The sequence below is a fragment of the Salvia miltiorrhiza genome, chromosome 2 (genome assembly GCF_028751815.1).
Source record: "Salvia miltiorrhiza cultivar Shanhuang (shh) chromosome 2, IMPLAD_Smil_shh, whole genome shotgun sequence".
NCBI classification, from domain to species: Eukaryota; Viridiplantae; Streptophyta; class Magnoliopsida; order Lamiales; family Lamiaceae; genus Salvia; species Salvia miltiorrhiza.
In genome coordinates, this window is record NC_080388.1 from 34,200,339 (window position 1) to 34,263,747 (window position 63,409).

The 63,409-nt window shown below is 39.1% G+C and overlaps 5 protein-coding genes across 5 annotated transcripts; 4 read left to right on the forward strand and 1 right to left on the reverse strand.

Moving 5' to 3' along the window:
* The first annotated feature begins 17,461 nt into the window (after positions 1 to 17,461).
* Positions 17,462 to 19,643, forward strand: LOC131008347 (cytochrome P450 716A67-like). The gene is made up of 3 exons (XM_057935231.1): positions 17,462 to 17,831; positions 18,449 to 18,666; positions 19,386 to 19,643. Exons 1-3 carry the CDS (start codon positions 17,552 to 17,554, stop codon positions 19,641 to 19,643), a joined length of 756 nt encoding a protein of 251 aa, XP_057791214.1. The 5' UTR covers positions 17,462 to 17,551.
* A 7,746-nt stretch (positions 19,644 to 27,389) lies between these two features.
* LOC131012129 (cytochrome P450 CYP72A219-like) lies at positions 27,390 to 30,077 on the forward strand. The gene is made up of 3 exons (XM_057940039.1): positions 27,390 to 27,404; positions 28,989 to 29,376; positions 29,458 to 30,077. Exons 2-3 carry the CDS (start codon positions 29,083 to 29,085, stop codon positions 29,875 to 29,877), a joined length of 714 nt encoding a protein of 237 aa, XP_057796022.1. The 5' UTR covers positions 27,390 to 27,404; positions 28,989 to 29,082; the 3' UTR covers positions 29,878 to 30,077.
* Positions 30,078 to 35,456: 5,379 nt separating this feature from the next.
* Positions 35,457 to 39,000, forward strand: LOC131008348 (uncharacterized). Its single transcript, XM_057935232.1, has 4 exons — positions 35,457 to 35,690; positions 37,750 to 38,464; positions 38,575 to 38,727; positions 38,798 to 39,000. Exons 1-4 carry the CDS (start codon positions 35,457 to 35,459, stop codon positions 38,998 to 39,000), a joined length of 1,305 nt encoding a protein of 434 aa, XP_057791215.1.
* Positions 39,001 to 44,341: 5,341 nt separating this feature from the next.
* On the forward strand, positions 44,342 to 45,240 carry LOC131012130 (uncharacterized). Its single transcript, XM_057940040.1, has 2 exons — positions 44,342 to 44,521; positions 44,599 to 45,240. Exons 1-2 carry the CDS (start codon positions 44,474 to 44,476, stop codon positions 45,040 to 45,042), a joined length of 492 nt encoding a protein of 163 aa, XP_057796023.1. The 5' UTR covers positions 44,342 to 44,473; the 3' UTR covers positions 45,043 to 45,240.
* A 4,309-nt stretch (positions 45,241 to 49,549) lies between these two features.
* LOC131008349 (uncharacterized) lies at positions 49,550 to 51,754 on the reverse strand. The gene is made up of 2 exons (XM_057935233.1): positions 51,050 to 51,754; positions 49,550 to 50,932 (listed from the first exon to the last, which is right to left on the reverse strand). The coding sequence occupies exons 1-2, from the start codon at positions 51,752 to 51,754 to the stop codon at positions 49,550 to 49,552; spliced, it is 2,088 nt and encodes a 695-aa protein (XP_057791216.1).
* Between the last annotated feature and the right edge of the window lie 11,655 nt (positions 51,755 to 63,409).

Genomic DNA, 63,409 nt, shown 5'->3' on the forward strand with positions numbered 1-63,409 from the left:
ATTAACTTAAACTAAAGCGCAAATAGCAATAAATCTAAACACGTAGAAAATATTAAATAATAAAGACAACTGATCCTAGGGTAGTAAATTCATTAACTAAATCTATGCAATTAATCTATCAATCCTATGTACCAGTTTAATCCAGCTATGATGAGAGATCACTTAATTAATCAATTACTCTCGCTAGAGCAGCAACGATCGTAGATTAGTAAATTATCTATCTCCGTTAGGTCTCAAGAAAATCTACTAACTCCCAATAGCTCCTAAGAATAGCTCCCTATGATCCACCTATCTCCGCTAGGTCTCAAGGTTAAAATCATATCATACATTCCTGAATCCGCTAAACAGTTATCTCCGCTAGGTCTCAAACCGAATAGCTAAACATGCAAACTATTGGCCAAATAATTCACAAGAAATTAAGCACCAGGAATTATGAATCATAAACTGGAAGGCACAAAAGTATTAACAAATAAATCACATAAATTCAATCAACTATTTACAAACCCTAGAATCAGCTAAAAGAAACTAGCCAGACATGCTAAAATAAAACATAAACATAATTAAAAAGAAAGCAATTGGAAAAACTGAATTAAATAAAACTCTGAATAAAACAATTGTAGCGGCTTGAATCTTCAATCTTGTGGAAATCCAATCCAAGCTGTAAAAACTGGAAAGCAATAATAATCTAAAGCTATGAAACTGAGAAAATAAAGTTGGGAACTGAAAAACTAAAGCTGGGAACCCAAAATAGGTCAAAAGAAGACCTATTTATAGTGTCAGGGTAAAACTACAGAGTTTGAGCTCGAAAAGACTTCAAAAAACGAGAAAAAACGCGGAAGGAAACGGAAACACGCCTAAAAACGGCGACCCGTTCGGCGATCGCCGTCTGGGTCGCCGAAAATCAGCCTTTTTACTCTAAGATTCGGCGATCGCCGAATTTTCCACCGGAGGCCAAAATTGAAACAGGGAATTCGGCGACCTGGCCGGCGGTCGCCGTTTGGGTCGCCGTTTTGCTTCTTTAAAATGCCAAAATTCGGCGGTCGCCGTTTAGGTCGCCGAATTTTGACTGCTGCGCGCGACGTTTTTGTTTCGGCCATAACTTTCTCGTCCGAACTCCGATTTATGATCCGTTTGCGCTCACGAACTCGAATCGAGACGATCTACAATTTCTATTTCAGCACAGTTCTCCAAATTCGAACTCAATAAACTTGAAAAATCCTTCAAAGTTCGAGTAAGAATCATGTTTCACAAGATAAAGCAATTTAAGCACAAAACAATCATTCAACACTCAATTTCCTATAAAATTAACATCATATGAACATTAAAAACCATGGAAATATGAGTGTTATCAATACTCAGCATGCTGAAGAATTTCAGTCATACTAAGCATGCTGAAAAAGAATTTCCACGTTCATACCAATCAAGCTGAATTTCCATGATCCTCATTCTTCTTTAAAGCCAACCCCACGCCTTCACCATCTTCACCATTTCTCACCTATGCAGCCCCAATTTCGCACAGCCACTGAAGAGACAACAATTTACACTATCAATTAAGGTGTTCTTCCTAAACTGAGCTCCTGTATTTCGTTCAAGTTTTGCTGAGAACCACCAAAGCAAACAATTACTTATATCTCAGCACCACCACACCATCATACGTTCATCAACAAAGGATTACAAATGTTTTGATATATGTAGAAAATGAGTAACAAATTCACAAATTTACAGTATTTGAAATTGTGATAAATCCTATATGCTATGTGTGACTGTTTTGAGGCTTGAACCCCTGCTGTGTGTATGAGTCGAGGTCAGGGGACGGCAGCCGCGGTGGCTGCCGATGGTCGACGGAAGGCGGCGGAGCCGTGGTTTCGTTCTGCCACAGGGGAAAAGGAGAGAGAGGGATTTCAGTTTTAATTTAGAAAAGGGAAAAAGATGAGGGAAGAAAAAAAAAAAAAAAAAAAAGGAGAATAGGGAATTAGGGCTTACCTTTAAATTCGACGGACGATGGAGGCGGCGGCTCCAGGCCGTCTGTCCACCGGCGAAGGGGAGGACGACACGGCGGCGCGGCTTACGCCGTGTCTGCGTGCGTGTGTGTGTGAGTCAGTGAGAATTTGAGAGAAGGTGAGAACGAGGGAGAAAGGGAGATGGCGACGGCGCCGTGGTCTTCAGGTCGCGGCGGATCTGCCGCAAGAATGAGGGAGCAGATGGCGGCCGTGTGGCCGGAGAGGAGAACCGGGCGGCGGCGCATCGTGGAAGGTGGCTGTCTGCCGCCTTGTTCCAGCGGCCGAGAGCGGCGGAGAGAGGACAGAGCCGAGAGAGAGAGTGAGAAAGAAGAGAGGGAGACGAGAGATGCCGAGGGAGAGCAGGGCGCCGCTCGTCGGCGGCGATGGTGGCGGAGGCGGCGGCGCCGGGCAGACGTCCGAGGGAGAGAGAGGCGCAGCTTCCTTGTGTGTGTGTTTGTGTGTTTGCGTTTGATGAAGGGAGGAAGAGAAGGGGATAGGGTTGGCTTGTTGGGCTTCTTGTTGGGCTTCTTGTTGGGCTTGTTGTTGGGCCGAGACTTGGGCCAATTTTATTACTTGTTGTTGGGCCGAGACTTGGGCCGATTTTGTTAAGTGTTTGGGCCCTTGTTTAATTAATTGATGGGCTTAGATTTAAATGTTTGGGCTTTATTCAAAGAAAAATATGATGGACTTAATTTATCTAATTAATTTGGGCTTATATCCATTTAAAGTATTTGAGCTCTTAATTATTAATTTAAATTGAGCTTGATTAATTTAATTGTATATTAACCTTTAAATTAATTATTTAAATGGAGTTCATTTGTTTCCAGTATTTTTATAAGTGGACTTTTAAAATAAAATATTTTGAGTTAAACTCTTATTTAATGAATTCTTTTCAAATGGCTTATTAATATGGATTATGTGAAAATGATTAAATGATTTTAAATGTGAGAAAGCATGATCTATGATGATATAATTTATCTATGTGATATTATAGGATTTGTTTTTAAGATGACGGAATATTTGACTTGATGACATAAATAGAACGAGTTATGATTAATGCGCATGTTGATGTTCGAATAAATAGTTCGAACCTAAATGATAGTTATGTGATAAATGTTTTGAGTTTAAGGTTTTGAACGAGACAAGATTAATATGGATGCTAGAACCCTAAAATCATTAAAGGAGATAGTTTAGTTTAGAGACCTATCTTCCTTTCTTACACGACTTTCTTCTCGAACTTATCGACTCTTCGTCAATAAAGGTCCAGACGGGAAGTGAAAGCTAAAGAAGGAGGTAACTCTACGCCCCTAGTGGGAACGGAATGAGGTGGGCATTACTTTTACTATACGTATGTAGAGATCCCCTACGTGTCGTAGGCCTCTTATACGAATGAATGCATGAGATGATTTAACTGTTAATTTCAGTTTTATATATCTATCAAACGAGTTTAATGCTACCTTTGAACAAGTTATTTCGTTACAAATTTTTTGAACTGGAAAATATTACAACTGTTGTCTTGCCATAAAATGTTTAAATTTTAGTATGATATCTATCTGCTTTGGCTTTGCCAATGATGCAATCGAATTCGAGTCCTGAGCAGTTGATAGCTATCCTGCCAGGGCTAGTGTACACCAGTGACCGTGAGTCATCTAGCGGGTTGGCCGGTCAAGTGACCGTGAGAGGTGGCCACCTCTCCGGCACACAATTCCAGATATGATAGATTACAAGAGAACTTAGACTGATCAGTCGAACTTTAAGAATCACAAATGAATTTAGTAAGCTTGGGCCTTTTTAGCGAAAAAAAAACTCCCTTGCTGTACTGTTTATGATGGCATGACAATTTACAGTTTTGAAGCATGTATTTTTATACCTAGGCATACGTGCCCACTGAGTGCTTTTGTACTCAGCCCTGCATATGTTTTCTAAATGTGCAGGTTGAGCTGATGTGATGATGGTGCTGCAATGAGCGGAGTCTCCAGGGTTGTTAATAAATAGTTAACCTGTCTAGAATATGTCTTCATACATATGTCTAGCTACTTTCCGCTGCAAGATGTTGTTGATGTTATAGTATGTTATGTCATACTTTGAGTCTTAAGAGAATGGTTTCATATGATGTATAACTTGATTAATGATATTAATTAAGTTTTATGTTGTCTTTCATAGACTGTTCAAAAGAGTATTAATGAGTAAATACGATGATTTTTCTTAAGTTAAGTAAGATTTACGGTTTCAAATGATGCCCCTTTCTTTCCCCGCTTCTAAATCCCCTTCCCGAGTCATAACCCCGGTTAAGCCATCCTTAGGGATTGCGGGCTGTGACAGAGTGGTATCAGAGCGAAGGTTAAGCTCTGAATTAGAAGTCTTGAGTTTAGTCTAGAATGAGTCACTAGACTAATAGTTATTAACAACCGTGAGCTCAGCGCACCATCACACCAGGCTCAACGAGGTATGTAAAATTTCAAAGTTTATTTGACGTTAAATTTTGAAGAGCACGATGTTGAGGTTATATGATGAATTATGATGTTATGCATTAAAGATGCATAGTTTGAGTTTGAGGATGACAACATGATTAATAATGAGTTATTATGTTGTAAGAGCATATGTTGACGTTACATGATGAATCATGATAGCGTTTATATCATATGATGTTATATGATTGAAGATGCATAATTATGAGTTATGATGTGATGTATTTGAGATGTTTTGTGATGAGAATTGTTTGAGCAGTTGTGATAAGTCACGATGATCTAGATGAAGGAATCTAATGTCATTATTAAGAGAGATTTTCTACTAAGTAGAAGGATGAAATGAGAACTTAGAGCTAAAGCTTGAGAGAATTAGCAATTGCTTTAAGTACTTGTTGGTTTGAGTTATGAGTTTGAGTTATGAGCTTGAGTATAATAGCATGATTAATGATGAGTTATTAGCATGCTGCAATGAGATATTGTACGATATGTTGAGTTGTTTGGTGACGCGAGTTTTGCTCACGCAACCTTAATGGTACTTGAGGAGGTATCATGAGCCATAGTCTTTGGAGATGGCTTTGAGAGAGAATTGTTGAGTTGTCTTACTGAGTCACGATGATTTAGATTAAGGGATCTAATATCATTGTTTAGAGAGATTCCCTACTAAGTAAAGATGGGACGAGATGAGAATTTAGATATTTTGAGCTTGAGTTTTAAGATAACAGTACTACTTAGTAGGAGTTTTGCTAAGTTATGTTTTGTTTATTTCTGTTGCTGGAGCCGAGTAGAGTTAGTTCCTAGAGTCACCTTTAAGTTCTCCTTATAGGTTGGCCAGGACTGTTGTGAGATCGAACTCAGGGAAGATCAGATACGAGGACGAGGCGTACAGTATGTGGTACAGAGATACCCTAGCAGATTATCAAACACATGTTCATAAACTATGAAAGGATGAGAAAGAGCCAAGGAAGGCTAGGGTTGAAAGGATGAGAAGTAGCCGAGGAAGGCTAGAGTTGATGAGGATGAGAAAAGAATCCGATGTAGGCTAGAGCTAAGGATGATCTTGAGAGTATGAGCAGTACACCTTTGTTTTTGATTAGTTTCAATTACATTGCGATGTATATAACTTACTTAGGAGATACTGATACTTGAGCTTTTGACATGCTGATAGATAAGCATGCGAATATAGTACCCTACTGATGTTAAATAGATGGATGTTCCTAGTGTGCTAAAGTAGCAACTAGATGAGTTAACTGGTAGCAATTACTGTAAGAGGTCCAGACCGAGACATAGTACTATTAATGGTGTCGGTTTAGAAGGGACATTACGATAGATACTATGGTTTTTGTAGGGTTTATATAACCCCTTTATGTAAGTCCTCTAAAAAGAGGCATTCTACTGATGGATATATTAGGTTGACCAGAGTGGTCTTTTTGTTAGCATTTCGTGAGTGCTTATTGCCTTACAGATGAATGTTAAGGTGACCGTGAGGGTTTCCTTAAAGTTGAGTTAGTAAATTGAACTTGAGTTTTGAGGATGCTTAGAGCGTTGGTCGAGTTGAGTCTTCCTTTTGTGATTTCAAAAATGCCTCAAAGATGTCATCAAGAGTGTGATGTGAAGGATAGGCGGGATAATTCTCCGCCACCACCACCGCAACATGAGAGGAGAGTCGAAAAATATTGAACTTTCGAAACAAGAGTCTAGAACATAGGACCCTGAGTTTAAGCTTTTAGCTTGCTGGTGTGAACTTAAGTTTTGTTATGTATAGTATGATGAGAATTTAGAAGACCTAGAATTACCAAGTTCGGGATGATGTTTCCCGTGTAACTGGGAAGTGATTATGTTGGACCTGGCCAGTCCACATGATCCAAATCTTAGTAGACGTCTTTTGGGTTTATAAACCCCTGTATTTCAACTTCAGTTTAAAAATCAGATGGGTTCTCACTCTAGGTCATTTTGTTCGACCTGGTAGTTACTCCTTTCTACTCTCTGGTTATTTATTTGAGTCTCTTGAACAAATTTTCTGCAACACTTTATATCATTCGAGATTTGAGCCTTTGCAACTTTTGAGTTGTTCTAGTAGATTCTTTTGAGGTATACGACTAAGAAGTGTTAGTATATTGACTTAGTAAGTCACCCAAACTATAGCTTGGTTAACTGTCCATCAGTTTGTGTCTAAAATTAGTTGACATTAGTTTTTCTTCTCTAATTATTATCAACCACTCCTTTTGTTAACAATTTATAGTACAAACCGTAAGGTTTGAGAATAAGGACTTAGTTATTTTGTCTATGCTGATTTCACGATGGAATCATGGAAAAGTGTTACGCATGTGATATGAGAAAAGGGATGTATTGATGATCGTCTTTCTTTGAAAAATAGAATGTCTGGTAGATGAGAAGCTAGAAACGAGATGGGGACAAAAATGAACCATTACGAAAGATGGATGAACTTTTTCTCGAGTAAAGTTTGTTATAGCTATGAAACCAAGAATCCAGTTGAGGGTAAACTCTAGATTAAGACGATGAAGAGAACCTTTGATTTTTTTTGTACCGCACAAAAAAAAAAAAAAAAAAAAAAAAAAAAAAAAAAACGACTTCATGTGTTGCGTTCCAGTTGACTAGATCTACAGATTTTGGTGGGAGGCCAAAAGAAAAGCAATGACTCAAGAATGTTAGCAAACTTGTCTTAGTAAGACTATAAGACGGACACATATTACATATTTTTTTTTTAATATCTGCGATAGGAGGAGAGAAACGAAAATGTTCAATCTAAAGCAAAACAGGATGTCTATGACCAAGTACGACCAGATTTGCTGCGACATATCCGTTATGCCCCACAATAGGTGGACATCGATGAATAGATGCCGAAGAAGTTTCGACCTGGCCTAAAGTATGAGATAAGAATGGCATTCGCCAACCATGGTGAGTTTACGTACTTTGAATTGCTCAGCAAAACTCTAGACGCTAAGGTAGTTATGCCCGGGGATCACCCGTCACAAATACAAACTAAACAAAGCGATCAAGACATGAAAAACTTTTCACCCATAGAAGGAACGACGATAGTGACACGTAGTTATATGAACCTGTAATTGAATGTAGAATCACTTAAGGTGGTAGCGAATAACTTGATGTTATACCAATATGGAACGTAGATGTAACCCTAATAATGGACTGGTTAGCTGAGAACTATATGCTATGATTTATGCAATGAATGGGAAATCTCCTTCAAACCTCCAGGAATAGACGCTTTAAGTTTTCACGAGATTAGTATAAGGAGCGGATACCAGTTATTTCATACATACAAGCCATGAAGGTGATAAATAAGAAACATTACCAAGCTTTCCTTGTATACCTAAATGGAGGAGCTAGAACCGAAAGGACAATTGAGGACATAGAAGTTATACGTGAATTCCATTATGATTATCCGGAGAACTTACCAAGACTGCCACCCAACAGACAAGTAGAATTTACCATCGACCTAGTACCAGGATCGACACGTGTATCAAAAGCATCGAACAAGATGACTCCAAAGGAATCGGAGAACCTAAAGATCCAGTTGCAGAAACTACTAGACCTAAGTTAGATCATATCTAGTGCATTCCCATCAGGAGCGCATAATTTTGTATGTTATGAAGAAATATGGCACTTTAAAAAGGCGCACAGACAATAGAGCGTGGAACGAATTAATACTCAAGAATGAATATCCTTTACTGAGGGTAGATGAATTATTTGACCAACTCAAAAGTGCAAATGTGTTTTCCAAGATCGATTGAGGATCGGATGTCATCACCCAAGACAACTTTTAGAACGGGTTATGACCACTACAAGTTTGTAGTTGTGCCATTCAGGCTAACAAATGCCCAGATATATTCATGGGCATCATTGATAGAGTATTCTACCTTCACCTGGATAAGTTCGTCTTAGTGACTCCAAGAATGAAGATGAACATAAGGAACATTTAGGGACCATGTACACAAGTACTATTGGGTGAACGAATTTATGCCAAATCAATAGGTGTGAGTCTTGCTCAAGGAAGTGGCATTTTCTGGAACATATTGAATGATTTGAGTTTATATATGTGTGTTTATATTTATTAAATATTGCACGTATAATTTACTTAGATTAATTTGAACACCAAGGTTCAAATTTGATGAAGGCCGTGAGTCATAAGGCCAGAGACGAGCGATGCTCGATTTTAATTGAGTTATTTTGAGCATGCCAATGTGTTTAGAATAATTAAAAATATTTGTATTTGAATTTTTGGAATTTATTTCCATTAAATACGAATTTTCTAACTATTCGATGATTTATTAAATTGAGATATGTGGAGTATGCGAAGTCATGTAAGTGAACTAGCAGTGCATATGAGTTAATGCTATGTTAGTAAGACTATATGAATTATTTGAGTATTTATGAGATGAGCATGATTAGTAAGTTATTGAGTTTTTTTTGAATTGCATGAGAAATGCATATAAAATGGCTAAGTATGAGAAATTAGCATGGATTAGATTTATTAGTTTAAATGAGGTAAATAAATTAGAGAAGCACGTTAATTAATTATAGTTGGAATTTAGTATTTAATTACAAAGTCCGAGATTTAATCGAGAACTATGAGCATGATAAATTGTTAAGATATAATTTATTATTTAAGTTTGATATCGATTATGTGTCTAAATGGAGTGAGTGTGAGAGTTATGAATAACGCACATAAATGTTGGTCTCTGACACTCGAACAATTGGTGTCGAGTATAAATGATAGTTTAATGATAAAGAGTTTTGATGATTTTGAATTGTAGTGTTAGAGATTCTAAAACCTGATAAGGAATTTGTAGTAGCTGATGAGACAAAGAGGATGGGTTGAACCCGTAAAGGATTATGATGTTGGTATTAACCATCACATGGACAAGACCAATGTAGTAGATGATACAGTGAGCCGGAAGGCCTCGTCTAAGATAAGATAAGATGATAGAAGTGATTAAACCACCCAGCTTGAGGAAAATGGTGGTAGAAGCACGAAGGAAGGATGAGAAGTTACGAGTAAGAATAAGGATAAGAAATTTCAAGAATTACCACGAGGAATCAAATAATGCTATCTTCTTTGAAGGGAAGATATGCATCTCCATGACAATGAACTTAAGAATAAGATAAAGCCATGGCACCCATATACTGTCACCAGGAAGTACTAAGATATATTAAGATCTAGAAAAATTCTAGTTAGGAGAAATGAAACGAGATGTAACCTCATTTGTTGAAATATGTCTTGCGTGCTAACAAGTGAAGGTTTTACAACATATCATATTGTTACTTTGAGTCTTCGAGCTCATAAAGTCAAGCTTAATGTCATGTTTGGGACAAACCGAGCCCTTAACGAACCAATGAATTTCGTTGTCGAGATGGATTTTTCGAATCCATCAGACTTAAGCAAAGGTTGTCACGAAAGAGGGCAGTGAATGCCCACATAACTCGAGATTCCTACGATGAATGAATAAAAGTTTATAACGGCGTTTTAGGCTGACTGCCTACATGCTCGAAATGGTTGGTCTCCTTACAAACTGTTTAAGTTGCCTTAAGAATGCTTTAGAGATATTAGTCATTATAGTTCCGCTTAAACGACATAGAAATTACTAATAAGGTATGTTGAGGACGACCAAGCTAAACCGGGGTGAAAGCTGAGAACATATTTTTGCCACTCTTTGTGAGACATATAATACCAGTTATCAATCGACTATCGATAGGTTAGCAAATGAGGCGTTATACGTGAGGAAATATAGATCACTACTTTGTTGGGATGAAATGACTAGATGATTGAAATCATCCGTCAAAATTTGATAGTGAATAAAATAGGGGCCATGATTGACAGAGTCATATGTTGACAAATGACGAATTGACCTATGATGTGAAAATGGAGAGATAATTTCCATAAAAGTTTCTCCATCAAGAGAAATCATTGGACTCAATGTGAAGGGTAAACCTAAACCCCGTTTTATAGGCTCATACGAGATTGTAGAAAGGATGAGCCCAATAACTTATTGGTTAGCGTTAGCGCTAAGCTTTGAGAATGTGCGTAATGTATCCCATGTGTCGCGAATAGAGAAGTATGTTTACGATTCAACGCATATGATCCATAAGAACAACATTGTTATTAGTCAATATTTGAGTTACGAAGGAAAATCCAAATCTATCTTAGATAGGGAAGTTCAGGTACTAAGGACTAAGTCGATACCGATAGTAAGGGACCTATGAATATATCATGGTCAAGAATAGACTACGGTCTAACAGGAAAGTGAAGTACTCAGAGTTGTTTTCTGCGGTACAAATTTCGGGACGAAATTTCTTTTAAGGGGGATAGTATGTAATGACCCGACTTTTAATTGAGGATTTAAAATCTTCTAATGACAGATTAAGGATTTATTATGATAATTAGGGTTCGGCATCCATAAATAAAATACAGACTTATATGAATTTGATGATTTATATACGTGATGAGTTATTTTATTTTTGTTTCCAGTGAACGATGCACTCAAAATATATTTTGAGTCCATTAATTTATTAATGAGGATTTAACATTGAAGTGTTAAAAATGAATTTTTATTAATTACTAAAGTTGATCCATGTGGTTAGTTAATTTATTAAATTGACAAGCCCAAATGGATTTTATACTTCAAATAAGAAATTGTCTTGTATGTGTCAATGTATTTAAATGAGTGTGGAACCATATGATTAATGTATTAATCTCTTAGATATTTTGATGATTAAGTTGGAACCATATTAAGCATGCTGAAGAAATTCCCCAGTCATACCACGCATGCTGAAGAAATTCCCCAGTCATACTCAGCATGCTGAAGAATTTCAGTCATACTAAGCATGCTGAAAAAGAATTTCCACGTTCATACCAATCAAGCTGAATTTCCATGATCCTCATTCTTCTTTAAAGCCAACCCCACGCCTTCACCATCTTCACCATTTCTCACCTATGCAGCCCCAATTTCGCACAGCCACTGAAGAGACAACAATTTACACTATCAATTAAGGTGTTCTTCCTAAACTGAGCTCCTGTATTTCGTTCAAGTTTTGCTGAGAACCACCAAAGCAAACAATTACTTATATCTCAGCACCACCACACCATCATACGTTCATCAACAAAGGATTACAAATGTTTTGATATATGTAGAAAATGAGTAACAAATTCACAAATTTACAGTATTTGAAATTGTGATAAATCCTATATGCTATGTGTGACTGTTTTGAGGCTTGAACCCCTGCTGTGTGTATGAGTCGAGGTCAGGGGACGGCAGCCGCGGTGGCTGCCGATGGTCGACGGAAGGCGGCGGAGCCGTGGTTTCGTTCTGCCACAGGGGAAAAGGAGAGAGAGGGATTTCAGTTTTAATTTAGAAAAGGGAAAAAGATGAGGGAAGAAAAAAAAAAAAAAAAAAAAGGAGAATAGGGAATTAGGGCTTACCTTTAAATTCGACGGACGATGGAGGCGGCGGCTCCAGGCCGTCTGTCCACCGGTGAAGGGGAGGACGACGCGGCGGCGCGGCTTACGCCGTGTCTGCGTGCGTGTGTGTGTGAGTCAGTGAGAATTTGAGAGAAGGTGAGAACGAGGGAGAAAGGGATATGGCGACGGCGCCGTGGTCTTCAGGTCGCGGCGGATCTGCCGCAAGAATGAGGGAGCAGATGGCGGCCGTGTGGCCGGAGAGGAGAACCGGGCGGCGGCGCATCGTGGAAGGTGGCTGTCTGCCGCCTTGTTCCAGCGGCCGAGAGCGGCGGAGAGAGGACAGAGCCGAGAGAGAGAGTGAGAAAGAAGAGAGGGAGACGAGAGATGCCGAGGGAGAGCAGGGCGCCGCTCGTCGGCGGCGATGGTGGCGGAGGCGGCGGCGCCGGGCAGACGTCCGAGGGAGAGAGAGGCGCAGCTTCCTTGTGTGTGTGTTTGTGTGTTTGCGTTTGATGAAGGGAGGAAGAGAAGGGGATAGGGTTGGCTTGTTGGGCTTCTTGTTGGGCTTCTTGTTGGGCTTGTTGTTGGGCCGAGACTTGGGCCAATTTTATTACTTGTTGTTGGGCCGAGACTTGGGCCGATTTTGTTAAGTGTTTGGGCCCTTGTTTAATTAATTGATGGGCTTAGATTTAAATGTTTGGGCTTTATTCAAAGAAAAATATGATGGACTTAATTTATCTAATTAATTTGGGCTTATATCCATTTAAAGTATTTGAGCTCTTAATTATTAATTTAAATTGAGCTTGATTAATTTAATTGTATATTAACCTTTAAATTAATTATTTAAATGGAGTTCATTTGTTTCCAGTATTTTTATAAGTGGACTTTTAAAATAAAATATTTTGAGTTAAACTCTTATTTAATGAATTCTTTTCAAATGGCTTATTAATATGGATTATGTGAAAATGATTAAATGATTTTAAATGTGAGAAAGCATGATCTATGATGATATAATTTATCTATGTGATATTATAGGATTTGTTTTTAAGATGACGGAATATTTGACTTGATGACATAAATAGAACGAGTTATGATTAATGCGCATGTTGATGTTCGAATAAATAGTTCGAACCTAAATGATAGTTATGTGATAAATGTTTTGAGTTTAAGGTTTTGAACGAGACAAGATTAATATGGATGCTAGAACCCTAAAATCATTAAAGGAGATAGTTTAGTTTAGAGACCTATCTTCCTTTCTTACACGACTTTCTTCTCGAACTTATCGACTCTTCGTCAATAAAGGTCCAGACGGGAAGTGAAAGCTAAAGAAGGAGGTAACTCTACGCCCCTAGTGGGAACGGAATGAGGTGGGCATTACTTTTACTATACGTATGTAGAGATCCCCTACGTGTCGTAGGCCTCTTATACGAATGAATGCATGAGATGATTTAACTGTTAATTTCAGTTTTATATATCTATCAAACGAGTTTAATGCTACCTTTGAACAAGTTATTTCGTTACAAATTTTTTGAACTGGAAAATATTACAACTGTTGTCTTGCCATAAAATGTTTAAATTTTAGTATGATATCTATCTGCTTTGGCTTTGCCAATGATGCAATCGAATTCGAGTCCTGAGCAGTTGATAGCTATCCTGCCAGGGCTAGTGTACACCAGTGACCGTGAGTCATCTAGCGGGTTGGCCGGTCAAGTGACCGTGAGAGGTGGCCACCTCTCCGGCACACAATTTCAGATATGATAGATTACAAGAGAACTTAGACTGATCAGTCGAACTTTAAGAATCACAAATGAATTTAGTAAGCTTGGGCCTTTTTAGCGAAAAAAAAACTCCCTTGCTGTACTGTTTATGATGGCATGACAATTTACAGTTTTGAAGCATGTATTTTTATACCTAGGCATACGTGCCCACTGAGTGCTTTTGTACTCAGCCCTGCATATGTTTTCTAAATGTGCAGGTTGAGCTGATGTGATGATGGTGCTGCAATGAGCGGAGTCTCCAGGGTTGTTAATAAATAGTTAACCTGTCTAGAATATGTCTTCATACATATGTCTAGCTACTTTCCGCTGCAAGATGTTGTTGATGTTATAGTATGTTATGTCATACTTTGAGTCTTAAGAGAATGGTTTCATATGATGTATAACTTGATTAATGATATTAATTAAGTTTTATGTTGTCTTTCATAGACTGTTCAAAAGAGTATTAATGAGTAAATACGATGATTTTTCTTAAGTTAAGTAAGATTTACGGTTTCAAATGATGCCCCTTTCTTTCCCCGCTTCTAAATCCCCTTCCCGAGTCATAACCCCGGTTAAGCCATCCTTAGGGATTGCGGGCTGTGACAGAACCTTTAAGCTAAACTCTCTCTTGGCTTTTTCGGTGACAAGGTAACCGAACCTGTTTAGTTTTTGATCGGTACTAAACAACAACCACTCCAACTCACTTTTCGCTACGGTTAAAAAGAGGTTTGGATTCTTCCAACTAGGATTACTGAGATTTGGTTCTCAAGTAATCAGAATCTTAGGCTTTGTGTATACAAGGATTTGCTAAGAAATAAGAGAATATGTGTAATGAGAGAAATGATTTGAGCTTTGATGATTCTATTCTTCGATTCAAACTTATGATAGCAGTTTAACGGTTGAGCTGCAATTTTGGCAGAGTTTCAGCTTGTGCGTTTGAATCGGTGAAGGTTGCAATTGATCCTCGAGCTCTATTTATAGGCGAAGTCTTGAGTAGATCCGTTGGAGAGATGGTCTTCAATTTTTCTACCGTAGATTTGAATCTGGCTAAGTCCGCAATCTTCGAGGTTCCTGTTTTGGTGAAGAACGGCGTCTCATCGTACATCTGGTAGGGTGCCTCTGAGACGTGTTGCATGAAATAGGAACTCTCTGCAAAGAAAAGACGATCTCCGATATCTCTGCATTTAATGCGGCCGCGGGAGCATTTAATTCTATCTTCAGGATATCAGTCCGATGAAGAATGTTAACTGATACTTGTCAGGAGTATCAGTCCTCTGATTCCATTGCTCCGCATCAAGGCATTAATCTTCACTGTTGGTTCAGTGAAGCTCTCATTCAGTCAAAACTGTTGCATTTTTACTTGTCTATTCCTGCTTTCGTCAGTCATGGTCTTTAGTCTTCAGCCTTCAGTCTTCAGAGAACAAAAAGAATGAACTCTAACACTTGAATTCGAAAAAGTTCTAGTCTATGAAAAAGACCAAGGAGAGTTTTGGTATCATCAAAACTAGGGATAGGATATTTCATTAAGTTCCCAACAATTTATTTTGTGAATAAACTAGTGTAATAAAAAAACTTAAAAAAGACAATGTACAACTGACTTTGTGGTAAAAGAAATTAATTCCTTTTACTAAAAAAATTAATTCCTTATATTTTTGTGTGTTCAACAAAAAATTAATTCCTTATATTTTTGTTCAACATGATTAATTACTATTTAGTTTAATTCTTGAGCCTTCGTCGTAGCATTTGTAATGCTTTCGTAGAGCCCAAAGCTATGTTGCATAGGTACGGGGGTGCGGATGCGGGGGCGATACGATACGAGTACGAGGATACGCGTTTTTAAAAATTATAGGGTGCGATTCGGTAAGGATACATCTAATTATTAAAATTTTATGATATATAATGCTTATAAAATATATACAATTTAAATTTTCTTAAATTAATTATATGTAATTTACATTTTATTTTACCCAAAAGTTAAGCATGTTCAATTATATAAATTAATTGAGCAACAATATAACGATTCAAATATTATTAGTCCAATATATAAGTCATAACTGAAAATAAAATTATCAAAATAACATTGTGTAGGCCTTTCGTGCACTAGATAGATGAATTTCGCCTATGGAATTTGTGAATCCGGTTTATTTTTATAAATTGTTTTAAAAGATACGCCACGTGGCGAATCAGGTGCGAATCCGACGAGAATCCGAGAGAATCGCACCCTAAAAGAATCTGATTCGCCGTACATGCTAATTTTTGAAGAATCCGTGCATCATAGGCCCAAAGTTTATTTAGGCCCATAACTTTAACTGTTTTATAAATATAGAACAATTTTTTTCGGGCTTGCAATTGCATGACAAATTTTCAAAAATTGAGCATAAGTAGGATCAATTGAGCCAAAAAAAGCAACTTGTCCTGCAATTGCAAGTCCGAAAAATTTTATCCTACATTTGCAAAATCACCGAAGTTATGTGCTTAAAAAAACGAGAGAGAAGATAGAATTTTTTCAAATTTTTAATCTTTAAATAAATATAACTTTTACAATTCAAATCAAATATTTACATAAAATATGTCAAATTAAAGTTCTTATTGTGATATTTAATTTGATATGCATATTACATATTTTATAATTAGTCAAATTTTACAATTTTGGAAAAAAATAAAATAAAATACTTAAAAGATAAAAAAAATAAAAAATATAGTTTATAAATAAACCTTGAATTTTATTATAACTCCAAATTTCTCACTCAAATTGAAATCTTGTCTTTTTAAGGGTTATTTTGTTTCCTTTTTTCTTCCCCTATATTTTCTTTTCTTGCGTGGCAAAAAATTTAATATCTTGCCACTCCAAAATTGCCACTCAAAATATTTAATATGCGTATCAAATTAAAGATCACAATAATAGCTTTAATTTGATATATTTTATGTAAATATTTGATTTAAAATGTAAAAGTTATATTTATTTAAAGATTAAAATTTTTAAAAAATTCTTTCTTCTCTCTCTCTTTTTTCAGAACCTTAACTTTGGTCATTTTGCAAATGTAGGACAAAAAAATTTGGGCTTGCAATTGTAGGACAAATTGATTTCGGGCTCAATTTTTGAAAATTTGTCCTACAATTGCAAGTTCGAAATAATTTGTCCTACATTTGCAAAACAGACAAAGTTATGAGCCTAAAAAAACTTTGGGCTCTGCTTTTGTATAAGAGCGTTATTTTTTTTTATTTTTTTTGACTTGGGGGAGTTGGGGAGGGAGAGCAGTGAGGTTTGAACTTGAGATCTCATTGTTCACACACAGGAGGTTGCATCGCTTGGTGTTCCCTTGGAGCTCTAAAATAGCATCATACGATTAAATAATAGTCTAAAACTTAGATAAATATTACCTAGATAAATAATACCAGGGGGAGGAGATATTAAATTTCCCAGTTGAACAGTGATATAAGAGCGGGTCTCTCACTAAATGCGAGTCTTCTTGTTAATCAATATTGCTATCAAACACTTAGATAAGACATGATTATTTATCTACTTTGCTTTATCTAGGGCTATCAAACATGTGCGAATATTATAGGAGTATATTATATGTGTCAGGTGAATAGAAAACTCAAAGAAACTTTAGTGACGCTTAAAGACTAGCGTGCGAACTAAAGAAAGGTAGAACATTGAATGCGAAATATTAAATATAATATGTAATGTATTGTCAATCTATAGAAAAGTCAAAGTGACGACTCAATGGATAGCAACGATGAAGAAATCTCACCTGTTGTAACATAGGATAATTAAATCAACACTTGATCTCACCACATATAAGGATCTCATTTGAAAGCTCCCCCCATTCTCTCTCTATATTGTGGTGGAGTCTACATAGCAGCATATACAATTGACTCTGTCAGACGGGAAAAATGGAAGCAACCACATTTGGCGTAGTTGTCACCACCATCGTGGTAGCAGCATCTGTGACATGGGTGGCGAAGCTGCTGAACACGCTCTGGTTTCACCCTAGAAAGCTCGAGAAGCTTCTGCGACAACAAGGTTTTATCGGGAATCCTTACAGGTTGCTCCTGGGAGACATGAAAGATTACATCAAGGCCGTCAAAGAAGAACAGCCTAGATCCATCCCACTGTCCGATCAAATCATGCCTCACGTTTTCGCATACGAGCATCGGATCATCTCTAAATACGGTAAGAATTCATGATTCGTTCACTTGTTGATCATCATTCATTGATTCGTATGCTAGCTACCTGCAATAATTAGGGATGGCAACGGGCCGGATCTGGACCGGGTCTGGCCAATACCAGATCCAAATCCGTTTTCATATATCAGATCCAGATTCGTGGATTTGAAAATTTTGGATCCAGATCCAGATTCGTCAGATCCGCGGGTCCACGGGATCAGATCCATGGATCTATTATTTTTAAATTAAATTAAAAAGATTTCACAAAATCAACAACATCTAATTTCCATCATGAAAAATATAACACAAAATATTTTTATCTAATTACTTTTAGTTTTTATTCTTTTGAATATAATTTATTTATTATTTTTAATTTAGTTAATATTATTAGTAAACTAAATATAAAATATAAAAAATATATATATAATAAAACGGATCCACGGGTCGGATCTGGGTCGGATCCGAATCTAAAATTTCAAGATCCAGATCCGTCGGGTCCAAAAAATTGAGATCCAGATCCGTAAAAACGGATCTGGATCCACGGATCTGGACCGGGTCCAAGATCCACTGTCATCCCTAGCAATAATTCTTCTTCTTAATTGCTTCTATATATGTATGATATAGGTCCGAATAGTTTCTATTGGTTGGGTCCGTCGCCGAGGCTCAACATAACTGATCCCGAGCTGATAAAAGATATAGTAAGGAGAACTGGTGAATTCGAGAAGCCGTCACCGGAAACAGGCAAGATCCTCACTGGCGGCGGTATTCTCTTTCAAGAGGGCCAAAAATGGGTTAAACGCAGGAAGATTGTCAACCATGCTTTCCATCTCGACAAGTTGAAAGTATTCAACACTATTTTATTAATTACTCTCACCATCCATCGAAAATATAGTATTCAATTTATCATTTTCATCCGTCCATATAAATTGTGTACACTTTAGTTTTGGTAAGTTTTCTATTAACAATAAAATAGGACCATTACTCAGAGATAGGGGGTTCACTGGACCCCTTGGAATTTTCAAAAAGTAGTAGGAGTATTTTCATAATTTTATAAATATATTATAAAAAAAATATGTTTTTATCGAGTTGAATTATTTTACTCTGTGATTGACATGCATGCAAGTTTTAGAGTTAAATCGACATTTTGATGAAGTGAACACATAATTATTTTATGCATGTCATGTTTGAAAGCTACTTTCCCTTGCAAAGTTTTATCCGTCTTAATTGTTTGGAGTTTGTATGAATTTCTAAGTCAGTTTGAAAGGTCCTTTTTGTAATTTAAATAACATTATAATTGTATTAATGGTTATTCTTTAATTTTAATTTAATTTTTTATTTTTATTTGATTATTAATTTTATTTGAAAAAAAATTGGACTCCACTGAATCAAAAGTCTAGCTCGGCCAACACGCCAGTGCTCACAACAAATCCAATCTCTTGTTTTAAAGCTCGTGCCATACATTTTATGTGGGCGAAAGGTGTATCTATTACTGTCTTAATTTTTTCCTTCAATCAAATATGAACACTACAAATTTTCTTATTTGTTTTTTTTTTCTAATCAGAATATGGTGCCAACAATGGGATTAAGTTGTTCCCACATGATTCAAAAGTTAAAGGGAGCGGTTGCTAATAGTAGTAACCGAAGCCGCTGCGAAATCGATATGTGGGCATACCTTAAAGATTTAACAGGCGATGTGATTTCAAGGACGGCGTTTGGCAACAGCTATGAAGAAGCAAAACGGGTTTTTCAGCTCCAGAATGATAGAGTGGAGCTCGTCCTGCAATTACTGCACTTTTCGTTGAAAGATATTATGGACTAGATTAGGATATATTTGATATATTCTAATACTAAGTAAGACAGTTCAAGTGTGAATTCCTTAGTCGTAATTGTTGACTCAAGTGTGAATTCCTTAGTCGTAATTGTTGACTAAGGAAGACAAGACAATTTAGAATTGTCTTCTTCGCTTATAAATAAGGGAGCTTGGTCTTACGAATCATATATGAAAATATACGAAAACATTAGAAGCTTTTGCTTGTGAAACACCTAGAGAGTACTATGGTTTCAATCGGAGATTTCCTAGCTGTCGAAGATTGAAACATGCACTGGGAATTGTTCCTGCATCGAATCGACATACACGTGGATACCTCTAGTGGTGGATTCAATTCGCAGGAATCGAGATGCACGTTTACTACACAACGAGTAAGTTAATTTTATTGTTGTGTACGTTTGTAATCTCTACACATGAATCAATTGTAAATCTAGATCTAATCCTTGACTGTTATTTCCGCTGCGTATCATTGGATGATGTCAAGGATTACCAACAGTGGTATCAGAGCCCGGGGCTCGATTTATAATTGTTTTATGTTCATTAATTATGGGTTAATTAAATTTGAATTTAGAAATTTGAAAATTAACGATTTTGAATTGGGATTCGTTTTATTCATGTTGCTGGGTAACAAGAATGATCACATGGTTTTTAAAATTGGATTTTTAAATGTTGCTGGGCAACGCAAGATGAACTTGGTTTGGGTTTTTCGTCGGACAACTTCGACCGCCACTGGCAGTGGCGACTAAGGTGGTGTGGGAGCCGGAAACTTCGTTAAACGAGGCGGCGAAAGGTGGCTCAGGGCTCGCCGTTGTGCCGCGCCTGACCACCTACCGCCGTCTGCAACACGATGTGGCTTCCGAACCAAAGCGCCGCTGCCTCTCTGCCTCTTTGTAACAGTCCCACTGGCGTGGTTTTGGATACCGGCGCGGGGGAGACTGCTACTGGAAGGAATCGCGCGGTCGGACCCACAGGTGGCTCGGGGCTCGCCGGGTGTGTTGCGCCCGACCACCTACCGCCATCTGCATCGCGTCGCGGCTTTGAGCCGGCGCGCTTTTCTTACTCCGAAACCTTGTCCCACCGCAAAAGCTTGAACGCCAGCGTGGTGGCGGCGACGGTGGCTGAAGGAAGGTGGCGTGCAGATGACGTTGAAGTTTGGCGGTAGCACGCGACCACCGTGTCGACGACGACACTGCTGTGGGTGGCGGCGAGGAGCTTCTTCCTCCTTGGCGATTCGCGCCCCACCGGAGAGCTTGGAAGCTGGAGCGTTCGGAGGGAGAGGGAGATGACCGGCGATGGCGTGCCTTAACCGGACGTCGCAGCCACTCCTCCGGCGCGGCTCCGAGCGCGGCGGAACTGACGGGAATCGAAGGGAGGCGCTGCTGTTGCAGCTGCAAGCCCTAGTTCTGATTTGGGGCCTGGTCTGGGCCTAGGGCTGCTGGGCTTCTGTTTCTTTAAGTTGGACTGCTGCTGTTTGGATTGGGCCTGCGAAATCTTATTTAAATGCCCATTCTGGGCAGAACAGTTTTATTAAAAAAAAAAAAAAAATCTGTTATTAATTTAGAATTAATAATATTAATCCCAATTTCAGAATTAAGTTTATTAATTAGATTAATAAATCTTGATTACTATTATTTTAGAAATAATAATAATCATTGTGTGTTTATATTAATTTGGAATTAATATAAATTAATTAGATTAATGAATTTTATTTAGTATTATTATTTTGAAATAATAATATTGAATGTATATTTTAATTTGGAATTGATATATATTGACTAATTCATTAATTGGATTTAAATCATGAATTATTATTATTTTTGAAATAATAATATTTGATGAGTTTTTATATTAATTTTGAATTAATACATGAAATTATTATTTTTGAAATAATAATGTTGGAGTATTAATTTGGAATTAATACGAATTGATTAACCCATATTTTAATTGGAGAATAAAATTTTAATTGGATTAATGAATTTTATTCGTAGAGATTCTATGTTGTTTTGTGATAAGCATGCTATTTGATTTTATGCTTATTTTAACTATAGTAGTTAGAGACCGCTTTTATGCTTGGGTAGGCGGCACCCAGTATATGTAGTCCGCGTTACTATGTATGGGTAGGCGGCACCCAATACGTGTGGTCCGCATTTTGTATGCCTGGGTAGGCGGCACCCAGTAATTATTTTGTTATTTAATATTGGATATTAAATATAAACAGTTAGTATCACATGCTAAATCCCCACTAAATATAAGTCTTTGTGTAAGCACAAAACGCGTCGTCCATCATAATTGTTTGAGCAACCCATCCTTTTCGACCAAGAGTATTTACACCCAAGTGTTTGCTCTAATCTACAAGGCCAAGGCTCATGCATAGGTTGGCACCGTGTGATGGGGTTGACTTGCTTGATCATTTGTGGCGTGAAACTCGACCAAAGTGATTTAAGGACGCAGATTAATTAGATTAATCAACCAAGAGTTGCAAAATTGTTGTTGCAATTGGCTTAGAGGCCTACTAAGTGATATTATTGTAGTCATCAGCAAAGCAGAGGTTGCATAATATTGACTTGGATCTTGGACCACTAAGATTTATATTGATTATAAATCCGTATTTTATGTTGGGGGCATAAGATATGTTAAAATTAGTGGGAGCTAATCAAAACAAAATGCCTTGTTTGATTAGTAAAATAAATGTGACTTTTTGATTTGATTCATTTTACTCTTTTCTTTTATCTCTGTTTTATCTGCAACTGTTTTGTTATGTTTGTTGGATACGGTAAATTGACTAGGTCAAACTTTCTGGATTGACCGCGTAATTTGCGTTTGGTGCTGAGGCTAGACAGGATTGATTATGTCTTGGAGAAATCAATCCACATCATCCTTAATGTGACTTTAGAAACTTTCAAAATGTTTGACATTGAAAGTTATAAGAAACATATGGATGATGTAACTTCTGCTAAATATGTCATGATTGTGTCTATGAGTTTGGAACTGCATAAACAACGTGATCATATGTTTTCGATTGAGATGTTGATACACCTGAAGAGTGTTGATGCTTTAGAAGCTAAGACCATAAAGTATAAGATACTCATGGATCTCTTAAGGATCATTCTACATGGAGTAGACAAAATCTCTATGAATGTCTTGAAAAAGATTGAGTTAATTGAGAGGATGGCCACGATTGGAACGAGACTATTCGATATTTGTCTCAATCAACTTAATCTTGCAGTAATGATCTGTCTCATTTGTGAACTTCATAGTGAATTCAAAATGAACAATAGGACAGTGACACTGCCATGAGTTTCATGACATGTTAAGAACGATTTTGAATCGTCTTCCACTAAGGACAAATAAGTTCTTATGATTAATGCTTCTGCCAATTCTAACCCAAAAAGGAAAGAAAAGGTAAAAGAAGGATCAAAGAACTAAATTTTGCATCCTAAGGTGGAAACCAAAAGAAGCAGAAGTTACCCAAAGATAAAATACTTTTTGTCAAGAAAATGACACTGGAAGAGATACTGCTTGATGTTCAAAACATTGGATGTTTTGATAGCAGAATTTGGTATGTTTTTCATTGAGGTGAACATGTAACAACTCATACTCCTGGGTATTAGATACGAGTTATAGTTCACACATTTTTAAAATGTGTGTTGTCTAACTAAAAACAGGAGAGTGGGACCAAGGAAATTTGACTTACGCATTTGTTTTGAGCAATAGTTGTTGCTAAATGCATAAGGTCTTATGGATTTGATCTATCTTTGGGTTTGTGGACATGTTAGATTGTTATTTTGTTCTTGGAATTACGAGGAATATAATTTCCATTCTCGTGTTAGACATTGAAGTTTTTCATTCCATTTTGCGAATAGAATTTATTCTACTTTGCTTAATGGAGATGAAAATATTTCACTTGAGAATGCTTTATATTTGCTCAATGCGAACAAAATATCCTCAATGTGTAAAATAAACTATCACAAGCAATGCGAATAGTCCGACTTAACTTTGGCATGTAGGCTTGGTCACTTAATGAGAAATGATTAACAAGATCGAGAAAGTTAGACTATCTCACACTTTTTGACGTAAAGTCTTAAAGTGCTTGTGAAATCACATCTCAAGGTTAAAATGACCAACGAGCCACTTTCTAGGAAAAGAATACAAGCTAAAGTACTTGAGTTGATTCACATAGTGATATGTGGACTGTTTCCAACTTAAGCACAAAGTGGATTTTCGTACTTCACAACTTTCACAGACGATTTCTTAAGGTATAGAAATGTGTGTCTTATGAAACACAAATCAGAAACTTTGAGAAATCTATGGAGTTTAAGTTAGAAGTCAAGAAACAACTTGGAGAAGTATTTAATCTCTAAGATTAGATCGAGAAAGAAATACTTAAGCCATGTGTTCGTCGATTGCTTGAAGTCATATGGAATCCATCCACAATGGACTCCTCTAGGGATACCTTATCTGAGTTGGGTATCCGAAAGGAGAAATCGAACATCATTAGATATGATCCGATCCATAATGAGCTTCTCAAAACTTTCAGTGTATCTTTGGGACCATGCCTTGTTTATTATTGCTTATATTCTGAACCAAGTTCCACTTGAATTAGTTGAGTAAATATCATATGATTGTGGTATTGAAAGAAGCATAGTTTTACACATATGTGAACCTTGGGTTACACTACATATGTAGAGAAAATGCTCACTGATTAGTTGGAATCAAAAGTGAGAAGTGTTACTTTGTGGGATATCCGAAGAAAACACGAGAATACTACTATTTTCTTGGAAAATATAAGTTCTCAGTTTTAGGATTGCGATGTTTCTTGAAAAGACTTGGTCTATAGAGAACAAGATCGTTATGACTTAGATCTTGACAAGATTTGAGAGCCACAAAGTCAACATGGAGGAAGAAAACTTGTTAGATGGTCTAAACAAGGATTTAGTGGGAGCTGTTCATGATCTTATTGGTACTGATGCACTACTTAGAGCGTCAGACACATCCAATAAGAGCAGTATTGAAGATTATGCAGAAATGCAAGATTCTTCAATACGGGGGGAGATGTGACATTGGATGTCGAAGATTCTTCATCATGATATAGCATACCAACTTCCTCAAGTTCAGAATCACGAAGAGCCTGCACAAATGCAAAACTCAGCGTTGTACATAAGTACTAGAGAATGTTAACCAACTAAAGAATGTATCTATTGATCTAGGATCAAGATGATAAAGAATTTGGAATTGGTGATGAACTTAGAACTTATGCAAAACTATGATAGTCATAGGTTCCATGATGATAATATATTCTTAGAAGTGGCAAAAAGCCATAAAATCTAAAATGGATTGGTTAGACCTTAACTGAGTCATCATCTGGGGTAATATCCATTTGATGCTAATGACAATGTGCAAACCTGCAAGGCGAGGTTAGTGGCAAAAGGTTATATAATCACTGTGAGAGCATTGATTATGATGAAATCTTTTCACTAATTGCTAAAGTCAAGTCCATTGAGATTTTGCTTGTTGTTATGAACTAAAACAAGCTTCTAGAATATGGAACAAATGTTTGACAAAGAAATCAAATCGTTTGATTTTGGTCAAAAGTAAAGAAAGTATTGTGTTTATAGGAAACACAAGAATGAGAACACAATTTTCATCATCATTTATGTATGACATATTGAAAATGAAAATTATTGTACTCATGATGCAATCCATGAAAGACTAGTTGTAAATTTCCTTCATGGTGAAGGATTTGAGTAAAGCCTATTATATCCTTGGGATCAAGATCTATTGAGTTTGAGCTAATAGATTGTTAGGCTATCAAAATCCACTTACATAGGCAAGATGTTAAGGCGATACTCCATGAATAAGTTCGAAAGGACATCTACCGATGGAATATAGCATCTATTTGTAAAGAAAGGATTGTCCTTCTAATGACAATGAGATTTAACGCACAAAGGATGATCCTAACGCTAGGGCAATAGGATGGTCATGAATGTCATGATTTTCACTACACAAGGTGTAGTCTGTGTGCTTAACATCGTTGACAGATTTTAAGAGATATTAGAAACAAAAGATTATGTTAGATCAAGTTCCCACATAAGAGGACATTGCTAATCATTTTGACCAATTGTTATGCATTGTGAATCATAACAAACACTTTGAGTGTTTGGGAATTGGATATCTTCGAGACTGGCTTTAGTCAGTGGGAGTAAAAGTAATATGTCTAGAAATAATCTGTGTTGAGACTTATTACTTGATCACATTTATGACATTTGATGTCACTAATGGCATTATGCATTTATTTGATTGATTACTTTGATTATTTGTTTTCATTCAATTAAATGTTCCCATGAGTTAATATTGTTGCTAATTTAGTGGGAGATTAGCAATAGAGTATAACTCTTAAAGAGCCCCAACTGAGGATCATCAAGATTGGGATATTGATGATATGTTATAAGTTGGCATGCGATCTGTATCACATTCTTAGAGAATATAGTTGTTCCCACGACTATGAGATATTAGATACTCGTGATAGATGCATGGATACTTTAGAGAGTATTGGCATACCCAACCAATATATCATTTGTTTTGGTGTCTATGATTATTGGTGTGTGGAGTTTGTGACAGTCCTTTGACTTGAGGGCAATGCTTATCTTACTTATTGAATGGTATACTTTGACCAAGTACAATGCTTGCACTCCAACCAAAGGGGTAGATACGGCTTGTGTTGGGTATATCGGGATATAAGGGAAGGTGGTAGTTGTGCCAAGATAGGATTCATTCCTCGATTTACATTTCGAGAAGAACACTCAGTTTCTCTATATTACTTGACCGTTAAGTCACTGGCCAGTGCAATTGATATGTTCGAACTTTAAAAGTTGAACATGATCGATGGAGGTCATTTAATAAAGATGAGATAAATTGATAGAGCTATTAGAAAGACACAATGGCAAATTCTAGGCTCTATCGAGTGGTTCGTGAATGAAAGGATGTTACTATATCTTCGCATAAAGGTTTTGTTTACAGAATCCACGTAAACGTTCTTCATATATCGAGTTCGCTACACAACGCAGTCTAGGAGTTTTGTGTAGACTTTAATTTGATTTTCGACGATAATGGAGGCCTATTGGGTCACACTTTATGTGTATTGTTGATTCGCTCAAGAGTGCAAAGTTAGTGCTTGGTGTTTAATCTAATGCTAGTCCAAGTGGGAGATTGAAAGATATTATGGACTAGATTAGGATATATTTGATATATTCTAATACTAAGTAAGACAGTTCAAGTGTGAATTCCTTAGTCGTAATTGTTGACTCAAGTGTGAATTCCTTAGTCGTAATTGTTGACTAAGGAAGACAAGACAATTTAGAATTGTCTTCTTCGCTTATAAATAAGGGAGCTTGGTCTTACGAATCATATATGAAAATATACGAAAACATTAGAAGCTTTTGCTTGTGAAACACCTAGAGAGTACTATGGTTTCAATCGGAGATTTCCTAGCTGTCGAAGATTGAAACATGCACTGGGAATTGTTCCTGCATCGAATCGACATACACGTGGATACCTCTAGTGGTGGATTCAATTCGCAGGAATCGAGATGCACGTTTACTACACAACGAGTAAGTTAATTTTATTGTTGTGTACGTTTGTAATCTCTACACATGAATCAATTGTAAATCTAGATCTAATCCTTGACTGTTATTTCCGCTGCGTATCATTGGATGATGTCAAGGATTACCAACATTCGTATGTGCCGGGATGGAGGTAAATTTAAGGGGCTTATTTACAGTTTATCTCATCTTAGAATTGTTCAGAAAAAGGTGTGGATCTTTAAAGTATTTGCAAAAAATGAGTTGCATTGGGTTTGAAAATTTAGAATCCGGAAATATAATTCCAACTCCAAGTATATAATGATACTTCTCTCGTTCCTCAAACATCTTCCTCTCTTTTTATTTTTGGGTCATCCTCAAAATATCTGTCTAGTCTACTTTTTGAAATAATTGCATTCACTATTATTCTTACAATCTTCACTTTTTATGGGACTCATTATCTACTCATCTACGCAACTAATTTTTATTAAATCCGTGTCATTCTCCCTTAGAAAGATGTTTGAGGAACGAAGGGAGTATATTGCAATGTAGGGGAGGACTACGATATAAACACTTCTTAAAATATAAAATACGAACTAGCTAAAATGTATGAATTATATGTAAAACACGTATGAATTTGATGTGTAAATGTATGAATTGCGAAAAATAAATTTTTTGTTACCTATGAGATTCGAACTCGTGACCACGAATTCATCCAATAAGTTGATGAATCAACCGTAGATTTTGATGATCTAAGGGCTTAAAATAGTTCTTATTTTATATTCTAAAATGCATGTGTTTTTATTTTAGTCCACCCCTTGCGATGTATATATGTATCATTGTACATTCACAAAAATTTGGGTACAACTGGTTGTACCTTACAATCGGGATACACCCTGACCCGTATCCTGATCTGAACCTGCATTCTGACTCAAACCGTGTAAATGACATTGTTCGGTTATACAAATAACACTGCCTATAATTGACACTATTCAGTTATACAAATGACACTGTCTATAATTGATACTATTCAGTTATACAAATGACACTCCATATAAATGACGATATTCGGTTATACAAATGACACTATGACATTTTAAAATGTTAAACTAGTCGTTTGTATAACCGAATAAGGTCAATTATAGGCAGTGTCATTTGTATAACCGATGGTTGTCATTTACACGGTTGATGTCATTTGTATGACCGAATAGTGTTAATTATACACAGTGTCATTTAAAATGTTATAGTGTCATATATATGCAGTGTCATTTGTATAACTGAATAATGTCAATTACAGGCAGTGTCATTTTGTATAACCAAATAGTGTTATTTACTTTGTTCGAATCGGGATATGGGTTCAGGTCAGTATGCGGGTCAAGATGCAAGTCAGGGTGCAATCCGATTGTACGGTACAACCGGTTGTTCCCAAGACCAGGTCTTGTATATTAATATATGGCGTGTAATCCGGCAATCCGCATCATATATATTTTCAGAGTTGAATTTTGAAATGAAATTATTTTTGCAACTATTTTATAAGGTCTGTTCTATCCTGGGTTATGTTAAGATGATGCTACAATTACTAGTGGCCAAAGGTCGAACCATAAATTACAACTAACTCAAATTATAATAAAATGATAGGCGGTCAATCAAATTTTGAAATGAAACTATTTTGCATAGTTTATTTTTTATGACAGATTATATATTGTGTATTTACATGATGAAACAAGCCCTAAATTCAATGAAGAGGTTGTCTTTACAGATATCTTCCGACAAAATTAAACCGGAAGGTGAAAAGGCTGACGAGTGAGATCAAAACAGTACTAAGAGGTGTGATCGAGAATAGGGCAAAGGCGATGGAACGGGGAGACGAAATCCCCAAAGATGACTTGTTGAGCATTCTAATGGAGGCGAACACGAGATTCACTGAAGAAGATGGGAACGAGAATGAAGGAATGAGCATTGAAGATGTGATAGAGGAGTGCCAGCTTTTCTACTTCGCAGGTTCAGAGACGGTTGCCAGTTTGCTGGCGTGGACAATCGTGATGTTGTGCACACACCCTGAGTGGCAAACTCAAGCACGAGCAGAAATCACTCGAGTTTTTGGCCAGTCGGAGCCAACTCCTCAAGGCCTCAATCACCTCAAAACTGTAAGATCATATCTCTCATCTTCATTCATAATTGATTAATTAATTGATTTATTGATTTAATTTTTTTATTAATTAATTCAGGTGACGATGATCCTACAAGAAGTGCTAAGGATGTACCCTCCAGCTCCGGTGATTTTCCGAAGCCCTAAGGAGAGCGTGAAAATAGGAAGTCTTACGATTCCAGCGGGGGTGCAGTTGGCAATGATGATAGGCCTTGTCCATTATGATCCTCGAATTTGGGGAGACGACGCGAAGGAGTTTAAGCCGCAGAGATTCGCACAAGGAGTTTCCAACCAATCATCCTTGATACCTTTCAGTTCGGGGCCGAGGATCTGCATCGGCCACAACTTCGCCATGACTGAAGCCAAAATAGTAATCGCAATGCTTCTGCATCATTTCTCGTTGGAGTTGTCTCCGTCTTATAAACACGCTCCTTTCGCCATTCTTAACTTGCAGCCGCAGTATGGTGCTCCAATAATTTTACGTCATCTTCACAAATAGCCATCACTTTATCGCCTCATATATATATTTCACTGTTTGGTTTTTCCCATTCAATAACCATTTTATAATCTGTCTTTAAATTTATTTTGATTCTTATGTACTCCTCTGTCCCACAAAAGTGTGCATCACTTTTGGCGGCATACGAATGTAATTTTCTATTTCATACTCCCTATGTCCCATTATTAAAGACACTTTTCTTATTGGGTAATATAGACACATTTCTATTTTTAGTTAAAATTAGAGTATCATTAAATTTAATTAATCTTAGCCTAATTACACTATAAAAGGCGAAACCCTAAACTATTCTCCCAAACCAACCGCCCATCTCGATACCATTTTTGGAACACTCCCAAACCCGCCGCCCATCTCCTCTCCCTTCTCGGCGAAGTCGCCGCCGGCCAGCCACAGCCACCGCCGAACACCCCTCGCTCTTCTGTCCACTCCCTCAACAAGAACACTCACCTACACACTGACGAGAGTAGAGCAGTCCACCACTTGACTTTCTCTCCTTCAAACCCCTTCTTTCATTTCCCTCAGAGAACTCCGACGAACATTAACCGGACCTCCACCGCCTAACTTTCTCACTTAGCCCCCAATCATTTCTCCTTCTCTTGAAAACCTAGATCCCCAAGTTTCCCTTTAAGATTCAGTCCCCAATCATTTATAATTTAAGCGCGTTCGCCGGATCTCTGGCGAGGCGCGGCCTCACCGGCTGTTGGAGTATAAGGAGATGCGGTGCATCTGGTTCTGGGGGCCAGGGTTTGCAGGGCGGCAGCGCCATCGTTCAAGATATGTGCACGTCTGTGAAGAGAGGGAGCAGATGCGAAGGGAAAGGAGGTGACGGGGACAGCGGTGATGGCTCGCCGGATCCGCCGGGCTAAGAAAGGCGGCGCACTGCACTGCTGGTTTGAGTGTGTGTTTTGAGCGAGAGAGAGAGGGATTAGTTTTTTTTTTTTTTTTAATCAGACAAGAGAAATCTATTAAAGAAAGATGAGGTACCAGGAGTACCCAAGAGTTCAGAACAAAAATAAAGATAGAAGAAGGGCAAAACAATTTCAAAGTAAAGCAAAAACCACCCTAACGCCACAAAACCTTGAACTAACCAAATACCAAGAACTAACCGGATAGTTTAACCGCAGCATACCAAAATCTGAAAACTGTTGCCGGCGACTTGAAATCAAAAGTCATCCTCCAACTCCACAGTCTAGACTTGATTTCTGCAATCAACTTATCTTTGTTCCATGACTCTTGATTGAACTTGCAACCATTTCTTTGTTTCCACAGGCACCAAATAGTACAAATCCAAACACCAGTAAGAAAGGAGATATCCTCCTTCCTACCAAGATTTGTAAAAGCTAAGAAAAGACCTTTTGCCGAATGATGATTAACTGCCACTTTTTCAATCCAAATCAAAATCTCGTTCCAAATTTCCACCGCTTTTTGGCAATCAAAGAGAAAAGGTGTTCAATCGACTCTTGATTCAACTTACACAGGGTACACGGAGAGGGGTTTGTAGAGATCGATTTCTGGGTTCGATTTTGGGCGGCGTAGCAGAGGGAAGAAGAAGAGTGGTGGTCGGCGGCGATTCCGCCGAGGAGATTTGAGAGAGAAGATGAGAGAGAGTTGAGAGTTAAAACAATTTAAAACTTACACTAAACTCTTTAATCTAATTCTCCTAAATTCTCGTGCCCAAATGAAGTGTGCCTTCATTATTGGTAAAAAGGGAGTAATTTACTATGTGCCACCGTGTTCCACCCTCAATTTATTATGATTTTTATTTTTTTTTTATTTTAACTTATTATATTTTACTATAATTTTAAGATAATTAATAAAGGTGCGCTCATCTAATTAGGATTTATAATTATTTTTTAATTTAATTTATTTATTTGAATTAATAACATACTTTAATAAATATTAGTTGAATATTTATGAATGGAAGAAGGGATTCGATATTATGATAAAATAAAGATAAAAAACACTCCCTCTGTCCCGCCGAGCGTGAGGCGTTTCTTTTTGGCACGGGATTTAAGAAACTTGTGTTTAGTTATTTAAGTATGTTTATAGGTTTTAGGTTAAGTCATTATCTATGTAATTAGTAATGTTAAATTATTTTTAATTAAAAAAAATTAATTTCGTAATCTGATTTTTTTTATTTAATGTATTTTTTAAAAACTTTAAATCATAAATTACAATAATCTTAAAAAAAATTCCTGCACACATTTTTATTCCTTTCTCCATATTTCAACCAGCCAGATTTTGTTTTAAAAAAAACAAAAAAAAAAAGAGGGGAAAACGTGAAAGAAAAGAAATACGACTCAAGCTCGGTGAGACAGAGGAAGTAAGAAATATGTAGTGGAATAATGTTCCAAAAAAATACACATTTTTATAGTCTATATCAAAATCATAAAAAAATGCAAACTCTTGAAAGTGAGGGAGTATTACTTTTTTACCTTCAAAAAAAGAGAGGAGTATTACTTTTTCTAACATTGGAAAGGATGGAATATATATTAATCTATTCGGAAATATGATATGACTTGAGGCTTTTTGTTTTGTTTTTTCGAGGAAACTAGAATTTTGACTAATCATTCAAATCACTTGAGACAATATCAGATAACTATTTGGGAAAATTGGACCATCCCATTTCAGTTTTTATTTTTATTTTTGAGTTATAACACACACAAAACCCACTCTCACTATTAAAATATTGCGCATACTCAATACTCCATATGTTGGGAATTTATTGAAAGTCTAAATATATGAATCTACCGACTTTGATAATATGTCTATGGAAAATACTCACCCATATAATATGTCTATGGAAAATACCCAAAGTACAATTGATGTTGATAGGTAGGCATTGAATTTTGCAAAAGTTCTTACACTTTTCTTACACAAGTACAATTGTGTAAGAAAATATATAAGATATGTAGTTAAAAATGGTTCAAAATCTGAGAAAATGACATTAATTGCTAACTCATGTCACTTTCATGTACTGTAGGTTTGAAAATTTTAATAAAATAGGCTACGTTTGTGTGTTATAAAATATCAATACGCAGGAATTTTTTTTTCCTATTTATGTATATTGTGAACAAAAAATATTCTAAAGCCAAAGGAGTAACAAGCCTCCCATAAACCCTAGCCGCATGCATAAGCCGCGGGGTAATTTTCACGCGCGGCTTTTGCAGGCGGCTAGGGTTTATGGGAGGCTTGTTACTCTGTTGCCTTTGTAATTTTTTTTTTGTTCACAATATACATAAATTTGAATTTTTTAGAATTTTTATTAATGTTTTATAACCCACAAACGTGCCCTCATTTCGTATTTGTTTATATATATATATATATATATATATATATATATATATTTTCTAAAAAAATACATATGAGTGACCCAAAATGATGATATTTATATAAATAATTAAATAGATATAACCGAAAATATATATATAAAAAAAACAAATACGAAATTAGGGCACGTTTGTGGGTTATAAAACTGTAGAGGCTAAAATCTACAATTGAAGTTGACGTCTGCACGTCCGGATGGATTGGGCACTAGCAACCTGTCAACACAAGAACACGTAAGAGCCCTAGGTTGAGCACCGGGTGGGGGTGTCGACCGTAGAGCCTCCGACGCTCAAGTCAGTATCGGAATAGCCAAATAGTGATAAACGAATTGAAATAGAGAGAAAGACAGGCTGGAGTGTGCGGTTACTCCAGGCTGTAAGCGGCGTCGGAGGGTGGAAACGGTGACAATGTTGTGATAATGGAATATGGGAGGCGGAGATAGGCCAAGTTGGCTAGGCGGTGGAGTAGAGAGAATTCAAAGAGTAGAGAGCAAGTAGGATTTCGTGTGTTTTTGATGATCTAGTCTGGATGCTTATATAGGAGACATCCAGCCGCTAGGGTTTTTACAGCCTGGCCCCGTCAAATCTATCATCCCTCCGGTTGTTGCGATTTGGACGGGATCATGAAGATTCCCTTCTGACTGCGTCAGCTTGGTGGAAGACGTCTTTTTAGGGCTTGACGGTTGGGAGACCTTTTTTAGGGTTTTGACGGCTAGGTCTTATAACTTCGTCAATCCAGGTCGGCTAGAACCTTTGGGCCGCATGCGATATATCCAGCTTGACTATGGTTTTAAGTCGATCTATAGTTTTTCGGGCTAGACGGACCAGTCCGTTTGACCAATTGGGCTTTTTAGGGTTGTGCCAAACTGGCGAGCTAGCTTGGTGGGCTTAGGCCGAATGCCGCCTGACTGTTTAGAAAATTTGGACCTAAAGTGGATAGTCAACTTGGGTCGGTCCAGGTTGATCCCGTGATAAATATAATTTCACTTATTGGGCTAGACGATAAGTTTTCTTAAGTAATTGAGCCAACCTGTTAATGATCCAAGTTGGTACGAGGTTTGTCAGGCTGGACTGGCCGGGTTTGTTCGGCTCATTAGTCCAGCCTGGAATGTCAATTGGGCTTGACGAATTTTGCCCACTACAGTTAGCCCCTCACTCTACAATTAGAATTTTCTAATTGGAGAGTTAATTGATTATAGTCATCCTGTATAGGTGGGGATATCGGGCTATCTTTGTCGGTAAAGCCAATCGGTTGTAAAAAGTCAGTTGCTAGTCAGCTTGAAAATTATTGCAATGGTAGATGGCGTGAACTTATTTTGAATAACAATCGATATAGGCTATTTGAAATTTATTTTACACTTGTTCTGTTGAAATTTGCCGCTTGAAAATTTTTCAGTAATAAGATGTAGGAATTTCAGCTTGGAATTATTCGAATAAAAAAGTGTAAAAGTTTTGCCCTTCACAAGTTGGGGTTTTCTCTCACTCCCTTTAATGAGCACATATTTACAGGCTGTATTTGAATTCGGTCATGTGTCGGATTTGGGTGTACTGTATAGTCCCATAAGATAAATTACCGAATGTCCGGCTTGGTGGGTAAACTCCCATTTTTCATCGAGAGTTCAGCCTGGTGGGCGAATTTCCACTTTTCACCTAGGGTCCAGCCTGAAATAGATGTATTTTTCAATTGCTCCAGCCTGAGCAAATTGAAATAATCTGGAATACGCGTGTTTTTTACTCTCCAGCCTGACTCATTGAAATAATTTAAGATAGGGTTTCTCTTTTACTATTCCAGCCTGACTAATTGAAAATTGGAGTATTACTTTTGTTTGCTCCAGCCTGGTTTATTTTGAGGTCCAGCCTGTATATTTTGACTTCACAGCTTCTTGAGAAAAGAACAAAGGCAGATCCCCTTTCTCTCTCCTCTCTGGTTCGGCGGAAATTAAGGGAAAATAGGAGATATCTCTCTCTTCCCATCTTAATCGCTCCATCTACAAATGATGGCGGATCCTCTTGGGTTTGCAGGCGCGGCTTCATGGTTGCGGCCGTTGGGTGGAGACCGGACAGGAGGCGGCGCCCGTCGCCGGACTATCCGAGGGAGGAGAAGTAGGGTGGCCGGATCTGTGGTTTTCTACAAGGGATTTGCGGTTTTCTGAGATTCGTGTGAGGGTAAAGAGAAGAGAGCTTGGGGCCGGATTCGGGAAATGGGAGCCGTCGAGGAAGGAAACGTCGCCGCGAGGTATGGTGGCTGGCTGGGCGGATCTTGGCCGTCTGTTCTTGAGCGAGGCAGAAGAGAAGTCGAGGGGCGTCTGGGGCAGGGGCGAATGGTTTTGCCTGCTCTTGCTGCCGCCGGATTCTGGAGGCGGCGCCGCTTTTGTGCTTGTGTGTGATGCGTTCTCGGCTGAGAATGATGGGTCGACTCCGGCTGCTGTTTCGCCGGAAACTACTGTGGCAGATGGCGATTTGAATGATTTGGTTTGAAGTTTTTGCCAAGGATGGCGCCGCCGCTCGAGAAGCGGTCGGCTGTTGCTGTTGTTTTTCGCGTCTTCAGCCGGGCGAAATAAGGAAAGGGTCGATTCCGGTGGCTCTTCATCAGTAACTTCAGTGGCCGATAAAATTGGCTGTTCTTTTCTATTTTTCTTGTCCGGTTTCTTCTCCCTTTTTTCCTTTTTATTTATTTATTTAGTTTTTGTTGGAATCATGCTTTCTCTCAAGCTCTAATGTCTGTAAACCTTGCTCACAGCTGTGCACCAGTACAACTATCTGAATTTGAAGTAAAGTTGCAGCTATTTTCTCCTTTTGGTTGTAATAAAGTACAGTAGTGAAATAAAGTGGAATGGTCAGCCTCTATAATTTCAATCTCTGCAGTTGTAGTTGTTGATTTTTGGCCTAATATAATCTTTTCAAATTTTATTTCTCAGCTTTTTGGTGGTTGAGTGACTTTATTAGTGTACCCTGGTCTGTAAAAATAGTATCCGCCTATCTCTCGATCTCCATTCTTCTCTTTCATTTTTATTTGTTGGTGAGAAATTGAGCTCTGTAAATCAGAGAGTTAGGAGAGGAGGAATCAAGAGGAGGCCTTTGTAATTTTTATTCAGCGAGGCCTTTGTGTAAGAGTTTGGAGAGGAGGAAGCAAGGAGGGACCTTTGTGCAGTTCTTGTGATATTTTTGTGAAGGTTAGTGGCTTCGACAATATAATCCGTATGTATTTTACCTTTGCCTTTGACGACAAACTAGGATCTCTCTAAAATTGTTAATCGCAGATAGCACCTGAGAATATGTTTTTTCAGCCTTCTTATAGTTCTGTTCTGTGCTTCTAGCTCATGAAGAGGGAGTCATTGTTCTTATGTAGTATGTTGATGTTCAACAAGATACTCTGTTTTTTGTTCCAATCCAGGCTCTTTTGTTTGAGTAGTGGTCTGAGTGCTGTGTATCTTGAATGCGTAGTGGTTGGAATATGGTATATATAAGTAAATGGGTGTGACATAATGTTGGTGCTGATGCTAAATGATGGTGACATAATACATACCAGGGGTAATGAAATATTGTTTTGTAAAGTATATAGGTAATAGCGGTTGTAAGACATTAAAAGAATTTACTACAGGGGGAAAATTGTGGGAAGAAGAAGAGATGACTCACCCAAAACCCCCATCCCCGAACAACCAAGAGTTGGCATAATAACTTCAATAAGCACTTTCTTTCAACAACCAAGAATTGTCAGTCAATATTTTCCTACATAAGAAAAATAATTTTGCTACTCATATTTCAGGAGAAGCTTTATTGCAGTAGATTTGGATTCGTTCAGAAAATATAAGTCTGTGATGCTTTGAAATGTTGAACTATTTTGCGCCGTGGTAGTATAGAACTTACTTTTTTCATCATTATTTATATTCAGCATTCTGCAAATTTTAACATCAGGTCTGCTTCCTTTCATTCCTTTTCAGCAAGCCATGCGAGTGTTGTGTGATATATTTTTCTTTTGCTATTTCCTTGAAGTTGGACCAAAGAGAGAAGAGTTAGTAATGGTGGATGTTTGAGCATGACATTGTCGATCATAATAAACTCTGTCGATTTGTTGGATGACACAAAATTTCGTGAGAGATAAATTTGAATGTAAGAATGCATTGACTGCCGATTTGGGTAGTATCTAAACTTTTGATGGATTTTTTATCGATGATGAATATAAATATCAATTCCATCATACAATGCAATTGGAGGAATGTTGGTGTGTGTTCAGTGTTCACATTGGATTTCACACTTTTTAGTAGTGGTAAAATTTGGAAGGCATTTTTGCTACCATCTCTTGAAACAATTGATTACAGTGGATTTGAGGGAATTACCGTAGCATTTCATAACTGTTTAATGCTAGAATGTTGCCGTCCTCCTCCAACGTGCGCCTAAGTGTCAAATTATCGCCTTGTTTATAACTCTAGTACTGATATATGCAATAGTTTTTTGTCAGTTTTGAGTTTTTTGTATGATTTTCGCATTCACTTTGCTGCACTGTTTATTACTTAGCAATTTATTTGTTTAGGTGTTCTTGGACATGTCTGCCTCTTTTGTGTCGAGTGAGTCGAGTAGTGAAAATTCTAGATCGTCGGATGATGATACGAGCTGTCTAGATACTGTAAATGGCGTGCCAAGAAATAGGCCCCGAGCCGGGTATGACATGGTTATGTTTGATTATGGGATTGGTGTAAATCTTTCTGGGCCACTCGAAGGGAGTATTCCTGCATACAAGCTGGGAAACGAGAGCCCGGAATCTGTTATAACTTTTGACAAGTTGGATGAACTTCGTGCTGTCTATGCTATTCCTCCTTGTGCCAGTCTGGCTGCTCCATCTGGTTCGGAAAGGCCAGATTGGTTATATCCAGGATGGACGGTCCTGTATGAGTGTTTTCTTCAGATGGGTGCCCGTTTTCCTCTTCCTCGGCTAGTGTTCGAGGCTTGCACTCACTACCGCGTTGCTCCGGGTCAATTGGTTCCGAACGTGTGGCGCACTCTCATGGCCATTCAGGTTTTTAGCGAGTTGAGGGGTGTTCACTTCAGTTTTTCTGAAGTTTTGCAGGCTTACAGTTTGGAGACGCATAGGACTGATAATGTTCGATATCAATTTAAGGCAAACCGTCCGCTTGTGCTATCTCTTCCAGATAGCGCTAAGAAATGGCGTTCTAGATACTTTTTCATATCCAATAACGCACTAGGAGAACCGCGTGATTCGATTATTCCACAGGCATGGGAAGCTTGTAGTGAGTGTTATATGTTGGATGTCTTTAGAATTTGAGTATTTTTTGTTGTGGCAACATATTATTTTTATGTATTCGTAATTTACACTTTTCATATTTTTCTTGTTTTGCAGCTTGTCCGAGGAGGGGGCCTACCAGCTTGGCTTTCGATAGTGCTAGCAAGATCGATTGGTTTTTAGGTTTTAGCGAAGAGGATCGCCAAATCTGTAACATTTTGACCGAGGCCAACTTGCGAGTTAGCTCTTTGTGGAGCCGCGTGCCCGCAGGTATTGCTTTGCTTGTCAATTTTATTCCGACTTGTCGTTAATATGACTAAGTGTTTTTATTTTGATGCAGATCACAGGATGTCGAAGTCATATGTTCCTCCTCTGCTTGGGAAGGGCGCTGCAATGGACGTGATCCGTAGGAATAGGCAGAAGGCTGCTAGCTCGAGTGGTGCGGTTACAGCTGATGTTACTGCAGCACGTGTCCCGCATTCGACTCGTGTTCCGGCTCACAAGAAAAAGCGGTCTGCTGAGGTTGACCTCACTGTTCGCTAATATTTTCACCACGCCGCAAGTATACGGGTAGTTGTAATATATGGAAGCAAGGTCGTATCCCACAAGGATTAGTAGTTCAATCTAGTGATTATCCTAATTCATTTTACTCGACTATTTAGACTAAACGATTGAGTGATTGGTTTGATTATCTAACTAAATACTTAACAAGTGCAAAGACAAATAAAACCAAATAAGCAAGTGGATTAATAAGATGATTAAGGCGATTTAGGGACTAGGCATCGATGATTAAGCAAAAGACTTCAATTATAGCTCAATATTAATCTTGACAATCCTAATTATCTAGAGTGATCTCCCAACTAGTTCTAGCCCCCTCCCGGACGACTAGAGCGGTAGATTACGGGTCATAGTTGCCGTCCCCGATCAACTTCTAACCTATAACTCCCAAAAGCACACAAAGATCGACATACTCTCACCCAACTCTCAACCTCCCGGTTATCGAATTGATATGTTTCAAACACCTTATCTATTGCAATTATCCTCTCCCGATTCAAAGTGCAAATTAGAAATGCATAGAATGTGGCCAACAATCCATACAAGAAATAAATCAAGGGTTTGAAAAGATAATGTGCAAATGAACAAACAAGATTTATATTGAGCATAAATAATCAATCCATTACAATAATCATCTAGCCTAATCCCCAAATCAAAGAGAAATTTAGCCTAACATGTTCAAACACAATAAATCAAAGTTAAAGGTGTACATAATGAAAGAGAGAGTAAGAAATGACAAATCCTATTTATGAGCTTCTTCTTCCTTCTCTTCTCTTCAATGGTCTTCAATGGTAGATGGGTGTGTTAAAGGAGGCTAGGGTTTAGTGTGTGGAGTGTTGGGGAAGATGGAAAATGGGTGTGTTGAATGTTGGGGATGATGAATAATGTGAGGAAAAGGGGAAAAATGGGGGTTAAGGGCTGAAAAACGCGACTGGGGCCCACTTGGGGATGCTCCGCTCTTTTCCCGCGGTCACGGCCCGCGTCCGCGGCCTTCAAACGTGGGGGATGCTCAGGGGACCCGCGGTCCCACCCCGCGGCCGCGGGTGGTGACCGCGGGTGTCTCCTGAGTCGGGAACAGCTGACCCGCGGTCTTACCCCGCGGCCGCGGGTGGTGACCGCGGGGTACTGGGCGTTTTGCACAGTCCGCTCGTTTTGCTCCGTTCTCCCTCGTCCGGACTCGGATTTGGTCGCCGTTTGCGCTCACGGATTCCTCTCGAGACGTACTTCAATATCATATCTTCAAAATCCTCCAATTAATCCTTGATATTTCCTGAAATTACTCCAAAACTACACAAAGATATCAAATCTTCATAAAACTAAATATTCGGGCACAAACAAGCATTGGCAAGCAAAACATGAAGGGAAATGACAACAAATCATGTGGAATTGAGGTACGAAATCCATGTTTGTCAAACCCCCCAAACTTAAAGCGTTGTTTGTCCCCAAACAACAAAGAGAAGAGAAATAAAAGATAACAAACATGTGAGAATGAATTTGTGTCATTTCAAGGGCTTCAAATTTTTCAAAAATCTTTCAAAAGTGTATCACAAGTAGAAATGCATTCCAAGAAGTCACAAGTGATAATGAGTTCAATATTATAGCCTCCAAGCTTGAGTCCTCACAAATGTGGATGTTTCAATGATGCACTCGACTCTCAAGTGTTTAGATTGGACGTGTTTGCACTCAAATTGAATCATGTATGCAATCTACCATAAGCTTGCCATTTATCCTAACTCTCTATACTTCAATGTGTTACAAATAAAGATCAAAAAGGGCTTCTATTTAGGTTGCAATGAGAGCTCTTTGGTGAGGTGAGGTGTTTATAGGCAAAGTGACTCATATCCCATACAATTCCCAAATTGAATATGTCATATTCACCATTGTTCTTTTCTAATCAATCAACCAATATCCCCACTTTTCTTCCTTTTCACCCTATGAATACTTATCAAGACCATGATTCAAAAGGCAAATCACTCCCCTTTGTACTATTTTATTCACATGTCTCTTCATTTTTCTTTCTTTTTCTTTTTGAGCTTATAGGAGACTAGTGATTTTCACTCAATCGAAGTTTGACAAGCAATTTCAATCATTTTCCAACCATTTTCATCAAAGCAACCACTAACACTCTAAGTTCTACCCCTTTATCATTGGTTCATTAAAAGAAAGGCTACAAGGCACGAAAGGGGTAAACTAGGATCAAATGAGAATTTGGACACAATTTGAGTTAAGTGGCTAACAAAGATGGCCTTAAATCACTTCAATATTAACAACACATCTACTTTTATTTTCAAGAGAGGACTCATGGCAAGTTCTAGAGATCAACACACATGCTCAAATAATTTACACTCAAGAACAGAATGAGATTGTAAATGTATGACAATCAAAGGCTCAATTCTTACAAGCTCATTTTCAAGTTCTTGGAGGCAAAACATTTAACTCACTTGTCACAAGTTCAAACTTTTCATGCATAATCCACAAGTGATACACACAATTTTTCCAAGAAACGATTTATATCATAAGCCCAATGACATTCAATCAACATCACAAAGTTTGATACAATTATCCCAAGCAAAACAAAAACAAAAATATCAACTTAACTAACTCTCAAGCTTTCATTTATTCAACAATAACAAAAACAAGACAATAAAACTAAAACAAACAAGAACAAGTAAAGCAAAAGATAGATGAGACACTAATCCATCTTTCCCCTCCCCCCAAACTTATTTCACACAAAGGAGAAATAAGTTTGGATGAAGGAGAAAATGGTTACTTGTCTCGTACTCACAAACGAGGTGGAGGCTTAGGCGGTGGCCATTTTTCATCAAATTTGTATGCTCCATCCGTTGCCACCCAAAAATATGGTGGCTTAGCAATCTTTGAGACATCCCGGGGGTTATGGTAATCTCGTTCACCATCTAGAGTACCACCACACTCAAACAATTCTTTATTAGACAAATCAAAGTGAAAATCAAAAGATGAAGATAAATAAAAGTGAAAGAAGCAAGCCTTCATAGAATCGCCCGTGTCGAGGTAAGGATCGACAAAATTTTTGACTTTGCATTCTTTACAACTTGTGAAGTCTTCATCTTTTTGGAATTGTAGAGGTTGCATTGGAAACGTTGGGCTCTCGACTTCAAGGGATTTGGAGAATTGATCGTCATCTTCTTCATACTCTTCTTCAACTTCTTGAGGCTCTTCACTTAGCATTGACATTGGTTCCTCATACAAGGTTCCATTTTGTAGGCTAATGGCCATGCACAAATCATCAATTCGCTTTTGATTCTCCATAGTGGTAGCCAAAGACCTTCTTTGCTCTTCTAGCATAACATCCGAGTTTGCTATACTTTTTTCTATCCAAGCTTGTGTAGCTATGAAGCATTGTAGAAGATCGTCTCTAACATTCGGATTCTCCTCTTGATAGTACCAATTTCCCCCTTGAAAGCCTTCTTTAGTGAAATAAGAATTTTCATAATTCCAACTATTGAAGTGGTCTTCATACTCCAATGGCGATTGCCACTCTATGGCATTGCACCCCATGTCATAATACTCACCATAGGAAGGTGTTGGTTGGAAGACTTCTTGGATGAATGGTTGCCTACAATTTCTTTTTGCTTCTAAAACTCGCAACTTAAGTTGCATCATCGCCAATTGTAGTTCGAGTTGCTCAACCAACTCATTCCTTCCATCATCCATTTAATATTTTTGGTGTTGTGTAATAATTTTCTTTTTCATCACCCTACCAACCAACAAAAACAACGAGTCAAAACAAACATCTTAAGATAGAAAACAAAAATAAATCAAGTAAAATGTCTAAAGTAGTTAAACACAATGATTCAAAATATCACAAGTAATCAAACTAAACTAATCCCCGGCAACGGCGCCAAAAACTTGTTCGCTAATATTTTCACCACGCCGCAAGTATACGGGTAGTTGTAATATATGGAAGCAAGGTCGTATCCCACAAGGATTAGTAGTTCAATCTAGTGATTATCCTAATTCATTTTACTCGACTATTTAGACTAAACGATTGAGTGATTGGTTTGATTATCTAACTAAATACTTAACAAGTGCAAAGACAAATAAAACCAAATAAGCAAGTGGATTAATAAGATGATTAAGGCGATTTAGGGACTAGGCATCGATGATTAAGCAAAAGACTTCAATTATAGCTCAATATTAATCTTGACAATCCTAATTATCTAGAGTGATCTCCCAACTAGTTCTAGCCCCCTCCCGGACGACTAGAGCGGTAGATTACGGGTCATAGTTGCCGTCCCCGATCAACTTCTAACCTATAACTCCCAAAAGCACACAAATATCGACATACTCTCACCCAACTCTCAACCTCCCGGTTATCGAATTGATATGTTTCAAACACCTTATCTATTGTAATTATCCTCTCCCGATTCAAAGTGCAAATTAGAAATGCATAGAATGTGGCCAACAATCCATACAAGAAATAAATCAAGGGTTTGAAAAGATAATGTGCAAATGAACAAACAAGATTTATATTGAGCATAAATAATCAATCCATTACAATAATCATCTAGCCTAATCCCCAAATCAAAGAGAAATTTAGCCTAACATGTTCAAACACAATAAATCAAAGTTAAAGGTGTACATAATGAAAGAGAGAGTAAGAAATGACAAATCCTATTTATGAGCTTCTTCTTCCTTCTCTTCTCTTCAATGGTCTTCAATGGTAGATGGGTGTGTTAAAGGAGGCTAGGGTTTAGTGTGTGGAGTGTTGGGGAAGATGGAAAATGGGTGTGTTGAATGTTGGGGATGATGAATAATGTGAGGAAAAGGGGAAAAATGGGGGTTAAGGGCTGAAAAACGCGACTGGGGCCCACTTGGGGATGCTCCGCTCTTTTCCCGCGGTCACGGCCCGCGTCCGCGGCCTTCAAACGTGGGGGATGCTCAAGGGACCCGCGGTCCCACCCCGCGGCCGCGGGTGGTGACCGCGGGTGTCTCCTGAGTCGGGAACAGCTGACTCGCGGTCTTACCCCGCGGCCGCGGGTGGTGACCGCGGGGTACTGGGCGTTTTGCACAGTCCGCTCGTTTTGCTCCGTTCTCCCTCGTCCGGACTCGGATTTGGTCGCCGTTTGCGCTCACGGATTCCTCTCGAGACGTACTTCAATATCATATCTTCAAAATCCTCCAATTAATCCTTGATTTTTCCTGAAATTACTCCAAAACTACACAAAGATATCAAATCTTCATAAAACTAAATATTCGGGCACAAACAAGCATTGGCAAGCAAAACATGAAGGGAAATGACAACAAATCATGTGGAATTGAGGTACGAAATCCATGTTTGTCACTCACTTTGTCCGACCGGGTGGACGATGATCCTGTCAACCTGTCATTTCCGAACGTATCGGCGCATGCCCAGCTTGGACCTGTTCGAGGGGTGGCCGAACAGCTATTACTCCCACGTGACCGAGATTATTTGAAGGAGATGGGGAGTGGCAGCGTGGCTAGTGAGCTCTTCGATCATGCCTTCTTGGTAAATATTTTCGAGTATAGATTATTTTGTTGATATGAGAATTTTTCTAACTTGTTGCATTTTCATGTTTGATGTAGAGTTTGCAGAAAGCCGCCTTCCTCATGGAGAGGACTGTTGCTATGGAGGCGGAGCTTAGCGAGTTGAGGGCCGAGCGGGAGAACTGGAAGGGAGAGATGACGGCTGTCAAGAAGACGCGTGATGAGGCCCGTCAGGTTGTCAAGAAGTTGGAGTCTGCCAAGTTGGAAGATGCTCGCCGACTGGAGCGGGCTGTAGCGGACTGCAAGGAACTCGAAGCCAGAGTTGTTGCGTTGGAGCAACAAGTACTTTATAAAAGTTGTGAGACAGAGGTTCGAGTTCGGGGCGAGATGGCCTTGGCGTATCTCGAGAATCAGCCCCCCAAGACTTGGGATGTCCAACAATACATCGATGAGTTTAATGAGTGGAAGGCTGGCAAGGAGGAGCAGGAGATGCAGCTTGCAAGCAACTTTGCCGGGATGACCACTGGAGACGACCATCCTTAGACGGGGAAGCGACTTCTTGAAGCGGGGAAGAGATGTCTTGTTATTTTTCTCGCACTGTTTGAAACTTGACTATTTGACTAACTGTTCGTATTGGTATGCCTCCAGCTTGAACTTTAGACCATTGGGTCGGTTCAAGCTGTCTATTATATTATGATGTTTTGTTTGTGAACTCTTGGGAAATCAGCATTGTTGGCTAGAGTTGAGATTTTCCTTATTCTATGAGATGTGGTTGCCTTACAACTTGTATCACAATTTTGCATGCGAAATTACCTTATTCAAATCATGGCTTCAATACCGTATAGATTGATGCAACATATTGCAGCTTGTATATTTGAAAAAACAACAACATGTGGAAGGGGTGAATAGACACAATTTTTCCTTTTGTCTTCATTTTGTTGCACCAGCCTGGACCCAACGTTGAAAAAATTTGTTGTATTCGGACAAGGCCAGACTGGACTTTGATTTTATTTGGTTGTCCAAGTTGGAATCAACTGATATTAGCCAACTTGTCATTTGTGTTTGACTTGGGCGATTTGGGTTCCATCTTGGAGTGTTAGCTGATTATATAGTTTCATGCAGCATGCCGACTTGGGAGTATTTTTACCAATCAAAATTGTAGAATCGTTGGCTCTGAATTGTCCAATAATTGAAGTTGAAGCAAGTTGGAATTCATTGAATTTGGGTCGTACTGACTTCTACCAATTGTGGCTAATACAATGTGACGAGAGCACTTAAACGAGAGGCTATTCTAACTTTAAAAAATATAAATGTTTACAATCTTCTCACTTATCTTGTTGATTGTTCACAAGCTGGGCGATTCCTTCGACTGGATGGCCAGAGACCAAAGGTCTCGAACTCTACGTGGTGATGATGATTTCTTCTTTATAGATCCAGGTTGACGTCGTCCGTGTAGGCGAGTCATCATTAGCGGCTTGTATCTCGCAAGCTGGGACGTGTAGATTTGAGGTTGGTGGCTGCACTCCGGAGAGTTGCCTACATACCTCTTGCGAGGATCAAGCCAAATGTAGTTCTTGGGCCGGACTGAGCTCCGTAGAGCCATGCTCCGTAGAGTTGCCTACATACCCTTTGACGGGATCAAGTCCGATGTAGTTCCGACTTGGCCTGGGTAAAATTGTTAGTAACAGTGTGGAAAAAATTATAAACTTAACGAAAAAATAAATAATCGAATGGAAAGTTTAGAAATGATAAGACCGAAGATGGATGGCGTTCCAGCTGTTGCTGATGTCGCGCCCATCCTTGTCCTGCAGCTTGTAAGCGCCATTGCCGAACACCTTGGTGATCAAGTATGGACCCTCCCAGGTTGGACCCAGCTTGCCAGCTCCGATCTCCTTGGTGTTTTGGAATACACGTCGGAGTACCCAATCGCCCAACTTGAACGTCCGAGTGCGAACATGCCGGTTGTAGTGTCTGGCGACACTCTGTTGGTAGGATGCAAGCCGTAGTCTTGCCGTATCTCTCTTTTCATCCAGTGTGTCGAGCTCGTGGCATATTGCTTGGTCATTCTGGCTGTCTAAGGCGATCTCGGTCCTGGCTGTGGGCACTTTGCTTTCGGTTGGAATGACTGCCTCCATCCCGTATGCTAGTGAGAATGGAGTTTCTCCCGTCGGGGTTCTGGTGGTCGTTCGGTATGACCAAAGCACTCCAGGTAGTTCGGCGGCCCATAAGCCTTTGGCTTTTTCGAGCCTTTTCTTCAAGGTGTTGACTATCGTCTTGTTGGATGATTCAGCTTGGCCGTTCGCCTGGGGATATCTAGGCGTTGAGAAGCTTAGCTTGATGTTCCAAGATTCACAGAAATCTTGAAAATCGTTGCTGATGAACTGGGAGCCGTTGTCGGTGACAATCTCTTTTGGTATTCCGTATCGGCATATCACATTTTTCCATATGAATCCTCTCACCTCTTTATCACGAACTTTGTGGAACGCCTCGGCTTCTATCCACTTGGTGAAATAATCTGTTACGACCAGCATGTACTCCAGTTGTCCAGGTGCCTTGGGTAGCTTTCCCACGATGTCCATCCCCCACTTCATAAAAGGCCATGGCGACGTGATTGAGATCAATGGTTCAGGTGGAAGGTGAGATAATTGGGCGAACCGCTGGCACTTGTCACATCGTTTGGCGTAGTCGGCCGAATTTGACTTCATTGTGGGCCAATAGTATCCACTCGTTAAAGCTCTGTGAGCTAGGCTCCTCCCGCCAGAGTGATTCCCGCATTCTCCATTATGTAGTTCGGCTAAGACCATTTTTGCTTCTGCATGGTTAATACATTTTAAATATGGACCAGAATATGATCGTTTGTACAACTTACCTCGGATGATGGAGAATCGAGCAGACTGAGCCTTTACTCGGCGTGCTTCATTCTTGTCGTCCGGGAGTATGTCTTGCTCCAGGTATTCTAGTATCGGGGTCATCCAGGTACGTCCGTCTGATATGTTTGACACATGTCCTTCTTCTTGCTTCCAGACTGCCGGCCATTGAAGGTAGATAACCGGAATGGTTTTGGAGGTGGTAGTCTGGATGGATGAGCCCAGGTTGGCTAAGGCGTCCGCGTGGCTATTATCTTCTCTGGGTACCTGATTGATTGTGAATTCTGCGAAGCCGGACTGCAACTCCTTCACCTTGGTTAGGTAGGCTGTCATCTTGTTGTCCCGAGCCTGGTAGGTTCCTTGCATTTGATTTACTACCAGTTGAGAGTCGCTAAAGACGTTGATCTTCTTGGCTCCTAACTCCTTGGCCAAGGCAAGACCGGCTAGCATTGCTTCTACTCGGCTTCATTGTTGGTTGCTTTAAATCCACATCTGACTGCTTGTTCCATTTTGTCACCTTGGGGTGATGAAAGGACTATCCCGAGTCCACTTCCATGTCTGTTACTCGACCCATCCACGAAGAGCTTCCACGCCCCTAGCGCTTCGTCCTCGGTGAGGCAACAAATCTCTCTGTCTGCCTGTATCGAGAGGTTAGGCGTAAAATCATTTATAAAATCGACCAATACCTGTGATTTTAGTGAAGTGCGCGGCTTGTAAGATATGTCATATTCGCTTAGCTCGACCGTCCACTTGGTTAGTCTTCTGGACAGCTCCGGTCTGTGGAGGATGGCCTTCAAAGGATATGTGGTGAGGACCACTATCGGATGGCACTGAAAATATGGACGGAGTTTCCTTGCTGCATGAACGAGTGCTAGGGCTAACTTCTCCAGTAGGTTGTATCTTATCTCTGCATCCAGTAATGACTTGCTAACATAGTAGACTGGTGACTGCTTGCCCTCATCATCACGAACTAGGACCGCGCTGACTGCTGTTTCTGACACGGCTAGATACATGTACAATATTTCACCGTCTTTTGGTTTGGATAGAAGCGGCGGCTTTGTTAAATACTGCTTCAGCTGGCTGAGTGCTTCCTCACATTCCGGTGTCCATTCAAACGTTTTAGATTTCCTCAACGTGTTGAAAAATGGGTGACATCGCTCTGATGACCTTGAGATGAACCGGCTAAGGGCCGCCACCCTTCCAGTAAGTCTTTGCACATCTTTGATACATGTTGGAGATGCAATTCTTTGTACGGAATCGATTTGGGCCGGGTTGGCTTCTATTCCTCTTTGGGTCACCATGTAGCCAAGAAATTTACCTGCAGTCACACCAAATGAACATTTAGTCGGATTAAGTTTCATGTTATACTCACGAAGTATATTGAAAGACTGTCGGAGGTGGTCAATGTGATCTTCTGCTCGTAGGGACTTCACAAGCATGTCGTCTATGTAGACCTCCATTGTCCTTCCCAATAGTTCTTCAAACATCTTATTGACCAAACGTTGGTAGGTTGCTCCAGCATTCTTCAGTCCGAATGGCATATATTTGTAACAGTAGATGCCTATGTTGGACATAAATGACGTCTTCTCCTGATCGTCTGGATGCATCAGTATCTGGTGGTACCCGGAGTACGCGTCCATGAAGCTAAGTAACTCGTGCCCGGCTGTAGCATCGACAAGCATGTCTATGTGGGGTAGTGGAAAAGAATCTTTAGGGCACGCCTTGTTCAGATCTGTGAAGTCTATGCACACTCGCCATTTCCCGTTCTTTTTCTTTACGACCACCACGTTGGCTAGCCAGTCTGGGTATTGAACCTCTCTGACCAGCCCATTGTCCACAAGTTGCTTGATTTCATCGTTGATGACTTTGTTCCTTTCTGGGGCGAATTTTCTTCGCTTTTGTTTTCTTGGAGGGTAGTCGGGATCGACATTCAACCTGTGCACAATAATATTAGGATCAATACCAGTCATGTCCGCATGGGACCAAGCAAAGCAATCATAGTGTTCAGAGAGAAATTGAAGGAGTCTCTCTCTGAGAGAGGGTTCCAGCTGTGCTCCAATCCGGACTTTGTTGTCCGGGAAGTCTGGATGAATGGAGACTTCATCTAACTCCACTGCATCAGGTTGGTCAGGCTGGACGGGCTGGCTTGGTTGGGGGTCGGATGATTCTTTTCGCTGTAATTGCTATAAGACAGCTTGTTTTGCTTTCATCGTTGTTTGATAGCACGATCTGGAATCTCTTTGGTCTCCTCGAATCTCCCTAACTCCCCACTTTGTCGGGAACCTCAGGACTTGGTGGTAGGTGGACGGTACAGCCCCCATCTCGTGTATCCATGGTCGACCCAAAATGACATTGTAAGCAGATGGAGAATCCACCACTAGGAACCGCGTGCATAGGTTGACCCCTTCAGCATAGACGGGTAGCTCGATTTCACCAAGCGTGCTTTTTTGCTCTCCGCTGAAGCCAACGAGAACGGTCATCTTCCTTATGATCTTAGTTTCGTCGATTCCCATTTCCCTGAGAGTAGACAAAAATAGGACATTGGCAGAACTACCATTGTCGATTAGTACACGCTTGGTTAAACAGTTTGCAATACAAATTGAAATTACTAAAGCATCATGATGGGGATTAAGTAGCCTGGTGGATTCGGATGTGGTGAAAGAGATGGTTTGTGCCGGCTGGATGGTTGCGTTTCTTTCGGCTTTGCCATGTTCAGCTTGTAAATGTCCAGCCTGCCTGGTGTGTCTCCTGGCTGCCGAGTGAGTGATTCCACTAACTTCTGATCCGCCAGTTATCACGTTCACTGTTCGATCAGGTTGCGGTGGTCTAGGCGGGGTGACATCCGTGTTGCTCTGCTGACGATCTTGGCCTTGTTGCAAGGTTTGACGTCCCTTGTCGGTAAGGAGGTCAGTCAGGTGACCTTGCTTTAGTAAGTGCGACACTTCTAACTTCAATGCGATGCAATCTTCTGTTCGGTGTCCGTGATCAGCGTGGAAATCGCACCACTTCGACTTGTCCCTCTGATCAGCTGGTGTCCTCATCTTTTCTGGCCATTTGACCTTGTCTCCGAGCCCCTTAAGAGCTTCGACCGCCTCGGCTGGTGAGATAGACAAGTTGTATTCTGGTATATTTGCCCTCTCACGTGGTCGTGACTCGTAAGGGTGGTCATACTGTCTCCTTCTGTATTCTTGTCGTGGGGGTGGGTAAGGCTCAGATCGCCTGTCACTCGTCCGTCTATCCACCCTGGAATCTCTTCTAGTGTGTCTGCTTGGTGAAGATCGGTGATGGCTGTATTGATCTTCCTCCCACTTGATTTGTGCCCACGCCTTGGCGAGGACGTCTTCCATTGTTCTACAAGGGTATTTGGTGAGGTCTTTGTAGAGGTCCGAATCGGGCAGAAGACCCTTTCGAAAGGCGGTGATCGCTGTCTGGGTGCTGCAATTTGTAATGGACACCTTCTCCTTGTTGAATCGACCTATGTAGTCTCGAAGGGACTCGTCACGTCGTTGGATCACGGCGTAAAGATCCTCTGATATCTTTTCAAGTTTCCTGCTACTAGCATATTGCTGCACAAATATATCGGTTAGTTGAGCAAAACTTGAAATAGAATAATTGGGAAGGTTAGTGTACCACTGGAGGGCCGGTCCTGTCAAACTAGAACCGAACCCCTTACACATGCAGGCCTGCCTCAATCCACGAGGAATTGCGGCAGTGAACATCCGTTGCTTGTATTGAGCTATGTGGTCGGTCGGATCCGTTGTTCCATCAAACATTTGCATGATTGGAAAGTTGAACTTGACGGGCATTTCAACTAGAGCAATTTCATCCACAAATGGCGAGTCGGCGTAGCAATTCTCTGAGCTTTTGTGGATGGGTGCCGGGACACCAGGAATTCGTTGGATCAAGGCCTCCATTTCAGCCAACTTTCTTGCCAGGCCCTCGTCTCTGATTGCATACGGGCCGATCGCGGTTGGTTGGGTGAATTCATTCCCAAACAGCTGCTCTTGGGTGATCTCCCTCTGGCTGGGTCCGTCCGCCTGTTGATTGGCTTGGCTTGGCGCGACCGCCAGGTTGGGCCCCAGTATAGTAGGTTGTGTGCCTCCTACGGCGGCATTGCTCATTGCTATGCCCGGGGTGGTGAAGTTGGTTCGGGTGAGTTGTCCTCCGATGGTGGTTGTTCCATCCTGTCGGAGTGTTCCTGCATTCAAAGTAACACGGCCTGGATCAGTCAGGTTACTAACGACATTGCGGTTTCTTACCGAAGATGACGGATTCATCATGAGATGGTTGGATCCATCCTTGTGAGTGATCGGTGTATCTCCCAGGGGTTGCATGGAAGATACTTGGGCTCGGAAGCCGGGAGGTTCAATGATCTCGATAGGCTCCATGGCTTCGAGACGGTCATACAAGTTGGCGTTCTCCTTTTCCAACTTCTTGCACCTCTACCGTTCCTGATTCATCTGTTCAGTCAGTGCGGAAATCTGGGCGGCTAGGTCAGCCTGAGTAGTTTGAGCAACCACGTGGGGTGCGTCAGGAGTTTCAGATCCGTCGCGACCGTCAGACATGATTGATGCTTGTAGAGATCTACGGAAAGTGCGTTGATTCGCTTGATTGCTAGGGCCCCACGGTGGGCGCCAAATTGTAGAGGCTAAAATCTACAATTGAAGTTGACGTCTGCACGTCCGGATGGATTGGGCACTAGCAACCTGTCAACACAAGAACACGTAAGAGCCCTAGGTTGAGCACCGGGTGGGGGTGTCGACCGTAGAGCCTCCGACGCTCAAGTCAGTATCGGAATAGCCAAATAGTGATAAACGAATTGAAATAGAGAGAAAGACAGGCTGGAGTGTGCGGTTACTCCAGGCTGTAAGCGGCGTCGGAGGGTGGAAACGGTGACAATGTTGTGATAATGGAATATGGGAGGCGGAGATAGGCCAAGTTGGCTAGGCGGTGGAGTAGAGAGAATTCAAAGAGTAGAGAGCAAGTAGGATTTCGTGTGTTTTTGATGATCTAGTCTGGATGCTTATATAGGAGACATCCAGCCGCTAGGGTTTTTACAGCCTGGCCCCGTCAAATCTATCATCCCTCCGGTTGTTGCGATTTGGACGGGATCATGAAGATTCCCTTCTGACTGCGTCAGCTTGGTGGAAGACGTCTTTTTAGGGCTTGACGGTTGGGAGACCTTTTTTAGGGTTTTGACGGCTAGGTCTTATAACTTCGTCAATCCAGGTCGGCTAGAACCCTTGGGCCGCATGCGATATATCCAGCTTGACTATGGTTTTAAGTCGATCTATAGTTTTTCGGGCTAGACGGACCAGTTCGTTTGACCAATTGGGCTTTTTAGGGTTGTGCCAAACTGGCGAGCTAGCTTGGTGGGCTTAGGCCGAATGCCGCCTGACTGTTTAGAAAATTTGGACCTAAAGTGGATAGTCAACTTGGGTCGGTCCAGGTTGATCCCGTGATAAATATAATTTCACTTATTGGGCTAGACGATAAGTTTTCTTAAGTAATTGAGCCAACCTGTTAATGATCCAAGTTGGTTCGAGGTTTGTCAGGCTGGACTGGCCGGGTTTGTTCGGCTCATTAGTCCAGCCTGGAATGTCAATTGGGCTTGACGAATTTTGCCCACTACAAAAACATTAATACAAATGTTAAAAAATTCAAATTTAGGTATATTGTGAACAAAAAAATATTCTAAAGTCAACGGAGTAACAAGCCTCCCATAAACCCTAGCCTCCTTCAAAAGCCGCGCATGAAAATACCCCGAGGCTTATGCAGGCGGCTAAGGTTTATGGGAGTCTTGTTACTCCATTGGCTTTAGAATATTTTTTTGTTCACAATATACATAAATTTGAATTTTTTATCATTTGTATTAATGTTTTATAACCCACAAATGTGCCCTCATTTCGTATTTATATATATATATATATATATATATATATATATATATATATATTCTGAAAAAATACATATGAAAGATCCAAAATGATGATATTTATATAAATAATTAAAATGACCCAAAATAATTGACGGATATATATACTGGAAATAATTCACAACAAATAAACAAGAGGAATCCACATTGATTTGTAGTAATCCACATTGGAACCAAAAAAAGATAAATCCACGCCTTTTGAGATAGATTGGACGGCTCATGCTCACGGGTTTTGCAAACAAGAATTTGACCCAATGAGTACAAGAGGAATTCACGGGTTTTCAAAGAAGAATCTCACGCCCACTCACTCATTCAAAGTTTATTTTAGGTTAAATATACCCAAGTCGCCCCACTCATTCAAACCAAAGCCGCCCCTTTGCAAATTATATTTTGAGTGCTTCAAACCAATATACAAGAGCCGCCCCTTTGCAAATTTTTTGCTTCTTCAAGAATTCATTCGCGGGTTCAAGAATTTCCGGCTTCAAGGCATACTCCATGGCTTCTTCCTCAAACCAAGTAAGCATCGAATCTCCTTGAGTATATTTTATGTATTTTAAGCATGTTTATTCGTATAAATTGAGCTTCTTCTTTTTTTGAGGCGATGATTTACTGTTGAAGCATGTTTGTTTAGAACCGTGGCTTTATTTTACTTTCTTTGATTTTTTTAGTTTGGTGGATTTGATTTTTGTGAATAGGGATATTACTTTGGTGGATTTATTTAGTGTATACAGACAATTCTCGTAATTAGCTAATGGAGCTTTATATTAGTTTGGTGGATTTATTAGTTTAGGTCCTTTTATATGTTAATTACGCATAAAATAATAACATTTTTTAGGTTTTTCAAAATTATAAAATTAAATACATATTACTGAAATTTAAAGAATTTAATTTAACCAACAAGCCTCCCATAATTATGCTTTTTACGCACAAGCCTCGCACTGGAGAAATGCCGGCGGCTTGTGCCGTAAAAAAATAATTATGGGAGGCTTGTTGGTTATTTAGGATTTTGTAAATTTTTAATTATTTTTAGCGTGCTTTAAAATATCATAATGAATTATTTTGTATTTATTTGAGGTTTTTCAGAATTCATAACATTTATTAAATAGTTTAGGTTAGTTATTATGAAATTATTAATATAGTATGTGTGTTTGGTTAATAATTTGAGCAATTTTTGGCTTTGGAATAGGAGATTATCTCTTATTGGAGGCCCGAGACAATCAATCGTCCTAATACAGCCATTAGTACGTACTACAAGACCAAGTACCTGAAGAGCATAGTGCTGAAACTAAATGACATTGGGGATGATGTACTGGAGAACACATTCCGACAGGGTTGCTTTGGTCACTTTTTGGATTGGGCCTCGGGCCCCAAGTGCAACACGGCATTGCATCATGTTGTCTCTCGTCAAATTAAGATAAAAGGCGACGGCAGCGAGGATGAAACCATCTGGTTCTACATCAATGGGAGGAGGGTTTGCTTGCCACCGGGAGATTTTGCCCTCATCACAGGATTGTCGTTCGGGGCATCGCATTTTGATCCTGAGGCAAAGCACGATTTGAGGAAGGCACAGACTTTCAGACAATTTTGCAACGGGCAACATATGTTAGTCGGGGCGTTGCACGATAAATTTATGGCCCAACAAGTGAACGACACCGACGGCGGGATATACCTCCGTGTGGCACATTTGTTGGTGCTACACATATTCATTTTGGGAGTGGACTTGCCACGACCCGTTGAGCCATGGACTTGGTCTTTACTGGATGACTTGCAGGCGTTTTCCACATTTCCTTGGGGAGGGTACACGTATAAGGCCCTGAATTACTGGATGAAAAATATTACCGCAGATATTCCTGAGAAAACAGGGAAGTACAACTTCTACGGTCCTTCTTGGGTCCTATTTGTTTGGGCTCTTAAAGTTATCCCCGACTTGGCCACAACCGTGGCCATATGTAATGCAGGGAGATACCCTAGATGCCGGAAGTGGAAGTTCTTGAAGTCCAGCAAATATGATTTACAGCCCTTATTTGAAATAGAGGTAATAATTTACGTGTTTATTTGTTAAGATACTGGATTGTATGAATATTAATCTTCAACTACATATTTTTTTATTGTAGGGTCGAGAGTGTTACGAGATGAGGCCCGATGAGTACGAGGCCATGGCGCCTTACTGGCTATCGGTGTCAAGCGGCGGTGATATAGGCGTCCGATTTCCAGGTCCGGAGGCATTCGGCCCCAGGCACTCTCGGGAGCGCCACAGTGGTGGGGACCAGAACCAGGATTTTGTTCAGCCTGATGCACGACGTCGTCGTTCGAGGCAAGATACTGGAAAGCGCCCGACACCACAGGTGGTGGAGTCCTCATCGAGCAGTAGCCATCAGGATCAGAGTGGCAGCGGCGATCGTCCCGTGACTTCTGGTCGGAGGTCCCACAGGGACTCGAGGCCCAAGCGCGGAGGAGAGAGTAGCACTGCTGAGCATTGTCGATGCTCGCATAGCACTAACGCTCATGTGCCCAGACCTCCTCCACGATATCACTCAGAGAAGAGACGTGAGCCCGTCCAGCGACGCGTGCATCATCAGAGGCCCCATCGCGTCATGACTCTCCTGTACGGGACACAGAACATCCTATCGGTGATGATGTGCACACCCCACCTGGGCAGCATGATGTTTTTGGTGGCCCGACTAATTTTGGGGATGTCCATACTCCATACATGGGCGGCCAACAGTGGCAGTTGGCGCCATTGGGTGAGTTGAGTTCTTATGGAGGGCCACGCTACTCGTATCATGAACAGGGCACCAGCTCATCATACCAGACTAAGCAGGCTCGTCATTCGGAGCCGGATCTGAGAGATGCCAGATATTCGTCAGCAGAAATCCACCATTATTGGCAGAACTTGATGCCGGTAAGTTGTCTTTGCATTAATGAACTTATCAGTAAACTTTCGTTTCCACTGTTTAACTTGTGATTTTTAATTTGAAATATAGTGGTTTCTGAGGGACTAGCTGCCATTCCTCTCAGTATCTGTCCACCGGAGGTTCCACCACTGCGTAGAAGCCTCCGTGAATGGCAGCCTTTGGCTGCACTTCGTTCACCGTACGTACACAGCGTTGAGCCCAAACCCGTCGACCAACAGTATGTTGACGCATTTGAGCGTATGATGAATGCAGGCAAAAGGCGCTACAAGACGGTGATGGGGGCAGAGAGTCAGCATAAACTCTCCTTTGAGTTTTGGTCCAGGAAGCAAAACCCGACGGTTGACCTCACGACCGAGGTTGGTTATTTACTGAAGTAGTTTTTACATTTAATCAATTTTTTTTACTTAATACTAATATTAAAAAATATGTGCAGGTTGTTGATATGTACATGATGACGTTGAGGCATAGGTTGATCATCAGATCATCGTCACATAAATCCTCAGAAGCATCGAAATATGTGCCCGACTCGTTCGCAAGATCGTATTCTTCATCATCTCTATCAGAATCGTCATCAGGCTCTTTAGCTTCGTCGTCAGGATATTCATCTGTTTGCACCTGGTTGAATCTCCTGCACATTTCATTAAGGCTTTCCGTTTGATTCCATGCGGATTCGTCCAACGGTTGCCCATCCCATGAAAAGTATTGTGTTGGAGGCGAGCTCTGGCGACCATGATACGGCGTATCATGATATGACGTCTCATATTGACTTGATTGTGCTTCATATTCGTGTCCCGAAGGATGGGCAAAATCAAAAGAAGGAATGTACGCTTCTTCAATCGAACCGTTTATGTGCTCAACGTGCACCATGGGATATTCGGCAGTTTCCAACAAGCGTTCCACATCATCGTCGGTGGTCAAGCCACATTTCGTCTCTCGGCCAAATCGATTGGTCGCCAAATAATACAATTTATAATATTGTTGATGATGTACATCAGGCTTGCAATAGTTTCGTTGACGAGGGGAAGAACCTCCGTATCCCCGCCAACATAGTATATACCATCGACGGCTCCATTGTATCTCACATATACGTATCTCACGAATTCTATCTATAAAACCACATAAAATATAGTATTAAAATATGCCTAACAACCTACACACATCACAATAAGCACGAAAACGAAACAAGCCTCCCAAACATCACTACTCGGTGGCACTAGCCTCTGACCTTGTGTGGTCGGCGGCTAGTGTCGCCGGCTAATGAGTTTTGGGAGGCTTGTTTCGTTTTCGTGTTAAGTACGTTCTATTAAGCTAGAAACAAGTTTAATATCTTCATAAAATACTTTTGTTATTAAAATAATAATTTATTTCATAAATTTAATGTAAAAATAACGATACATATGTTATAAAATATCAATACGAAGAAAAACAAATATTTATGTATATTGTGAACAAAAAAAAATTACAAAGGCAACAGAGTAACAAGCCTCCCATAAACCCTAGCCTCCTGCAAAAGCCGCGCGTGAAAATAACCCGCGGCTTATGCAGGAGGCTAGGGTTTATGGGAGGCTTGTTACTCCTTTGGCTTTAGAATATTTTTTTTTCACAATATACATAAATAGGAAGAATATGAGATAATCACCATGAATATAATGTAAAACATGCTCTTTTCATTAAAACCAACATACAATCAAACATGAAAACGATAATTTATACGAAGAATATGAGATAATCACCTTTTGAGGCAGAAATTCAACACAAATTGCACCACCTCTCCCAAAAAACCACTTCTCAAATCTTTAGGGATCTATTCTTCAATTTCTTCTCTAAACTCACGAAAATCTATGAGTATTTGAATTTGTGCTTTGTTATTCACACATGCAGCCTTTATAAGGACTAATATTAGATTCCTTAGTACAAATTGAAGTGAAATGTATTGTTCATTTGGTACAATTCAACCTATTATTTCATGTGCAATGGAATGCATGCATAAAGTGAGCATTAAAGCCTCACTACCATCCAACCTTTTGCAGAGTCACCTTCTCTTTATTTCATGTCAGCATGTATTTTTTTTCTGAAAAATTAACAAAAAAATACAAATACAAAATAAGGATACGTATGTTACGTTGAAACATTCATGACAATGCGAAAAATTACAAAATAATATATATTGTGAAACTAAAAAATATTTCCTACCTAGAAGACCAACAAGCCTCCCAAAAATCGTTCGCCGGAATCACTAGCCTCCGGTGAATTTACACGAGGCTAGTGACGCCAGCTAATAGTTTTTGGGAGGCTTATTACATTTTTAGCTAGATAACATTATATTGGTTCAGAATATATGAGGTTGGATATTTTTAATTGATAATTTCCTATTATTTTAAGTGCAATTCTATAATTTTATGTGCAATCAAATAATAGATAAAGTGAATATTATTACCCCCACTATAATACAAATTTTGGCAGATTCACTCTCTCTCATGTTTCACATCTATGTGTACTTTTTGTACTATAAAAAAAAATGAAACTTAAAATTTATAAAAATAACGATACATATGTTATAAAATATCAATACGAAGGCAAAAAAAATAATATTTATGTATATTGTGAACAAAAAAAAATTACAAAGGCAACAGAGTAACAAGCCTCCCATAAACCCTAGCCGCCTGCAAAAGTCGCGCGTGAAAATACCCCGCGGCTTATGCAGGCGGCTAGGGTTTATGGGAGGCTTGTTACTCATTTGGCTTTAGAATATTTTTTGTTCACAATATACATAAATAGGAAAAAAAATTCCTGCGTATTGATATTTTATAACGCACAAACGTAGCCTATTTTATCAAATTTTTCAAACCTACAGTACATGAAAGTGACGTGAGTTAGCAATTAATGTCATTTTCTCAGATTTTGAACCATTTTTAACTACCTATCTTACACATTTTCTTACACAATTGCATGTGTAAGAAAAATGTAAGAACTTTTGCAAAATTCAATGCCTACCTATCAACATCAATTGTACTTTGGGTATTTTCCATAGACATATTATATGGGTGGGTATTTTCCATAGACATATTATCAAAGTGGGTACTTTAAAATTCCACTCTTATTGAAATATCATAATCCTTGTTTTGATGATACCAAAATCCATAGGCCTTAATTGTAATAGACTAGAACTGTTCGAACTCAAGTGTTAGAGTTCTTTTCTAGTTTAGTTTGTTGTTCTGAAGACTGAAAACTGAAGGACGAAGGACTGAAGACTGAAGACTGGAGTTACCAACTGAAGTATCAGTTGAAGAATCAGTCCGAAACTGATTACTTAATGCGTGCCACGTGGATTCAGCGGACTGATACTAAAGTCAAGTATCAGTTAAACATTCTTCCTCGGACTGAACCTCCGACGTTCAAAGGAAGCCACGTACTCCAAAAGTACAGCCGCATTAAATGCAGAGATCTCAGGATCGTCCCTCTCTGCAGAGGTCATTCCTATTTGGTGGCTACTTTATCAGAGATGTCAAATCTTCTACTCTTCAACATAGCCGTTCTCACCAAACAAGGAACCTCGAAGATTGAAGCCTCAGCCCAAATTCAAAAAGCTCTCCAACGAAAGAAATCTTGAAGACGTTCTCCGCCAACGGATCTATTCAAGACCTCTCCTATAAATAGCGCTCGAGGATCACTTCAATCTTCACCGATTCAACAACTCAAGCTGAAGCTCTGCCAAAATTGCGACTCAGCCCAAAGCTTAACCTCTCCAAAGCTTGAATCGAAGAAGAGAATACCAAAGCCAAAAATTAGTCACTGCTGATTATATACTTTCTCTTAGATCTTAGGCAAACCTCTGTTTACCCAGAGCCTAGGTCAAAACTAACTCCAAAGAACTTGTTCTTTGAAGTTTAGTTGGCAAGATTTCAAATCTCCCTTCGAGATACAAAATCGAGTGTTTGAGTTGAATAGGATTTCAGGAAGGTACTCTGACTCCGTGAGATCATAGTGCAGGTTCGTGCTAGGAGTTGAAAATCCAGCGCGAGTGAAGTGTTGGTACTGAAGATTGGATCTTCAGTTGTTTTGGTTGTGTGCACCCGGCTAAGCACACGGATAGGTTTGCAGTGCACCAGTAAAAGCACTTGCGGAGTAAAGTTGTTGGTCTGATCAACCGACCGTGGATGTAGGAAGTGTTTTCCGAACCACGTAAAAATCTTTGTGCCATTTACAGCTTTCAGTTTTACATTCTTACTTGTGCTCTTTCAATTGATAAACTGAATACTGATTAAATGCATAGAGAAACCTAAGACTAACAACGTGCTCAACAAAGGCTATTTCGAAATAAAGTTATTTCCGCTGCGTATGGTATCAGTCTGACTGATCTATGCTCTGATAGTCAGGAAGACTTGTAACATCTCTGTTTTAGCAAACTCGACTGAAGCCTTAACTTGCATCAATTAAGTTCCAGTGACTTAAGTGATAACTCTTTACTGTAGAGTATTTCAGTATCAGTCGCCAACCCTGTTTGGTCAAAACTCTTTTCAGTTAACAGGCGTCTAAGTTTGCGTATAAAGTTTCGTTTTGATCTCTATCTTGAGATCCCTCTGGTTTTTCAAAGAAAAATAGCCTATAGGTGTATTCCCCCCCCCCCCTCATACACCTATTCGAGACCCTCCGGACCTAGCACCATATATAACGAAGATTTTTAAAATTTATTATGTATAAGCAGGGATGTTAGTCAGACCAATTTATCGAATTTCGAGCTAATCCTATTGAATTACGGATTATTCGGGTGCGAGTTAATCAGGTTGAAAAAAATTTCAAATTAAAATTTCTAACTCTAACCCTAAATATTCGGATTTCGGGCTAGCCCATAGAACTCAAAAATTTATTTTAAAAATATTAACTAATATATTTCTCTTTACAATATTATATTTGTAATAAATAAATAGACACATATATAAATAACATTTCAACATCGAATTATATAATAACTTATATGCAAGTCTTAGAGATATAAAGATGGAACATTTTTATTAAATAAGTATCATCAATTTTTAATTTTTACATCTAAAATATTTATATTAAGTAATCTATATAAAAAAATACAAATAAGTGAAATGGTGAGTATAACTTTCTTATATTGAATCAAAATACATTTCACAAACTTTAAAAAAAAAATGTTATTATACTAATTTCCATAAGCAAAGTAATGAATAGGGTTGTCAAAATGGGCCGAAAATGGCCCGGCCCGATGGGCCCGCCCGGCCCGCCCGTAGTTTTGGCCGGGCTGGGCTAGGATTTCCAAGGGCCAAAAAAAACCGGGCCTCCCTGTCCCGGCCCATGCGGCCCGCCGGGTCACCCGGCCCGCGGGCCAAAAAGCCCGCCGGGCTTTCGGGCCTAAATCGGCCCGTCAGTATAGAAGGTGAAAATTTCAAAAATTTATATCTCCTCCCAAATTCCAATCGGCCAATCCCAATTAAACCAACCCAATCTAAGTCAATTTCTTCAATTGACGACAATGACGAGTCAAAGTCTAACTTAGGATTTAAATTAGCAATCAACAATCAATATTAAATTATTTTTACTTGAAAGATTTATTTATTTTTTATTATTTTTTGTGGTTTTTATTTGATTCCAGTTGATTTGATTACTGTATTAATTAATTTGTGAATAAATCGTTTTCAGTTTTTGTTGTTTTTGCAATTATTTTTTATTTTTTTTACTTGTATTCATATTATTTACATTTAGTTTTAATCATATTTGTTTACATTTAATTTTAGTCAATTATGTAATTTAGATGTAGATTGTTTAAGGCCATTTTTGTTTCATCGAATTTGTCTTCATTTTTTTCTTTAAATTTGATTTAATTTATTAATTTTGGGAACTAAAAAGAAAAAGAAAAAAAATATATAATTTTTGGCCCGTTTAGGCCCGGCCCGCCCGGCAGCCCGTATAGGGCCGGGCTGGGCTTCATTGTTCAAGGCCCGCTGAAATTTTGGGCCGGCTCGACCCGGCCCAAAAAATTGCCTAGGCCCGCTGGGTTGGGCCGGGCCGGCCCGGCCCGCAAGGTTTGACAGCCCTAGTAATGAAGTTAAAAATCAAATAACGAGAAAATTTTCATATAATCAAGTGAACACACCCTATACGGTTTCGGGTTAATTTCGGGTGTTGGGCTATTCGGATTGTAATTTTTATTGGATTGAAAATTTTTAATTATGGTTTATATTTTATATTTTAATAATCATTTAAGTAGCAGTATCCATTAATCCACATTAGTTCTTTTCATTCCGTAAACTAATAACACAAATGATTTATTTAATAATTCTAGCACCCTTTATTTAATTAACTATGTAAAGATGAAAACCTAGAAAATAAATATAAATTTCATATCAATTTTCTATTATTTTCTTTATAGTCTTTTTTTCTAACGACAACAAAATTTGGTGATGCTTAATTAATTAATTCTCTTCATTCACATGAGATAGTTTTTTTTTTTTAATTATGTAAACTTAATAATTTAGAATCACAATTAAAAAAATAATTATTTAATACTTTTATTATAACTTTAATTTTACTAGAATTCTTGTAATTAAAATTAATTATGTAAAAATGAAACCTAAAAAATAAACATGAATTTCGTATCTATCTTCTTTTCTTTTTGGTCGTGTTTTTTTTTTTTCTAATGACAACAAAACTAGGTGATACTTAGTTAATTATTTTTTTTTTATCTTAAATTTAGATGAGCATTTTAAAATTTTATTAGTTTTATTATATTATAATTTTTAAAAAAATATTCAATAATTGATTCAAAAAACATAATAATGATAAATGTTACAATAAAATGAAATGAAATATAAACTTACACTTATATAAAATATTTATTATAATAATTTATTTTTACGTGCAAATGCATTTCATCTCTGCTAGTATTTATAAAGGAATATCTTTATTGAGTATTATTTTAAAGTGATTTTATTAGTTTATAGAGTAAAACCTCTACAAAAAGTGCAATAAAGATCAACTCTAATTAGAAACATTTTATGTCCCCAAAAAGACACAAAGAAGGGGATTAAGAAGGGGATTGTTATGTTTTAATTGAGTGTGACCCACCAAAATTAGTGAGTAATTTTTAGAAAGTGACCTACAATTGTTGACCAAATTAGTGAGTAATTTTGACATTTTTAGAAAGTGGCCTACAATTGTTGACCAAATTA

What these genes read in the sequence shown, in the direction of transcription:
- LOC131008347 (XM_057935231.1), top strand. Translation starts at nt 17,552, where the DNA reads ATGGAAGCAACCACATTTGGCGTAGTTGTCACCACCATCGTGGTAGCA. An exon ending in TCGGATCATCTCTAAATACG is followed by an intron (nt 17,832 to 18,448) that starts GTAAGAATTCAT and finishes TGTATGATATAG; the next exon opens with GTCCGAATAGTTTCTATTGG. An exon ending in TCCATCTCGACAAGTTGAAA is followed by an intron (nt 18,667 to 19,385) that starts GTATTCAACACT and finishes TTTTCTAATCAG; the next exon opens with AATATGGTGCCAACAATGGG.
- LOC131012129 (XM_057940039.1), top strand. Translation starts at nt 29,083, where the DNA reads ATGGAACGGGGAGACGAAATCCCCAAAGATGACTTGTTGAGCATTCTA. An exon ending in GCCTCAATCACCTCAAAACT is followed by an intron (nt 29,377 to 29,457) that starts GTAAGATCATAT and finishes TAATTAATTCAG; the next exon opens with GTGACGATGATCCTACAAGA.
- LOC131008348 (XM_057935232.1), top strand. Translation starts at nt 35,457, where the DNA reads ATGGTGGCTGGCTGGGCGGATCTTGGCCGTCTGTTCTTGAGCGAGGCA. An exon ending in ACAGGCATGGGAAGCTTGTA is followed by an intron (nt 38,465 to 38,574) that starts GTGAGTGTTATA and finishes CTTGTTTTGCAG; the next exon opens with CTTGTCCGAGGAGGGGGCCT. An exon ending in GTGGAGCCGCGTGCCCGCAG is followed by an intron (nt 38,728 to 38,797) that starts GTATTGCTTTGC and finishes ATTTTGATGCAG; the next exon opens with ATCACAGGATGTCGAAGTCA.
- LOC131012130 (XM_057940040.1), top strand. Translation starts at nt 44,474, where the DNA reads ATGGGGAGTGGCAGCGTGGCTAGTGAGCTCTTCGATCATGCCTTCTTG. An exon ending in TCTTCGATCATGCCTTCTTG is followed by an intron (nt 44,522 to 44,598) that starts GTAAATATTTTC and finishes TGTTTGATGTAG; the next exon opens with AGTTTGCAGAAAGCCGCCTT.
- LOC131008349 (XM_057935233.1), bottom strand. Translation starts at nt 51,754, where the DNA reads ATGGAGCCTATCGAGATCATTGAACCTCCCGGCTTCCGAGCCCAAGTA. An exon ending in TTCCTCGTGGATTGAGGCAG is followed by an intron (nt 50,933 to 51,049) that starts GCCTGCATGTGT and finishes ATATTTGTGCAG; the next exon opens with CAATATGCTAGTAGCAGGAA.